The following is a 72,089-nucleotide window of genomic DNA, read 5'->3' as shown; positions in this document are numbered from 1 at the left end:
GATAGAATACCTCATGCTATTTTACCAAAAAATAAAACAATAAACCATTATCATCCTAACTTTTACATGTATTATTAATCAAAAGTTATTAATTTTTTTGAATTATAAATATTTATAAATTAAATATTAAACATATTTAATTTTACAAGTATTTATTTTTATTATAAAATTTTATTTTATTATAAATTAATAAAATATTGTACATGAAAATTTGTTCTTACTTTATAATAATTTTAAAAAAAATTACATAAACTAACATATAGATTATTTCAAAAAATATTTTATGTGATTTATACAAATTAAGTAAATTTAAAATAATATTTAAATAATTTAAAATTAAAAATATATTTCTTTTTATAATTAAAATAAAAATTTGGATTATTTATATATAAAAATAAATTTACATAATTTTTATAAATTTAAATAAAATAATTTATATAAATAGTTTACATGTAATTTTCTTGATTTATATAATTGGTATTAAATAACTTATTTATTAAATAACTTTTTATAGTTAAAACAAAAATATTAACATGTAAGTTTCCTAAAAAAATTACATATTAAAATTTTATCAATTTATATAATTAAAATAAAAATAACTTACATATTAAAATAAATTTATGCAATTTGTATAATTTATATATTAATTGACGAGTTTATATTGATTTATATAATTAGAGTAAAAACAATTAGTATATTAAAATAAATTTATAAAATAATTTATGTGAATAATTTATATAATGATTTATGAAATTTAATTATAAATTGGTAAAATAAAAATATATAAAATAAAATTAAAAAACATTTATATATTAAATAGTTCTAAATTTATAAATTTTATAATTCATAAAAATTAATAATTTTTATTAATGATATATACAGACTAGTGTTTGTAAAATTAATTAAATAAAACAAGTGCTTAAGTAGTTTATTATTTTTTTTGAATAAAACATCATGAGTTGAATTCCTATTAAATATTTTTTTATTTTTCACTTTATTTAACATTTTTCGACTAAATACTATATAACTACACAAATTCATTAATCATGTGTAATGATAATGACAAAAGGATAAAATAAAGACAAAGATATGACAAAGGAAATGCAGCAATTGAATTTAAAAGATTTTTTTTAATTATATATTTTACTATTGATCTATTGTGAAGGTTTTATTATCATGGTAAACGTTTATTATAGTTTTTTTAACATAACGTATCATTTAATAATTATAATGGACTTTACATTTAGAAAAGCATCTGCCATTTTTATGTAAAAGAAACATCACACTTAATTCATAAGAACTGACAAAAAAAATCCTTTACTTCATAAGAAGTTTTAATTTAATGGTTAGCTTAATAAATTTTAGTATATATATAAAAATTTCTTAAAGAAGTAACCACCAATAATTACTTCTAAAATAACTTAATAGTACCCCATATATTTCTAGAGAATATTAAGTTTACAATATATAAATTTGTATATTATTAAAAATATAAGTTTAAATAATTATTTAAAGAAATAATTTTATCATTTGTAATAATCTTATTCGTAAAAGAATTACATTTAGTGAAAAAATATGTATCATCTAAAAAAAGCAATTGAATATCAAATCTGTACCAATCTCAATCACCTAACGTTTTAGAAGATAAGGACGGAGCATTGGTAAAAAAAAATGGCCAAGATTCACCACCAGCTGCAGGCTGGTTCAACATTTCAATGACATAGGTTATTTAGTGTGTTTAAATAAAGAGAAAAATTATATGCATTGGTAACTTTTTTTGTGCTTAATATGCATTGATAATTTGATATTATAAAATAATTTTATGTTATTAGTTAATTATAAGTTATTATGTATGATTTACAAAATATTGTGTATGAAATTTATTTATTTTTATAATAATTATATTAAAAATTATACTAATGATTAATTATAATTGCATCACCATTAAACTTTTTTTTCATTAAAAATAAAATCAACAAAAGGAAAGGGGATATGATACTACTGAAGACAAGAATGAGATGGGGCTACCCTAAAGCTATGAGCAACACTATCTTTATCTTGTGACAAAACCTTGATGAAAGGTTTGATTATTAAGTAGCAACTTCCTACACTAGGAAATGAGGACACCCGCTTTTGATACATCTTTACCTTTGCCATTGATTTTATCCACAAAGATCTTGCAATCTGATTCAAAGTAGATGTTGCTGAGGTACAAGTCATTCACAAGAGTGAGAGCTGACCACAAAGCCCAAGATTCTCCCTCAAGCACTTTAAGACACGAATTCTTCCATTCTGATTTGGCTACCAAAAATGTACCAGTGTTGTCTCTTATACAAGCGCTAATAGCAGTACATTGATTCTGCTCAAAGAACGAGGCACCCATGATCTCCATGATGAATAACCATGAAATCTGGAAGCAGTTTATCATCCCACACCTTTTCATTCCTTCTCCTCCACAAGCTCCAAAACAACATCGACACACGAGCTCGAGTTCTCGAATCTATGTTCTTCAAAAGTTAGAAAAGCTCAGCAAATGATTCTACCTGATGACCAAGCTGGAGAATTTTTTGACCCAGTTCAATGTTGTTCCAGCTTGAAATACCGAAAGGGCACGTAGACAGACTATGCATGTTGTCTCCACATCTGTCTCACAGTAAAGACATGTTATGGGGCATTCAACACCACGAGTTCTCAGGTTTGCTCTTGTAGCTAGGGAGACAATTCTAGCAGGCCCTCCATAGCGTCATTTTCACTCTTGGAGGAATTTTCAGGTTCCATAGCAACTGCCACTCATCATTCATTGCCAAGTGATCCAGGTTCAAGATTTTCTGCATAATTAAATGGCATGCACTCTTTAATAAACATGATCCATCCATAGTGTGTGCCCAGATCAGTTTATCTTCGAGAATTTGAGGAATAAGAGGAGTATTCATTACTGATTCTGCACCCTCCAGGTTGAATAATTAATTCACAAGGTCCATGTTCCAGCTTTAATTTTCGTGTCATGTTGAATAATGTCCACTGCCTTCAGATTTTCAAAACCCACACTAATAGGTGATGTAGGATAGTAACTGCTCTCTTTCCTCAACCAAGGACCGTGCCAAATGTTGATATTTGAACCATCACCAATTCGCCACCTACTGCCTTCTTTCAAGACCATTTTAGAGGAAAATACGCTCCGCCATGTGTATGGGTTATACCCTAACGAGAAACCCATGAAGTCATCCAATGGATATTAAAAATGTCAATCTACAAAGTTTTAACAAATTTTAAAAATATGCATTACCTTTTTTTTTCAATCAACTCCTATTTATCATTAGCAAAATATTTTCTCTATTTGTAAAATTTTTGCCTCACCTATCATCTACAAAATAAAATACATAAATTATCATAAAGAGTGGTTTCTTCAAGCATTTCAAGTAGCAAAATTCTTAATGACAAATATAACATCAATATTTTTTAACATATCATTCCCAATAGATAAAATTGTTAAACCACTCAATCTTTCTTGTGATATTGTTGACCACAAGTAAGTTTCTATTAGTTTTAATTTTGAAAAATTTCTTTCAGCTGATACTATAGTTACAGAAACAGTTAATAAAATTTTATAAGCAATTTAAAATTTTGGATAACAATATGCAACTTTGACAAACTCAAGAATTTCAATGGCTAAGATTAACTCATATTTTTAATACTTTCAATTTAGAGAGAAAAAAAATCATCTAAATCAACATATGATAAATCACCATGAGAAAAGGTAGAGTGAACATTAGCACAATATTTTTGCAATTCATTATCATTTAATGACTTTAACTTCTTTGAATCAAACAAAAATCCAAAAAGCACTTTCAAATATTTTTAATTTCTCATTGTCATATCCACAACAACTAAAAAATAATTAATTCTAAATGATTCATCAATCGACTAGAAGTATAAGCGGAAAAAATATATGTGTACTAATTATTCTCGTCAAATTATTTTTTCTAATAACACAACATTTTGTTAGAAGTATAGGCTTAACATCCATACTAGATGTGAAGCTTTTCTCTATATTTTTCAGAATGCAACAATACATTTTCTAATTGTTTAATGGCAGTGTCAATACACATAGACTTAGATTGCAGTCTCTTGCTCACCATATTAATCGAAAATAAGATGTCATACCAAATAACCATACCAAGTAAAAACTCAAAACTCTCAAGTGAATGAACCAAACTATGTGCTTCACTCTTTGACTTGGCATCATCACAAGATTTTTGTAATTCCAACAAATCCAATCCTATCTGGGGACTTGGAAATCTAATAGCTTTAACACTTTTAATTCGACCCTCCCAACAAGTATTAATTGCACAAAGATTTTACTCTTAATCCAAGAACATTATCAAGCAAAATTTTCTATCTTTTTGTAGAACTCAAAAATAATAAATATATGCGTTGAACAACTCCAAAAAAAGAAATAGCTTTAACACACGAATGTGTCATATCAATAAGAGTTATATTAAAACTATGACAAGCACATGGAATATATAATGCTCTCGAGTTTATCTCAAGAAACCGTTTTTGAACTCCTGGAGACTTTCCTTTCATATTAGAACCATTATCACAACAATGACCCTTCACATCATCAACATTAAGATCAAGAGACTTCAACATAATTTGTAACTCATTAAAAAAATCTAAATCCAGATGTGTCATCTACTTTTAAAAACTCTAAAAAGTATTCCTCAATTTTTATTTTATTATTTGACATATTTACGCATCGCACTATTAGCAGAGTCATTTGTTCTTTATGACTCATATCAGGGGTGTAATTAAAAATTATAAAAAAGTATTTTGCCACTTTTATGACCATTATAATGGAACTTATAACACTCTAGGCCAAAAGAGTGATCATCTCATTTTGAATTTTATGCCCAAGATAATGATAATGAATTTCACGATTTTGAATGCGTCTAACATTGTCTTGCATTATCAAATCAAATTTTGCAATCATTTCAATCAATCCTAAAAAATTACCACTATTATTTTGATATAATTTTTCATTTGATCCTCGAAAAGCCAAATTATGTTTAGTAAGACATTTCACAGTTGAAAATATTCTAACTAAAACTTGTCTCCAACGTTTTTTCTCTTTCATAACCTCTTGTTGCAAGTTTTTTTTATCAATTGTTTGATTTTTATTCAATCTTACTCTCAATTCATTCTAAGTATTCATGTTATTCATATGTTCAAAATTATTCTCATGATTTTTAAGTCTCTTTCTAATATGTTGCCAATCTCTTAAGCCCTCATTTGCTAACAAACTTTTCTTCTTATTAGATTTGAATAACTTACAACAAAAATAATATACTTTATCAACATGTTTAGAATAAACCAACAATTTCCTATCACTAGCATCACCATTTTTAGCTTTCTAGACTAACAAGCATATGAAAAATGCCTAAAAGTGTTATCTAAAGGAAAACCAAGATTAATTTCTCTAATAGGTCCCTTTTCAACTAAAATGTCTCTTGTTTGGTTATCAAGATTATCCCAATTTCTAGGATCATAAATATTTAAAGGAGGAATTGATTGTTCCTCATCAATATTACCAAGATTTTCAATATTAGATTCATTTGACACGTCATTAGGCTCACTTGAATCATTAAATTCACCATTCTCACCTACATGATTTTCATTATGCAGGATTTCATTTGATTAATTTAAGTTTTCTTGAGAACATACCCCTTTAAAAATGAATTTATCAATAGCTCTTTGTTGTGATTTTATTAACTATTCTGCTGGTTTTCTTTATTTTTTTTCTTTTTTCACTTACAGATAAATTCTTTTTAGGTAGCATCTTATAAAAGATAAATGAAATAGTCAATTAATGCAAAAAAAAAACAATTGCACCTGAGAGAAATTAAAAAAAGAACCCTATAATTTTTATAATACTTACGTTTTTGAATTAGTGGTAGTGGTTGTCTTATATAATTAGCTAATACTAATAATATTTTGTGTGTCAATTCCCATTACATCACACAAAGGTTCATTCACTCTTAAACACCAAATTATCAACACTTGGGCAAGTCAGCATCCATTTTTTTGTGGTTGTTTTCTTTCCACCATTGCTAGCCACATTTTCTACTTTTCTTAATCTTTATTTGAAACTAATATTATACTCTAAACAATTAAATTTCAACATGAACAATTATCCTATAAATAACTTATAAACATTATTTTTAAAAATAAAATAAATAGCAAAGTAACAAAAGATAATAGAAAAATTTGATGCACATACCAATATAAAAGCAAAGTGCTAAAGTGTCTCGTGGTCTTGCACTTGAAATTGCTGAAGGAAATTTAGAAAGTTCAATTTTGGATCAAGAGTCAGCCAATCACACTAGCAATGAGCACAGAGTGAGTAGAGAGTGGTGAGGCAGACATCCAATGAGTATATGAATTATGAATATATGATTTGTGTTCGTAAATTGTAAATTGCAATCCAATTTCATGTCTTTAAATATAAAATACTATTTTCGTTACCATAAACTTAGAAAAAAGTGAAGGATTCTTCATGGTTTAGGTGAAAATTGATTGCACAAACATGTTGTAAAGTTAGAAAGATGGAATTTGTAATTAGTCAATTGGATATTAAATTGTAGAAGCTAAAAAGCCAGGTCCTACTATGTTAATTCTCATGCGTTAATATCCTATCCTAATCATATGGGTTCGTTTGATCCTAGTCTTATTACTCTCAACAATGGTTGACAAAGTGGTAGTGACTTGTATTTCCTAACCATGTGGTCCAAGGTTTGAATCCTAGTTAGCCCTTGGTTATGAAATTAATCGTGTTGGAAGGAAAATACTCACCTTATGTGTACTCACGGACACCAATACCACAGGCAAGCAAAAAAGTAGTTTTGCCTTTTGACTCTCTATATTAGTTTTGACTCTCATATGGATATGGTAAAATTGTCATTCCTGTCTCATTTTTTTCAACTATTTTTTGTATTAGTGAAAAATTATGAATAGAGAGTTCATATAATTTTTTTTTGAAATAATGGTACTTCATTGTGTAATCTATATCTATATATCTATTTATAGATATATAAATATATAAGATCTATATGTATAGATATCATAACCTACGTGTTTTTTCTATTTTTTCATATCTTTTTTAATGTCATATATTTAATTAGACAATTCGGTCTTTTAATTTTATTCTTGAACATAATATGTCTTCTCCACACATATTGAGTATTTAGTTATATTTTATTTTTATTTCAGTCAAATATATTTTAATTTTAATTTTAAATTCAAAAACTCAAAAAATTATTGTTTTGAAGCACCAAAAAATTATTTATAAACAATCTTAAACTTTTATCTATATATTTGATTTTTTAAATACTTATTTTTTCAATTTATCCTTTTTCATTAATTTATCTATATATTTGATTTTTTAACCACTTGTGTTTTTCGATTTATCTTTTATTTCCTAAATTGAATTTTAACATTAAGGGTATATCGATTTATAGATAAAAATAACTTTGTATTACAACATAAATTGTTTACCATAAATCTAAAGTATAATGTACATGTTTAAAAATATTTTTTGTTAAATTTTACTTGTACATTAAAAATACTAATTTATTATAAATTTAGTTATATAAAATAAACATTTATGTTCGTATTGTACAAGTTAAAATGCTAATTTAAAATAACTTATATCATAATATATATTGTTTGTTATAAATCTAAAATATAATTTCAATGTTAAAAAATGTTTGCATATTATATTATAATTTATAAATTCAAAAATATTTATTTATTATAAATTTTAGTTATAGAAAATAAGCATTTATAGTATACAATACATAAAGCCAAAATACTAGCACTTTATTAAGTTGTATAATTTGTTTTTCTTGACTGATTTTCTGTTTTATAAATTAAAAAATTCAATTTTTTTAATTAAACAATTTAAATTGTTACAAAACACTGGCATAAAAGTAAAAATATACAAATAGAGGTAATGTCTGTCTGCCTTAGATATTTTGTTTAAAATTGAAGGGAAAAAAAGGGTGGTGTCGTACCAAATAAAAAAAAGAGTGGTGCGAGAGTGAATAACTATGGTGGTGTGAATAATATAAATGGGAGGGCAAAAGTTTGGGTAATGAGTTGTAGGCCCAATTTGAGAAATGGGTTTAATGGGCCGAACAGTTCAAGGATTCAAATGTGACGATCGACGAAGCCTTTTGAGTTGTGACAGTTTCATTATTATGATTTTAATTTAATTTGATTTTATAGCGACGAGACCAGCGAGCACCACCACCGCGACCGGCGAGCCCAGCCACCGTGTTCGACTTCGAATTGAGTCCGAGAAGGCTGTTAGATAGGTGAAAGAGAAGTTTAATTCAGAATTTTAACGCAAACAACAGATCCAACTTGAAAACGCAGATCGAATATGCGATGCTATATGTGTGTCTTTTGCTTTTTAATTTAGATCCGTAATTGGAGCCACACTATTCAGGCGTTTCAGAAAACCCTCGTTTTTTTTTCTTTTTCTTTGGTTGTTTTCCGTCGGTTCGCGACGGATCTAGTTCGGATTTGCGCGGGCCAATTGGTGAAAAATAAAAGACTCGATTTATCATTATTATTTTTCTCCAATTTTTTGTTCTCTTTTTTGGGTCTCCTTAAAAAATATGGTACTTTGAGTTATATTCTGAATGAAGAATTTTATTTTATTTTATTTTAAAAATTTCTCTCAAATTGTGTTCAAATGTTTGCTCACTATGCTATATTGCTATCTTGATGATAAGTAGATGCAAACTTACTTACTTGAGTTGATAAAAAAATGTTAAATAGTTGAGAGTTTTTTTACTGAGCCGAAAAGGGGGTAACACGATTTGATTTTTTTGCTAGTTAATGAAGTAGGGTTAGTTATTTATTGTTTTATGTTTGATTTTTGGTAGGTTGATTATGTTGACTACTGAGATTTAGAAGATTGTCAACTTTGGTCCATTGCTTGTTTTCTTTTTTCGCTTTATGATGCCGATTTTATTCGTGCTATGTTGTTATTCTGAACTTGTGTGACATTTCTTACTTTCTGATGAATTGAGGAGTATGCATTCTTAAATAGTGAAAACTGAGATTTCAATAATCACTGTAGTTATGTGTTAGTTTGTTCTGCAAGACTGCTAATTTCTTTATATGTTCAAGAATGAATTTACTATTGAAACTCTAAAGTTCAACGACTTTTTTCCGTTGAAATTGAGGGAATGGATTCTGGGAATCTGGTTACTTGGAGTATCTTGTGATCTGTTTTGTTTTAGATTATATAATGTTTGTTGCTTCTATGTGATGTGACTTTACATCATTTTCGTATTTTCTGAATTTTCAGGCTTTTATATTGAAAACTGAGACTTGAAGGGAAGCGGTTATAATTGGTCTGGTAAAACAATCCTGTTATTTTGTTGTAGAACACTTAAGTTTGTTCTTGATTAATGATTAGGGAATTGAATGAATTTGATCGATTTGTATCTTAGAAAACTCAAATTCTTGACTTGAACATTTAATATTTAACTGCAAAATAGTAATGACAAGTCCCAATTCACTATTGGTTCTTTTTGCACAAGACACATCCTCTTGCTGTCCGTTTTGTTAAACAGTAGCATGAAGATTTGATAAAATTAGCTACATATGGATACATTCTTTGGCTCTTATTTTCAAAGAAAATTGTTCTGTTTTAGCTTTTTGTTTCTGCACTTAGTCTTTATAAGTTCTATAATAAGCACATTGATTGACTGCAAGAAGCCTGAGCTTGTTAGCCTAGCTCTTTGATGATTGCTTATTGGTCTCAGAAGTTTTTCTGAGCTAATTAAGTTTACATCCCACTATTTTTAAAATTATCTCTACCAAATTTCTTCTACCTAAAACTATCAAATTGTCATTCTTTTATGCAAAATCCTTACGAAATTTAATCCATTAAATTGTTTTAAACCTTGTGCTCAAAATTCACCAACCAAAAAACATCACATTTCACCCAAAATAAAAAAACTCAAATTTTCTCCTCTTCACATTCTACTAAATCCTTCAAATTTTGTCATTTTTTTCACTAAATTTCTTGCTTCTAAACTTCTTAAATTATTTCATATCCCGAATCCATCATAAACCCCTAAATATATAGTTAGAAAATGATAATTTGAAGGTTTTTGATGAAAGAAGACTAACAGAAAGACCAAATTTAGTTAATTATAAAAAATTGAGGGACATAAATGGCTTGTAAAAAACTTGGGGGGACCAAAATTGCTCCATTTAAAGCAACTAAAAGTGCAATTAAGCCTTGTTCAAACATAAAGAGATATTGAAATGAATTAGATTCAGGTTAATCTGTGATAAATTGTTCAGTAATTTGGAGATAGTTGGTATTTCCATAATTTTATTTTTATTTTTTCAAGCTTATGTTATACTACATGCTAAGTTGCTGCTGCTTTTTATTTTTATTTTTTTAATTTTTTTTAATTGTCAAAGGCTTTTATCGTTATGGTTTGTGGTGTTGATGGACAATAGTTGTTCAAATTTCTAACCAATATGGAAATTAGGTTCATGCTAATCTGTGATACATTAGTTATGTTAGTTGGAGATAATTGATGTTTCTTTAATTGACGTTTCAAGCTTATGTTAAACTACATGGTATGGACTAATAGTATGCTACATACAATGCTGCTATTTTTCTTTACTTTTTTTTGGCTTAAATGGTTGAAGGTTATTATTCATTGGGTAAATAACATTGCCTTTCCGCAAGAGATGCTTAAATTACGTTGTCCTTTCTATAATTTAAAAAAATTACAATCCCCATCCCTAAAAGATGGAATGTGCTACACTTTAGTCCATTTTAATGTAAACAAACCTCTTGTGGTTAGTAGAGTGAGCCACAGGAACATTTTTCCTGTGTAACTTTTGGTACCACCTCTAGCTAATTTTGAACATCCTATTATCAAATTTTAAAACTTTAGAAACTCCTACTGCTATCTTCCGGATTTTACTTAAAAAAATCTTCATTCCAACTTCTGAAGTCTCAAAGTTGATAATAAGTATTTAAAACTAGCTGCTACTGATGCTTTGAGTTACCGAGATAGAGAAAATATGCTTAAGAGGCTTGTTCACACTAAAACAAACTAAAGCATAACATATGAAGTAGAGGGAAGTGCTATTTTCAAAAGAGGAGGGAGGTCAGTGTAAATTAAGCATTTTTTTGGAGAAGGTGAATGTAATTTGCCCTATTTATTGTTCTGTTCTTTTAATGAGGAGTTATATAATGTGTGATTAAATGTTTTCTTATTTATACAGGCTTTGGACGTTTAAACAATTCCGATCAAGATCCAATTTTGCCTTCCCATTTTCTCGTCGTTTTTTTGTAACGGTCTTTCCATGGCATATCCCTTCTCTGATTTCAAGTACTCAGATGGCCTCAGTGTAGTGGGTATCTCCTTCTGCACAGCTATTGTCTGTGAGGCTATCTCATGGGTTCTTATCTATCGGACCAATTCTTACAAAAACCTTAGGTCCTCCATTGACAAAGCCTCCAAGAAACTTGAGACCATGAAGACTGACAGCAATAAAATCAACATCAAGAAGTCCAAGACCAAAAAAATTGACCGTGTTGAGACAAGCCTCAAAGAATCTAGCCGTGACCTGTCTCTCTTCAAGTTCAAGTCTGGGGGTGTGGTGGCTCTGGTTCTCTTTGTGGTCTTTGGGTTGCTGAATTCACTCTTCGAAGGCAAGGTTGTTGCCAAATTGCCCTTCAAACCTTTTGGGCTTATTATGAAGATGAGCCATCGAGGGTTGCAGGGTAATGACCCCACTGATTGTTCCATGGCATTTCTGTACTTCTTGTGTTCCATTAGCATCAGAACAAATTTGCAGAAGTTCTTGGGTTTTGCACCACCAAGAGGTGCAAGTGCTGGCCTCTTTCCAATGCCTGATCCAAAGACCAGTTGATTGGGTTTTTACAATATTTAAACTTTTTATCTCAGTTGTTTCTAGGTTGAAGATGATATGGAACTGCAAAACTTCAGTCATTTATATTTTTGATTTGGTTCTCTTAGGGAGTCCAGAATGATTTTAATTGGTACAACTGATACTGAAAACAGTCAACTCCAGTTTTACGATGGTGATTTTCTTGTTAAGTTTTGATTTAAGTGCAATAAAGACTCTTCGTCTATGGTACTAGGTTCCCCCCCCCCCCCCCCCCCCCACACGTTTCCCTAAGTCTAGAATTTTGTTGCTTTTACTATCTCTTACAAGAGGGGACACAATTATCATTATAAAGTAATCAATAATGTCATCTATATGTTATTCGGATATTTGGTTGAGATATATAATTTTAATTTATTTCACTAAAATAATTAATTTATTTTCCTCTTTTACTAATAGGTTGAGAAATGTTAGTGACAAATTCTCTAAACATTTTTTTATTATTGATTAAAATTTATTAAAAAATACAAGTGTTTAAAGAGTTTAATGTTTATGCATTGATGATATAAAATAATTTTATAATATCATTTAATTATAAATTATCGTTTAAATATTTTATATAATTAAAATTTATAGTAACAATTATTTTTGAATGTATAAATTATATTATAATTATAATTTATAATAAATAAATATTTGTGAACATATAAATAGATTATATTTTAAATTTATGACGTATAGTTTATATTGTGATATAAGATTATTTTAAATTGTTTGATAATTTCTTTTCTAAAAAATATTAAAATTTAATTTAAAATAAAATAAAGATGAAAGGAAAGGTTGAAAAAGATAAGCAATTAAGAAAATTAAATATATAGGTAAGGATAAATGAAAAATGATAACTCCTATAAACAATTCTATTTAATAAAAAGTTAAAAACACTTTCGTAGAAAAACAACTCTTAACAACTCTTTTGCTTAAGATGGTTATTTTAATTTAGGTTTAATTACTTAGTTGATCCTATAGTTTTAGGATTCATATTTTTTAGTTCTTATAGTTTGAAAGTGATTTTTTTAGTCTTATAGTATACATTTTAATTCTTTTTTAATCCCTATAGTTTACATTTTAATTCTCTTTTCTTGTAGTGGTTTTTTTAGTCCTTATAATTTCCATTTTAATTTTCTTTTAGTTCCTATAGTTTAAAAGTATTCTTTTTAGTTCCTATACTTTATATTTTAATTCTATTTTAGTCTTTACCATCAAAATATCAATAATATTATCAATTACAATTAAATACAAAAATATTAGTAAATAATTCGTAACTAATTTATCGTAAGATAATTTGTAATAAAAAAATAGTTGATAATTTATAACTAATTTGTAACTAATTATTTTTATATTTTTTAGTAAAGACTAAAAGGTAATTAAAATACAAATGATAAGGACTAAAAAGATCACTTTCAAACTAAAGGAACTAAAAGAGAATTAAAATACAAAAGATTAAAAACACCACTTTTAAACTATAAGTATTAAAAGAGAATTAAAATGTAAACTATAGGAACTAAAAAAATCAAAAAGATATGAATGGTGAAACTATAGGGACCAAATGAGTAATTTAACCTGTAATTTATGTAAAAAAGATCAGGTAACCATGGTACTTAGTTATGGATGAGTTGACTACGTTAGGATCTAACTTCTTTAAAAAGGAATTTAATTAATTAAATTTGTATACATTTTAATTCATTAAAATTTTGAAAATCTTTATTTGAAGCTACCCCAAGTCCGAAATTGAAATGGTGTGTACATCTGTGCAATGACGGGTCATAGCACCCGTCTTAGGTTTGGCGAAGCATTGCTTCTCAGGTTTTGCTTAGAGGTGGGTAAACGAGCCTAAGTCCATGGATTGGCCCGCGGTCCGCGTGGGTAACAAACCAATTTTTTTAAACAGTCCATGGTTATGTCATGTTTTTTGGCCCGCCCCGCTTAACCCGTGGACTACGTGGGTTTGGCCCGCGGGTTGCCCGCATTAGGTTTGATTTGTGTGATCCAGTTATATTAGGTTTGATTTTGTCTCTTTCACTTTAAACTTTTCTTTCTTCTTCTCTTCACAGACTTGTGGTTGCAGTAGGCTAAGAACACTTTTTCTCCTCACGATTCTTCTCCACCACGCATTCATGCACGCGTGCCGTCACACGACTCTTTTCCTTTCAAGGAAAACAGAACGCGACTCATCGCAGCAGCACTGCCTCAACCCACCACCACGCCACCACGCAAAGTATATCTCTTTTCTCTCTAGAATTTGTTTTTATCCTATTTTTGTTGGGGCTGAATGGTTGATTTTTGTCGGGGCTGAATGCTTGATTCAATTTTTCCATAGCGCTTAAGAAACAAAAGCCAATTTTTTTGTATTTTTCACACGTTTTTGTTTTGGTATTTGACATTTTTGTCGCATTAATTAATTATATTATATCAACATACAATTAGAGCATGAGAGATGGAATCTATTAATAATTTCAAAATTTTAGTTTGAGCATGACAACACCAAAAGGATAGAAATTGCAAAATGAAAATAATGCTAATATTGAACTAGGCTTCTTGTTGACAACGTGCAAGCCTTGATATGTACTAAAAATTGGTTACTAGGATTTGATATGTAAGGTAAATAATATGTAATAATTGTTGTCTTTTAATCACTTAACTTGAGTTTATTCTAATATTTATTATTATTTTGAGTTTTAGGAAAAGAAGATGAAGATGTGGAGATGGAGAAGACTCAAACTACTTCAAATATGAAATCATTTGTTGTTGGAGATGTTTAAGTTTCATATTTTAGATTTGTTGGTTGGATTTTTTTTTTGTTAAGACATTGTTTATTTTATTGATGTTATTAATTGATTGTTGAGATTTTATTTACATTTGTATTGAATTTAATTTGATTGTGTTACATTTTTATTGAAATTGAAATTTCTTTAAAACTAGGCCCGCGGACCGGTCCGTTTGAACCGCGGGTCCGCGGGACAGGGACGAACCAATTTATTTGGTCCGTGTAAAAATGCGGAACAGGCTGACCCGGTCCACTGTCAATACAAGCTTATGCGGGTGAGTCTTACGCAGGACAAACTGACCGGCTTACTCACCCCTAGTTTTGCTAAAGAAGGGCATAGGTGGTGTATTGGGTCAGGTTCGAACATTAATGTATGGGATGAACCGTGGTTAAGAAATAATTGCATCCTAGTGATTTGCTCTTTAGGATCAAAAAGCTTGGGATACTCATCTTGTCTCTGAACTTTTTGGTGTTGATGTCCCTGACCTTATTTTAGAGGATTAGGTTTCAAAACAAAGGGATTGAATGTCCATCTACTCATTGATGGAACTTTGAGCAAAAATATTGAGGGAGCCAAAATAAGAACTAAACAAAAAATATTTATAAATTACTAGCTATTCGATAGTTTCATCTAAATTCATAGATTTTTTCTTCAAATAAGGTGAAAATAATTTTAAAAATATTATGACTCATTGTATTGTATTATTTCTCACCTATTTATACTAATCTCTCTATTCTATTTTTCTTAAAATAACTAAATATTTTTAATTTTCATTTTATTTCTCATCTTTTTTATTTCATCTATCTTATTTTTCTCCTGTATACCAAACACATTCTAAATATCCACAAACATATAGATAATTTTTAAAAAAATGGGGGGGGACAGTGGAATCTCTTAATGACCAGTGTGGGAGCTTTTCTAAAATTATGCTTCATGTTACTTCAGAAATTGCAGGGGATGGCTCAGGCAAAAGCGTCAGAGGACGAATTCTGCTGTTCCTCAATCTCAAGAGCATCGCTGGACTGCTCCATGTGAAGGATTTATGAAATTCAACGTGAATGTCTATTTTAGAAACTCTCTGATGCAACTTACTAGTGTAGTTGGTGTATGTGTATCAGAAATTTGTATATATGATCAGTTTGTGTGAACCAAGACATCAAACATTCACAAGGTATGCTACGATGTCCTCAAAGGGGAAGCTTTGGAGTGGGCTATTTCTTTCATCCTATGATCTTTGAGATGGCTTGAAAAATAGTGGTTGACGGCCTTCACAGAAGAGTCCCCCACTATGGTGGCCAAAACCGCCGGAGTGAGAGGAAGAGGAAGAGGAAGAGGCAAAATATGAGAAAAAATATTTGTAAGTGAATATTATCAACAGTGTTAACTTTAAATTGATGGAAAAATTATTTTAAATATTTAATTTAAAAAGATAAAAAATTAAAATAAATTTTTTAAAAGAAGAAGGAATCAAAGTAAACAAAAAAAATTAAGATAAGAAACCATAATGGTCAATTAGCAATTGTTATTTTTCCAGTGAGGAGGTTCCTCCAATTACGTCTTTATTTTTATTTATTATTTTTTTTTTATCAATGTGGAGGTTTCATCCTATACATTTTTATTCTTAAACTTAATTCTCAAAAAAAAAAAATTCTATTAATATCTTATTAAAATTTTACAAGATGTTTGTTTTAAGGTATCATGTTATATTTTTAAGAATATTATAATTAAAAATGTTATTTTTGGATATATTTAAAAATGTGTTTAATTGCATTTAATATTTTTGGAAACATCTTTTAAAATTTAAAATAATTTAAATAAAAAAGAAGTTAATGTTATTTTAGGAAATAACTCTCCCTATTCCCACAAAAATACTAATATTGTTTAGAATCAATAATATCCAAGAATAATTTTTCAAAGCTTATAACAAACATGAGAATATATCATTCCGGTATTTACATTTTAAGGAATCAACTTTTAATATGTAAAACAAGCACATTCTAAATATTTTCTAAAAAAAGGTTAATAGTAATAACCATTTCGACTTTACTTTTTATGTAATTATTCACATAAGCTTGTGTTTTACAAAATGTTCAAGTTATCATGACTTAATAATGTGAGTTATACGATTGACTTAATAATTGAGAAGAAAGACATTTAAGGCCGTGTTTAGTTAAGGGGAGAAAAGAGAAATAGAAAATAAATTTCGTGAGTTCGACACCTCCTACATGTCACTTTAATTAAAAAAAACTTCTATTTTCATCTTTTCCATTTACATCCTCTAAATCGAACATATCCTAAGAGTTGAAGGGAGAAGAGAGAGATAGAGATTGTGAGTTTGAATCATCCTACTACCATTCTAACAAAAACTAATAACATATATTGAGCAATAAAAAAAAGATGATGTAATAATTCTTAACTTTTCCAAATTATAAAAAATAAGTTGTTAGGGATAATTATGTGTTTTTTTTTTTGTATCGCTATAATATTGATGCAGAGTATGTATTAGTTTTATTAATGACTAATATTTATTGGAGAACTTTGACAGGTTTAATGGAGTCTCTCCTCACAAAGGTATTTTTCGCATCCACAAAACTCGAATATGAGACCTTAAGATCAAATTCAGTATCATTCGGACTAATGACTTGTTGATACCATTTTTGATTTATTTAGTATTTAGTATTTACTATTTGGGTATTATAAGAACCTTATATTTTAAAGAACACTTGAGTTATGATCACATAATTATATCTACTTTTTTCTTTAAAAGATAATGACTTTCTTTCATATTTTCTCATATTAATAATATTTTAATTAATATGAATCAATCCAATTTTTTTACCTATAAGACTACTTAACTTTGATTTTTCATTACTCTCAAGGATACATAAGATTAAGGAAAACGTGTATATATTAAAGTTATTTAACCCAAAGAATAATTTTAGAAAAAAATACGTATATCTATTTTAAAATGTTCTATTGAAACTAAGTACGGGAATTTGTTTATTTTCAAGAAACATGTTTAAATTTCAAAAAAATGTTTAGAGCTAACTAAATATATTTTAACCATTTCTTGCATTGATACACAAAATTCGTGGTTCTCAACTATATATATTTTCCCTCCTACCATATATCATTTTAAAGACACTTGCTTTAGTCGATTTATAAAAGTTCAATTGAGTTAAATTTCTTCATAAGCACATCGAAGTTAAGACATGTTTTAATGTTCAAAAATATTTTTTGAGAAATATTTATAGATTTTCACATATTTTTTGTGAGATTCAAACTTGTATTTTTATTATAAGATAAGATAACTTTTTAATCCTTACAAACAAATTGTACTTTCATTTACTTTTTAAGCACCATTGTTTCCATGGAAATTAAATCCATATGCACGTATATTGTGAAGTCGTGGACAGTAAAGCCACTTTTGTGGCATGCAAGTAAAAAAGAAATCGCTGAATATTTTACCTCTACATAGCTCCTAGGCTTGTAAAATTTGTTGGAAGGGTAGAAATTGTGTCAAGGCATTTAATGTACACGTTGCAATCTTTGCCTATAAATAACAACCCATTTTGCTCATTAGATTATCCCATTACAAGTAGAATCCATTCTTAGAGAGAGTTCTTTTAGTGGAGTTGTATTTTCTTATTACAAGAGAAAGTGTGTAATTGTTATATATATATATATATATATATATATATATATATATATATATATTTAGAGAGATTGTAATTTTCTTCCATTAAGTGAAAATATTTCTCTAGTTTTGTTCGTGCTTTGTCCCTTATCCATTGAGGGTTTTCTATGTTAAAATATTGTGCGTCCATTCCTATTTTTCTCATCTCTTATTTTAGCTACGAGATATTATTTTGTTACTTTGGTATTCAATAGTAGTATTAGAGCCAATAGGTTTTGATATTGTTCTACTGCAATAAACGTTGGCATGCTGATCTAGTGCCGGAGAAAATTTTTAATATGCTCAATGGTTGCAATTAGTTTGATCTTTCACATCAAAAAAGAATTATTCTTGTTCCTGGATATATAGTGAGGTAGTATGAAAGTGCATGTCTGGGAAAGTTCTGACTAAGGAAAAATTTGGTATTTAAGTGTGCTGCTGGTGACCCACCTCTCTTTCCTGGAAGCTTACTTGGTGTACTAGTTCACAGTCACCGTCTCTGTACAGTAGGTGGTACCATAAACGGTGGAAGTTATGTGAAATCATGGCAACAAAGTACAACATAGAGAAGTTTAATGGGAGTAAATATTGTGTGAAAATTGAAGATAAGAGAAGAGTAAGAATGGACCTAAAATATTTTAAAGTGGAAAACCCTCAACTGATAAAGAAAAAATCACATGCATGACTAGAGAAATATTTTCACTAAATAGAAGAAAATTGCAACCTCTCTCTAAATATAAGGAGAGAACAATTACACACTCTCTCTTATAATAGGAGAATACAACTCTCACTCAAAGAACTTTCTCTAAGAATGGATACCACAATTGATGAGCAAAACGACTAGCTATTTATAGGCAAAGATGGCAACGTATGCATTAAATGCCATGGCACAATTTCTACCCTTCCAATTAATTTCACAGTCCTAGCTATGTAGAGGCAAAATATTCAGCCGTTCCTTTTTTACTTAAAGTTGCTTTACTGTCCACAACTTCACAATCTCCCACTTGAAGCTACTTTTGTGAGCTTCCAAATTCCTCTCTACCTTGTCATTTCCTTGCTGCTTACGTTTTTGATAGGCCAAATGAGGATTGACTCCATTCAAACTTGTTTGCATTCATGGGATTCACCATAACATCTACTAGGTTATCTTTAGTGTGAATCTTCTGCATATCTACACTTTATTCTTGTACTGGTGGGAAGCCTTATGTACACCATGATTTGTACTAGACCAGGCATTGCACAAGCAGTGAGAGCGGTTAGTAGGTTCATGGCAGATCTTGGTAAAGAGATCTGGAATGTTGTTAAGAGGATCTTTAGATACATCAATGGAACCTCAGGTGTTGCATTATGTTTTGAAAGATCAGAATTTATTGTTAGGAGCTATGTTGATTCAGTATGCAGCTGATCTTGATAAGAGAAAATCTACTATTGACTATGTGTTTACACTTGGAAGGAGGGTCAGTGAGCAGGTTATCCAAATTACAGCTTGCTGTGTCTTTGTCTACTACAGCATAAGACTACTGTGTATTGTGACAGTCAAAGTGCCTTGTGTCGAATAAGAATTTGAGTAATTTGAACAATAGAATACGAATAATGGTTCAAGTATATCTAGTTGTTAGTAACAGTTTATACTATTCAAGTAGAACGTAATAAGGCTAGCAGAAGGCCAAAGCCATTAGATCACTCAAAATCTTGGATACTGATTGAAGACCATATAGAGTAGGATATATCCATTATAAGAAAGAATATGGTAGGACAAAGTTCAAGTACATAACATTTCACTATTCGTGGGTACTAAGAACATCAACTATACAAATTTGGGAGACATAAGTTTTTCAAAAAAAGAAGGGATGAGAATACCCACTATAACAAGTCACAAATATTTACAACAAGGGGATTAGGAAATAGGCCTAGGCCATTAGCTCCCACAAATACACTATACAAAACAAAACATAACACAAGCAAAACATATAATAGCACACAACCCTCGGTTGTTGTGTTTAATTAACAACCATCTGCCCTACCACTGTGGCCTTCCTATGATCCTTCTCACCTGTTCAATGCTTAAAACCAAGCAAAATCAAGAAAACACAAACAAGGAGGAATGAGACTTTGTAGTAAAATACGATAAAGGCGGGAGAATAAGCATACAGATAACACCTAAGTTCTTTAACACATATATACACCTATTGAGTTGCACATCATATTTTATGACTAACAAAATACATTTTATATATAACAAACAAGTATGCCAACAGTCAATATCAGATAGAAACATATATCTCAATCAAAGTATTTGTACTTACACTAGTCATCACACAATTTGAAATCATTACAATCCCCATATATCAAACAATCACCAACCCATAAAGTTAGTCATCCTATATGAGTGTGATGCATGTTCCTATGTTAGTCATTACTACTCTTCCATTTATAATGTCATACATGGGGTACCCCAATAGTATTTATATGACACCCTTGGCACTAAGCCATGGAATATCCCAGAAACTTGAAGTAGCACTTAGCTTGGGATATCACCAAGTCTGGGTGACACTAAGCCTGGAGTGTGCCAGTAAGTCCTGGGATGCTGTGATGCATGGTTTATTTCAATTTCTTTCTCTTCACATTAGAGATGAGGCATATGGAATAAATTTTCCAAGAAAACACTTGCCCCTCATTTGTAAATCTTTCCATTTTCATTTGACAAGTCTTTATCTCACCCATAAAGCAAAATCATAAGCCTTCAAAAAAAGAAGTGTTTAGGACTAGTTAAAACATCAAATACGAATTTTAAAAGTAAAGGATTTTGGATTTAAATTATACTAAGTAATATGATTATAAGTTCATATAAATTTAGATATAGATGTAGATAGGAAGTATTGAAGGAACTAAGTATAAAATTTTCTAAAACCAAAAGCTACAATTAAGAACCATACATTAGCTTGAAAACAATTTAGACCAATAAAAGGCAGTTGGGTGAGAAAAATCTCAAAAACCGAAAACTCATTAGGACTAAGAATTTACAGAGAACCTCTCAAAGTATCAAGAAAGCACTGGAATATTTTCTATAATTTTTCAACTACCACAACTTCCTCAAATCAAGTCTCATTTCATCTCCAAAGAAGAACAAACTACATAATTTTATTCCATCCCATACTCATCTTATAAAATTCATAATCAATTACCTTAAAATGAAAATCCACCGATTCCAAATCCTCAAGATCCTTATCAAGTCTATTTCTCACTAAAAATACATAGCAAGCATCAATACATGCCAAACAATGCAGTTTATTATTTTTTATCTCACAGCTTCGTAGAATCAAAATCAACAGGGCAGTCTGCAGTGTGAAAATCACTAAAAATCATACAAAATTTGAAATGACATGGGACCAAAAGCATTACGAAGAGGACAAACAAATCTGCAACACTACCAAAAGGGCATAAAAAACAAAGACCTGTGGAAAATACTGTTCAAACCATAACACAAGGGTGGTGCTGTCTCACAATTCTAGCATATAGCATTAAATGTAGTGTAGTTTACTTGTTTAAAACCAGAAACTCAGAATCTACAAGTCACCTAATAAACACACTAAAAGCATATGTCAATCTAGAACTCACACCAATTAATTGCACTTCCATACACATCCTGTTTTGCACCACAATTCAATTCACTTAGAGCAACCATATACATAATGTAAGCATCTCTCAAACACCATTCACAACTCACCAGTCACAATTTAACTATACAATTGCATTCTCTCACAATATAATCAGCACTTGATTGAGTATATTTCTCTTAATTGGAAACAATTACATCAATACAAATTGCGTAATTCAAAGCAATTACACACACAAAGTTTCAATGGCCACAATTTATGTAATTGAAGCATAATCATCAATAATACTTAGCATAAAGTTTATTTATAACTCATCCCTACATTCTCTACTTAGCAAATCACAACTCATTCCGTTAAGCATTTAAATCGATTAAGGCATTATGAATCAGATTTCAAAAGGCAGTGTAACCATCTACATCGATCACCATAATCATAAATTACATAATCATCACATGACATAATTCAAAAAGTGCTCTTTAAGCAATTCGATCAATTGCTTTGAGTTGGGGTTTGCCAGACAGCGAGAGAGCAACATCATTCTCTCAGTGTCATGATTAATTACTATATATAACCATGGCAGCGAGTATATGCGTCTTACAGCGAGTCGTAATTCGACTCTTCGACAATAAAACCCCAAAAGAGTTAAGAGCGGGGAACTCCTAACCCTCTTCGTACACCAAAACGTACATTAGCTCTCACTCCCTCCCTTACCTGAGATTTTCCAGGGACTTCCAAGAGTACGATAAGACGATGTCCTCTGCGTATAGAACTTTCTCTCTAACCCTTAATCGACATAAAACACTATATGGAAACATAAGGACAAAAATACTGTCAAATTAAAGAGCACTAAGAGAACTGAATTTCTGATTAGGAAATTTAAATTTAAAACTACCAAAATAAAATGGAATAAAGGATGTGCTTGGTAACCTAGAAAGAATTCGTACTTGAGATTCTAGAGGTGAGACCACAATTATTTTCTACATGCAAGAAGGAAAAATCAGATTTTGGTGGAGAAATTATGAAAGTGGTCTTACCTTGAGTAACGGGAAGAAAGATCAAGCTTTTGGTGTTAAAGGGTCCATGGCTAAGAGACAAGAACACAAGGTGATGATGATTTTTGTTGCTGTGGGTGTCGACAACATCCACTGCGACGAAAGAAATTAAGGAAAAGAGAGTGGTGCTAAGCCATCAAACTCGTGAGGGAAGCTTGGTGTTTAGGATCGTAAGTGATAAGTGTTGTGTGGGGTGTACTGGTTGCTGATTTACAAAAGGGGAATATCACGTGCTATAAGGAAATGGGTAATTGTTAATTGTGGGAGTATATAAGGCTTTAAGAAAGAAAAGTTTTATTAAAGAAACAGAGAGAGAATTAGGGGAAGGGTGTGGTACGTGGGATTAGGGCAGACCGCCTTACAAGACTGGTTTACGTAAAATTTGTGGTCTGAATTGGTTTATTTAATTAAAAAATTAGGTTTAGATTTTTTTAAAAATCTATTAAATTAAATAGATCAGTTATTAGAAAGTCTTATAAGTCTGATAAACTGGCCTATATATATATACTTATATTATTTTTTGGATAATTAATTTTTTTTAAAAAATATCAGACTTTGATTACACTGGCTCCATAACTTCTATTCCTATAATCAAGTAAGACTTTAATTATAGATGAGTCATGTGCCCCTTTATATTCCTCATCATTTTTATTGGTTTTCTCTTCCTTTAACTTTTTCTATTACGTTCCTAATCCATAGGAAATGAATATTATAGATTTAATATAAAGAAGGCTTTTAAAAAGGCTATCAGGCCAGATTAGACTTTTAAAAAGGTCAGGCCGAATAAAAATAAAATAAAAGTCTTTGATAGACTATAAACCAAGCTCAAGCCTCAAAAATTCATCGTAGACTAGGTTCAGACCTTTCAAAGTCTGGTCTGACCTATTCCCACCTTATGTGGGATTGAATTAGAAATTTAGGGTAATAAGAATGAAATTGGTATATATTTAATTGAATAAAAAAGAGTAAGATGTAATTTTTATGATCACAATTTAAATTTGGATACCAAGGTAGTAGTTTAAAAATATTAGGAATAGATATAGCAATCATTTTAGAGAATGAAATTAATAGAACAACAATAGGAATTGCTATAGCAATAATTGAGGGCTGGAAATTTAATTTGGATATACTAGGAAAATAAGAATAAAATTTAGATTTTATTGAGATTGCACAAAGATCTCAATATAATAATTTTAGAATTTGAATCATTTTAGGATATAGAAATTATGTTCTTTAATTGATTACTTTGACTCTAAACGAGTCCCAAAATATTTTAGTCTTCATTATAGATATTAGTGATTATAAAATCACTAATTGCGGGTACTTGACGTAAGATATTGTTCTTTATTCATAAGCCTTATTATACTATTTGCTGGCTAACAACATCAATAATAACTATACTATATAAAAAATTAAATACTTTCCATAAACACACCAAACCATCAACGAAGCACATATACGCAAACATGCTATAGCAAATTATAACCTAACACCTCAAAAGATGTTACACCTTGCACATTACAGAGAATCCAGCTTTTCAATCTAGGACAAAGCACATAGCTGTTCAATACCATTTTACTAGCACTACTAGAAAAAAGACCTTTTACATTTCGATAAAATCGATATTAACAAAAAGGTGGTGATATAATAGTAAATAAAATTATTTCATTAACATCATTAAAAAAATGACGTTAACATGCATCATTAACATCAATTTTTCAAAAACTAATGTTATTGTTTTGATGTTAACATTGATTTTCATAAAAATCAACATTGTTTTTCGCGTGCGCGCGCGTGTGTGTATATATATATAAAATTGAATTTGGTTATCTTCTCGCGTCCACTCTCAGTCTCCTTACTCTCACCCTGACCTTGTCACTTCTGTGGTGTGACATCCTTTATCCCGACATATGCATAAATAAGAAAAACATATAAAAAAATGAAATTTAATTAAACCAATTTTATTCAAATCTCGTAAACAAATTCACATGGGTAAAATGATCATATTTGCTTCATTATTACCAAATAAAACTTATTAAAAACATATCTGTCTCAAAACAAGGTCGTCCAAGTTTACAAAAGAACTCAAGTTAAGTAGTGAAATAAAATAAAGTAAAAAAAAAAAAACATGTTCAGAACATCATGCAATTGAAATAAAAACTCATGCCCCAAATGTCACATCTTATCAGAGCATTGTGTCCCAACATCCTCTAACACGAGGTTCTTCAAAGTCATCCACCTAACCATCTGTTCCCATGAACATAAGGTTTGAGATCATCACAGGATCCAAATACAAGCAGCACACATGGAGTGAGTTATCACATTCCTAAACAGATAGAGATAAACAAAATCAAATATATTTAATATAAGTATAACAAACTCAACTTAGCACAATTTGTTTCATCTTACCACTCATTGTGTAACATCACTTGTCCCAAGGATTTAATCACACAATCACACCTTCACATTAATCACGTGTTCAGAACAACACATCTCAAGTACAACACAATGTCTCACACTCACATAATTCATTACCCACTATCACGTAACGAGTCACAATAGTCATTACATAGGCATTATGCAACAAATACACTAAGACTCAATCCTATATATAATGTGGTACCATGTCAGTGAAAAATCTCGTCGGGCGCTTAGAAGTACATGACAAGATAGACCACACACTGGTAAGTTAGGTCACTCTCACTAGGTAAAATCATAGGAAGACCAGTCAGGGTCACGCTGTTTTGCGAGAATGCTCCAACCATGTGAGATCGACACATGCTCAGAGGAGTACTCAAACCAGGTGTATTTACCCCCAAGGCCTAGACTTTGAAGAGTTCGTCAGGGCCTCTCCCTCTTGATTCAGGTCCAACCCAAAAAATATTTTAGCATGCAGACTCTATCTATGAACTGTACAAAACACATAACTCCTCAATTATTCTCAAAATAATTTAATCTTGTCGTGTCTTAAAGTGATTAAACTTGTCGGGTTCCCACAATGGTTTCCATCACAATACTTATCGCGCATAAACTCGTCGCCCTTAAAGGGACTTACAATTGTGTGATTGCACAGTTCATAGCTCACAACTCAATACATATAATATCTCAATACACATGTATCTCAAAATTCATCACATATTTAATTTATCACTTAAACACAATTTCAAGCACAATTTCATGATCCCAATATAACAATTTATCATGCTAATCTAGTAAATCTTGTCCAACACAAACAAATTATACAAATATGTTTCTCACAACATGGTGAGTAAAACCCCTCAAACAATTTCACATAATCATGTCAAAATCAAAGGAATTAAAATCATAGGTCAAAAACACGTAAACACCAAGAGCACTCAATTTTATCAACCAATTCGCATCAAAACATCAATTGGTCCTTCAAGCACAACAATATTGTAATTAAAATCGTAAAAGAAGAATTATAATTCAATAAACATCCAAAAATAAATCCCAATTTAATCCTCTAAGGATCCTACACATGTTCATTCTAACCTCAAGTGTGATAAAATCATCCCTTACCTCTAAGCGGTCTCACATGTGTAGTCTGACAGTGATAGCAACATCTCTAGTGGTTCCCTAAGATTTCTTAAGCTTTTTCTCTAGTTGCTCTGCTAGGGTTTCCAACCGTTAGAGAGAAGGAGAATGGATTGAAGCTTCCATTTCATTGTCTCTATGTGAGGGATATTTATCTAATCACACACACTATTTCACAAATCTCAACGGTAGGGGTGTGCAAAAATGAGTTTCGAACCTAGTGTTCAAATTTCACTACGATCCAACGGTTAATGAATCCAAGATTGTAATTTTACTAGGACAAATTTAGGTGTGTGCAAAAAAAAAGAAAGCTCTGTGCGAGGAATATTTCTCTCACCATAGATATTATTTCAAAATTACAATGGTGAGGATGTGCAAAGGTAGGTTCCAAACCTGGTGTTCAAATTTCACGATGATCCAACGATAAACGAGTCCAAGATCAAGTTTTACTGGAACTAGTTTGAGTATATGCAAGAAAAAGAGAGGGTTTTGGTAGAGGGAGAAGGAGAAAATGAATTTGAGAGGAAGAGAGTGGAGAGAGTGGAGAGACATGTTGTAAATGTAAAAAATGACTTAATATGTCTCTATTTATAGTTAGGGTATTCTTAGCTTATTATTTACTCTATTTTTCTTTATTTTATTAAAATGAACTCTATTTTACTCTTTATCAAATGAATAAATAAAACATCTTTTTTTTTCATTTCCTAAAAAAACACATATTTATTTTATTTACCTTAAAAACATTATTTTAATTAATAAAACTATTTCTTCTTATTTATTTAATTACAAAAACTTCATTATTTTTCTAAAACTATTTATTTTTAAATAAAACCCTTTTTAATTTATTTTACAAAAAAGGGTGTTTCACGTGGTGCTGCAACTCGTACTCGTACTCTCAGTCTCCTCTGTCGCACTCGTACTCGTACTCTCAATCTCCTTCGTCTCAACGCTCGTACTTTCTCTTGGTTTGAAGCTCGCGACAACTCTCACTCCCACTCGCAGCCACTCTTGGTCTTAGTCATGCTTTAGCTCTCAGTGATCACTCTTCGCGGCGACGACAAGTGTACGAAAGGAGAATGATCAATCTCGGTGTCGGCCTCGGTGACGAGGTATGTCTTTCTCTTACCTTTGGTAACTTCGATTTCAATGCTATGTTAGGGTTCCCCTTCTTCCATGTTTAGTAACTTGTAATTAAGTTTTATTTATTGGATTTTGGTTAACTACATTGGATTTTGGCAACACTATCTTTCTCTTACCATTTTTTTCTTTCTGAGTTTTGGTGCTTCTATTGAAAGCTTTGTGCTATAACTCTATGGTATTTAGTGAGAATTAATAGTAATCTTTTCCTTCCTTTTTCCATTGAAAACTCTATGTTATAACTATTCCACATTGTAGTAGTTAGCTATGAAAAAATACAAGATTGTATTTGATCCTTCACATTGAATAAAAAAAAGGTTGTGGTTGAAACATATGAACAAATAAAAACAGTGTTGGTTTAAATAATGATATAAAAACAATGTTGGTTGAAACATATGATTTGATAATAGAGATATGGACTTCAATAGTGATATATTCAGTTGTTTTAGTTTGTGTTTGTGGGACATAACTCATAACTATGAATTTCCTCCTTACCACCTACTACATTGGTAACATAAATACCTAATATGATCCGTTTAGGAAAGGTGTGGAGAGTCCAATGTCGCAAATGAAATAAATATCAATGATTTTTGAATTTTGCTATTTTTTTTCGTTTTCTTATATTTTTACAATAATTTTTTTCTTTATAATTCTTTAACCAATTGCACTGATTGTCCTGGGAAGAATTTATGAGGGATCAACAACCATCCATAACATCCCTTTGGGCAATGATCAAGTGAAAGTCGGTGTTGAGTAGTTCGAGATGTTGATGTTTGCATCCCTGTACCCATTCAAGAGGTTTAGCTAGTGGGGCAAACCATTAACACCTTCCTTGCTTGGCTGACACATCTTGTACAACCTTTTTCAAAACAAGTATTTCATTTTGTTGAATTTGTGATTATTAAAAAAAGATTTGTTACAAATAAAGTGTTGACTGTCATTGACTTATGTTTATTAATTGTGTAGGATAAACAGGTAACTAGGAGACCGGCGAAATCTGTAGATAGGCCGAAACCTGATGACGACCCCCTATACCAGATGACATTAAAGATCTTGCAGCTTTTCCTTAAGCCTATGCAAGTGTCATGAGATTTAACTGTGTTTGGGGTGTATAATGATGACATCCCCTTGTACATAAAGCATGACGATTGTTAACTCGTTGGCAAGTGTACCAAATTGTCACAAGTAGTAAAGTACTCGAAAGTTCGAGTGTCGAATCCATAGGAACTTTGTTTTTACTTAGATTAATGCAAATCCAATTTAAAAGCAATAGATAAATAATTTAAAATAAAGATAAGAGAATATAAGAGATAAGATAAATATTTAAAGATCAAAATAAAAGAAAAAAAATAAAAGATTTAGATTAAAAGATTATAAAGATAGAGATAAAGATAAAGATAGAAAATAAGAAAATAAAAGTAAAAGATAAAAAATAAAAGATTAAGATAAAAATAAGAAAAGATAAGATAAGATAAGAAAAATAAAAGATAAAAATAGAAGATAAAAGAAATAAAATCAGAACGTGATAATGTTGGGACCTGACTTGCCTTGTTTGCCTAGGATGTATGAGTTTATGATTTTTCTTTATCAATCTAGGTGATTCTATTCTACCCACATCTGTTCAATTACTTACCCCTGATTCCTCACGATAACAAGCCTATTTTATTTATCTATCTTCGAAATTCCTTTGCAAAGACTCAACAAATAAAATGCATGAAGTATGAATTATAGATGTTTGCAAGAATGCATGGGCATAAAATAATCATTCTATGTCTAGCAATGATTTTCCTATGAAGTTCTTTCTTTTTGTTCTATTAGAAGTTACACTCTTTCGAGTGTCTAACCCCTAAAACCAATGCATGCATACCTTCTTTAAATCTTATTTAGAAGTTACCCTCTCCCGAGTGTCTAACCCCTGACAGAATATAAAGATGAATAATGTAAGATAAAAGCAGAAACGATAATAGAATAGAAAACACCTTTGCATTGATAAATAGTGAGTACATCATACATTGCTTGACTTTTAGGCCTGCCAGACCCTAACTAGGGGTTTAACCACTCATTGTCATGAGAGACTTTTATAGGGGTTGAGGTGGATGGAAGAAGATGATGGATGAATGGAAGAAGATGATGGATGAATAAAGAGAGAGGGTTTTCCGTAAGGGATAGACCCAGAGTGTGGGTTGTCTGTTGTGTGTCTCCTTTTGGCTTGACTCTCCTTTTATAGTTGTTGGAGTGGACTTGGGCCTAATGCTAAAAATCTTCCTAATTGATATTTTTTTGATATTTTCTCGATCTTTTTCTCTTTTAATCCCTCATTTTCATATCTGCAAGCCATAAATAAGAAGAATATCAAATCTTAATATTTAAGCCAAAGATAATTGCTAAATCAATATTTTTAAAGATATTTTTAATATATTTTTATCATCAAAATAACTCATATTTAGAAGTTATAAACGATCTTTTTGAAATAGCGCGGTGGTCAATGTCTCAACATATTTGTTATACAAATGTAGATTCTATAAGTCACTTTATATTACAATCAATTACATAACTAATTATTTTAAATTGATGCATAATTTACTTTATTTTAACAATAATAGGCATACGAATGAGTTAAGTCTGCGATCAATGAATGCCTCTGTGTATGGATTCCTTGAGCTACAATTCACACATAAATTTGGGCAATCATAATTTGAATATGAGGATTATATTAAGAAATGAATGCATAATTCACAGAGAGATGTCTACCTAAGAGCCTACTTGAATGTGTAAGTAAAACTAAACAAATTAATTTAAATAATTTATGTACTATAACAACTTAATATTCTCCAATGCAGTGTACATTGGCAACTAGTCGTTATATGTCCTAAGGACAATGTTGTTGTTTGATTTTGTTCCTTGCACAAGAAACCCGACAACTACTTGAAAGGAATTATTAACAGGTCAGTTATAATTTGTAAGACATTTACTTTATCTTTTGTAAGATTAATATTTTAATTGTACAATATGCATGAATGCTTCTCTTAACCAGTGCTTTGAAGTGATTTAATGATATTCAAGGAAGTAAATCCAAGGGTACTGTTAAATGGATTCCAGTTAAAGTAAGTCATTTAAACAATGGTTGATGTCTTAAAAATTATATTTTATTACTGCGTTAATGGATTTTCGATTAACTTTCAATATCTTATTGAATTTAGTGTAATAAGCAAAGAGAAAGCACTGAGTGCGGCTATTAAGTGATGCATTGTCCTAGGAGGTTTCAAGGATAATTGAGAAATGACAATTGTTTACTTCAAAACTAATTTCATTTGTTATACTTGTTATTATTTATACTGATTAAGTTATGTTTTATTATATCATGTAGTATTTTACTGATCTAAGACCATTGGAACCATAGAGATTACAGACAATTCACATTTAGTGGGCAAGATTTCATCTCAAAGTTAAAAATGAAACACTAAGTGTTTAAGGAATTTTACAATTGTATACATAGTTTAATTAGATTTGGTTTCAATAAATGATTTTATGTATTGACATCATTGTTTTCTTTAAATATTTCTTATAATTGATAGTAATTATTCATTAATAATATAAAAATTTGTACTGTGAAACTACCTGGATTAGTCTATTTTTTAATTTGCAGGTTTGAGTAATATTAAAAAAATAAACAGGATATTAAAAAAAATTACAAAATACAACATCGATTTTCTGAAAAACCGATGTTGTTTTATGCCTGACAACATCAATTTTCCTATGCTTAACAACATCTGTTTTTCAGGAAAACCGATGTTGTGGTCCACTCACAACATTGATTTATGGAAAAACCGATATTCTGGTTACACGACAACACTGATTTTCAAGAATACTGATGTTGTCAGGTGTACGACAACATCAATTTTTCTAAAAATCGATGTTGATTTATGTATCACAACATCGATTTTTTAAAAAAGCGATATCATTTTTTTTTTCATATTTTACATTTTTTTGTTTATTGCTTATTATATTACATCGATTTTTCTAAAAATCGATGTTATGTACTGTATGTTAACATCGGTTTTGTGAAAATCGATGTTAACATTGAGTTTGTTAACGCCAGTGATTTCAACATCAGTTAAAAATCAATGTTGAAAGTTGAAAAAAATCAATATTAAAAACCTATTTTCTAGTAGTATAGAGAAGTAATAGAGGAAAGAAGTGTAAATATGCAGATAATCTAGTAGATGTTATGACAAAACCAATCAATGCAAACAAGTGTGCATGGTGTCGATCCTCGTTTGACCTATAAAAAACATAAGCAATGACAAGGTAAAGAGAAATTTGAAAGCTCACAAAAATAACTTTAAGTGGGAGATTATGAAGTCGTAGACAAGCTACTTTTGTGGCATGCAAGTGAAAAAGGACTGAATATTTTACCTCTACATAACTAGGCCTGTAAAATTAGTTGGAAGGGTAGAAATTATTCCATGACATTTAATGCACTTGTTGCTATCTTTGCCTATAAATAACAAGCCATTTTGCTAATCAGATTATCATACTACAATTGTATATCCATTCTTAGAGAGTCCTTGAATGAGATATTATAAGAGAGTTGTTCTCTGCTTATAATTAAAAAGACAATGTAATTTTCTTCCACTTAATTAAAAGATTTCTCTAGTCTTATCCATAATTTTTCCCTTATGAGTTGAAAATTTTTTAAGTTAAAATATTGTGTGTTCATTTTTATTTTTCTCATCTCTTGTTTTAGTTGCGAGGTATTATTCTATTATTACTGTTATTACTCTAGTAGCCAACATATATTTGATTTAAAGAGAAATAGTATTAATTTTTTAAATAAATTTTACATTTAATATTAAAAAAATTAAATTATTTATTTGCAGAGAATTTACCTGATAACTACTCCTAACTCAGTTGCGTAAACAATTGTTAAAATAAAAATTATTTTAAAATACAAACAATAGCAAAGCAAATATCTAAACGTGAAGATAGTTGTAAGAAACACCTTTTCATTGATTCACCTGAAAACTGTATGTATTTCATAACAAAATAAAGCGAAATGTTTTATTTTTTATTTATAAAACACGTTAAAGTTTATGCATATAAAACAAGGATAGCTAGAAAAGAAAAAGACATCATAAAGTTGAAAGGGTCAAGTGTTATTAATAATATTCTATGTAATTTATATATATATATATATATATATATATATATATATATATATATATATATATATATATATATATATATATATATATATACTGATCTAAACATACAAATCAATTAAATAGCATATTCAGATCAAACAGCGGAAATTAAATATTACGAGCGTACCTCCAGTCATTGCAAATTGAACGGGAAGCGGCGCACACACGAACCTGAAAGACAGTTTTGTTCTTCCAGACCCTTACTGACTCTGAATAGATGGTGTATTTTTTTCTGAATAGAGAAGTGAGTTTGGTGATACAAAACTGAGAGCACCCCATCCTATTTATAGAGTCTGTCCATCACAGAGCTCTCAACTTGTTATCAGAACGTGAGATAGGAAGTTATCAGCACGTGAGATAAGAAGTTATCAGTACGTGAGATAAATGATGGGTATTTGTTACTGAAGGTGGTTGAAAATATATTTGCAAAGATATGGGTTGAATGTGGATGGAAAATGGACCAGATTCAAAATAACTAAATGTTCCAAAATAATAAAATAAAATATAACAAAAGATTTGGAACGTGAACGTGGGCGCTTCCAACATTCTCCCGCTTGGTCCATTTAACCCAACATCAACCGTAACAAGAAACATAATATATGAGTCATGGCGATAGGTCCTCTGATGATGAGTAGTATCTTCCATGTACCACAATATATCAAGTCTCTCAACACTAGCTCTCAACTTAATGAATAAACCATATGTTTATTCTATATCTAAACCGAATGATTTTTCTTGAAATAAATAAATATGTGCTCAAAACCATATGAGAAAATATCTAACTGAATAAGAGTTTCATTGAAAATAACAAATGTACGTACAATGAAATTACATCATGGAACCAAGTCCCATTCGTACTACATGATCCTTAAAATTCTTTGGTGGCATGCCTTTAGTTAAAGGATCAGTAATCATTAACTCAGTGTTGACGTGTTCAATGACCACTTTCTTTTCTTTAACACGTTCTCTTATGGCTAAGTACTTAATGTCGACGTGCTTACTTCGACTTCCACTTTTGTTATTTTTAGCCATAAACACCGCAGCAAAGTTGTCACAATACAACTTTAATGGCCTAGAAATAGAGTCCACAACTCTAAGGCCAGATATGAAACTCTTCAACCATACACCATGCGAGGTAGCCTCAAAACAAGAAACGAACTCAGCCTCTATAGTGGAAGTAGCAGTCAAGGTTTGTTTGGCACTTCTCCAAGATACAGCTCCACTGGCTAACATAAAAATATAACCAGATGTTGATCTTCGTGAATCAACGCAACCAGCAAATTCTGAGTCGGAGTAGCCAATCACTTCCAGACAATCAGTTTGTATGTACATGAGCATGTAATCCTTTGTTCCTTGAAGATATCTCATCACTTTCTTTGCAGCTTTCCAGTGGTCAATACCTGGATTACTTTGATATCTTCCCAAAACTCCAACAGCGAATGCAATATCAGGTATAGTGCAAACCTGAGCATACATAAGGCTTCCAACTGCTGAAGCATATGGAATATTTTTCATGTGTTCCCGCTCAAAATCATTTTTGGGGCATTGACTCAAAGCAAGTTTGTCACCCTTCACAATGGGAGCTACACTTGGTGAACAATCTTTCATATTAAATCTCTCTAAAACTTTGTTGATATAGGTTTCTTGAGACAAGCCTAAAATGCCTCGAGATCTTTCTCTATGGATCTTTATGCCTATGACATAAGATGCGTCTCCCATATCCTTCATATCAAAGTTCTTTGAGAGAAATTGTTTCACCTCATATAGCATACCCTTATCATTAGTCGCAAGCAGAATATCATCTACGTATAATACAAGGAAACAAATCTTACTCCTACTGACCTTCTGGTATATACAGTGATCCATGACATTCTCTTCAAAGCTGAATGAAGAAATGACCTCATGAAATTTTAAATACCACTGGCGGGAGGCTTGTTTCAATCCATAGATGGACTTATTAAGCTTGCAGACTAAGTGCTCACCAACACTAGATAAGAATCCCTCAAGTTGTTTCATGTAAACCTCTTCTTCTAGATCACCATTCAGGAACGCCGTTTTCACATCCATTTAATGCAGCTCAAGATCAAAATGAGCTACTAATGCCAAAATTACTTGAATCTTTCTTAGATACAGGGGAAAATGTCTCTCTGTAATCGATTCCTTCTCTTTGAGTGAATCCTTTAGCAACAAGTCTTGCCTTATGTCTCTCAATGTTGCCTTCTGAGTCTTTCTTTGTTTTGAAGACCCATCTACATCCGATGGCTTTTACATCAACAGGCAACTCAACGAGATCCCAAACTTGGTTAGATGCCATAGAATCCATCTCATCCCTCATAGCATTATACCACAAATTTGATTCCTTAGAACTCATGGCTTGTGAAAACGTCTCAGGATCATTTTCGGCTCCAATGTTGTAGTCAGATTCTTGTAGGTACACTACATAATCACTAGGAATTGCTGTCTTTTTTATTCTAGTAGATCTTCTTAATGTTGTTTGGTCATCTTGCTGAGGAACTTGTTCAAATGGTTCTTCACCAGTTTGTTTAGTATCATCATGTTGTTCCTCACAAACAACTTGATCTACATGATCACTTTCAACAGCTTGTGGAACTTCAATCACTGGTTGTCTAACACCCATTTTAACTTGAGGGGTGAGAATGACTACCAACCTATTACTTGTCCCAGAAGGTTCAGCTTCATAGTGATCCCTTTCAGAAGAAATGTTCTGAAATTGATCACTCCCACTAATCAAGTCATTTTCAAGAAACTTTGTATTCCTTGATTCCATAATCCTAGTGTTGTGGGATGGACAATAGAACCTATACCCTTTAGACCTTTCAGCATATCCAATGAAATACCCAGTAATAGTCTTAGGGTCTAGTTTCTTCTCTTGTGGATTATAAATTCTTACTTCAGACGGGCATCCCCAAACGCGTATATGTCACAAACTTGGTTTCCAACCCTTGAATAACTCAAAAGGTGTCCTTGAGACAGCCTTGGTTGGAACTCGATTTAATATATACGCAGCCGTCTTAAGAGCATCAATCCACAAGAATTGAGGAAGCTTTACATTACTCCTCATGCTTCTCACCATGTCTAATAAGGTTCGATTTCTTTGTTCTGTCACACCATTCTGATCCGGAGAACCAGACATAGTGTATTGGGCAACAATCCCATGTTCTTGAAGAAATTTTGCAAATGAACCTGGTGCTTGTCCATCCTCTGTGTATCTACCATAGTACTCCCCACCTCTATCTGATCTCATGATCTTAATTTGTTTTCCACATTGTTTCTCAACTTCAGCCTTAAAAACTTTAAAGGCATCTAAAGCTTCATTCTTAGAATGAAGTAAGTAGAGATACATATATCGTGAATAATCATCTATAAAGGTTATGAAGTATTTCGGACTATTTGCATCCATGTCTGGACAACATATGTCTGTATGTATGATTTCCAATAAATTAGAACTCCTCTTTGCACCCTTTTTAGACTTGTTAGTTTTCTTACCCTTAATGCAATCTACACAAGTCTCAAAATCATCGAAATCCAAAGTACTAAGTACTCCTTCATTTACTAATTGCTTGATTCTCTCAATAGAGATATGTCCTAATCTCTGGTGCCACAACATAGAGGATTCTTCATTCACATTACATCGTTTTAACCCAATAGAAACATGCATAGAAGTAGCATCGTTTTTCAATTCAATCGAATAAAGACCATCAACCAATTGACCACAACCAATAATTTCAGATTTATTTGGTAAATTAAAACCAAAGTCTGTAAAATTAAAATAAAATCCCAAAGGTGCAAGTTTAGAAACAGAAATTAAGTTTTTACAGAAACTAGGAACATAAAAAACTTTCTCCAAATGTAATTTAAAGTCACTACTTAAAACTAAGATGCACGTTCCAATGGCCTCTACATGTGAGCTCATCCCACTCCTTGAGTAGATGCACTGCTCACTTCCCACTGGCTTCCTTAGGCTTTCCATACCCTGCAAGGTATTAGAAACATGGATTGTAGAACCAGAGTCAATCCACCATGTATTATGATTCACATTAATCATATTAGATTCATAACAAACAAAGGCAAATGGTGTACCTTTCTTCTCAAACCAACTTTTAAATTTGGGGCAGTCCTTCTTCATGTGTCCTTTCTTTTTACAGAAGAAACACTTTGACTCCTTTTTAATTGTTGGTTGAGTCAGAATCTTTCCTTTATTGGTGCCTACAGACTTCTTCCTATCCTTTCCAGAAGTAGAAGTAGTCAAATTTACCTTCTCACCCTCTTCCATTATCAATCTCTCCTCTTCTTGAACACACATGGTCATCAATTCATTAATAGACCATTTATCCTTATGTGTGTTGTAGGAAATTTTGAAGGGTGTATACTGTTGAGGTAGGGTGCACAAAATGAAATGTACCAGGAAGGATTCAGACATGGTAACTTCCAGGGTTTTCAACTGAGCCACTATGTCCCTTAAGCGCATGATATCTTCACGCACACCCCTCGTTCCAGTAAGCTTAATGGAAGAGAATTGCATAATGAGTGTGCTAGCAAGCGACTTCTCAGAGGTCGTAAACTGTTCATCAATGGCTTTCAATAGATCTCTGACCTTATCATGCTGGTCAACTGAACCCTGGATACTAGCGGATATGTTGGTTTTTATGAACATAACGGAGAGACGATTAGATCTCTCCCACTTTTCATAAAGATCAACAGCATTAGGTTCGCTAGTTTCAGTAATAGCCAGTGGCTCATCCTTCCTTATAGCATAGTCAATATCCATCCAGCCCAAATGAAGGAGAACTCTTTCCTTCCAAACCTTATAATTATCACCTTTCAAAATGGGAAGGTCACAAGAAATATTCATAGATTGTGAAACTGCAAACAAACACACATGCTCATTAAGAAAATTTGAGACTAAACAAATGCCATGTTTTGCCAATGCAAATCATGTCTCAATATATGAATCTAGTGACACAAAACTTGCCTGTGGGCTAAAAAGTCCTACTCAATTAGATTCATCATGCAACTTTATGATAAAACTATTAAATCATGTTCTTTTTCTTAATTCCTGTGGGTAAATTAAGAAATATAATTTAATATTTTATCCTAATTAATCATACAAATATAACAAAATTCCTGTGGGTAGATTTCATCACATTACATATGATTAATCACAATTAATATTTCTAATGTGATTATAAATTTAGCATATAATTTTACTCAATTAAAGATGCTGTGGCTATTCTCTAATTTAATAAAATTATATTAATCACTTAACATTCAAAAATAATCATTGCATAAACATACTTAATAATGCAAATGTGCTCAATATTGAATCATAAAAATTACATGTATACCAATTCAAAATAACATTGCACGTATATTCATTCAACATGTAATAAACTTTAAAGGATTAAATCCAATGCATATCAGTATTTAACATAATATTGCATGTTCAGCATAACTTAGAGACACACAATTTTAAACCGTTTGTGCATAAATGATTTATCCTTTAGAAGTTATAAATACACCTGAACTGCAATTAATAAACAATTAAATTGTAGTAGCTTAGCGGCAAAGGGAGTCCTTTCATGTTGCAGGGCAAGGGTTCAAGTCCAGCCCAAGGTGTTTTCATTTCATTTATACATTCCTTTTAATTAATTAAAAGGAAAACAAGCAACAAAAGGTAGCAATGAGATTCGAACCCAACAACAGAAAGGTAATACTAACCACATCAACCACCAGATCAAGTCATGCTTTGTTTAGAATTTTCAGAAAACAATATATATTAACAATTTCACATCAGTAAACATGCGCATGTAGATCTTCATCCTCTCAGCGTATCAGATTATTTAATATGTAAAAGTTAGCTTCGCTTCCCTTTTACGCTTTCTCAAAGAGGTTCAAACTTTTAATATTTAAATATTAAATTCAGCCACAAAATTTTAATATTTAAAAAAAAAAAATTTTGCTTAACGCTGAATGTTCATGTTTCTTCTTTAATTGAACAAAACATAATAAAGGCAAGGCAGAGGTATTATGTGGCTCTGATACCAAATGTATATATATATATATATATATATATATATATATATATATATATATATATATACTGATCTAAACATGCAAATCAATTAAATAGCATATTGAGATCAAACAGTGGAAATTAAATATTACGAGCGTATCTTCAGCCATTGCAAATTGAACGGGAAGCGACGCACACACGAACCTGAAAGATAGTTTTGAGTTTTGTTCTTCCAGACCCTTACTCACTCTGAGTGCATTTTTTTTCTGAATAGAGAAGTGGGTTTGGTGATACAACTGAGAGCACCCGATCCTATTTATAGAGTCTGTCAATCACAGAGCTCTCAACTTGTTATCAGAACGTGAGATGAGATAAATGATGGGTATGTGATTTGTTACTAAAGGTGGTTGCAAAGATATGGGTTGAATGTGGACGAAAAATGGACCAGATTCAAAATAACTAAATGTTCCAAAATAATAAAAGATTTGGAACGTGAACGTGGACGCTTCCAACAATTTATTGAAGCAAGCGTTATTTCAAATAATCTGTTGAAGAAGTTTCTGAATGCTCTAGCCTTGAAAGATGACACCCTTCTCTCTAAATTATTATTAAAAAAAATGAGAGATTTTATTTACTTCTAATACTAATTTCTTCTTTTTCTCCGTAACTCTTCTAACTTATTTGATAGTGGTGTGATACTATTTTATTACTAAGAAAAAGAATTATACCATCACTCAATTACAACATCACTCAATTACAACCTATCATATATGATAAATTTATTAACTTTTAAATAATTATCTTAAAATAATTTAAATAATAATTTGTGATTAGATAATGATTATTTTATATCATCAGATCAAAGGGCATAGACATTAAATTCTATTTTCTCTCACTTTTCTCTTTATTTCTCTAAGTATAAGCTAGAGTAGAGGCATCCAAAAAAATCTTCATTGAACTTGTTAATATCTCCTTCCACCGCAACCACGCTCTCTTTGGCAGTTGGCATAAGCTGCTGCAACAGGTGCAAGGTTATTAATTTCAGCAAAGTTTCTGGAATTGAAATTATGGCGCCATTCTGGGGTGATGACAGTGTCTCTGCCCAGTTGCTGGAATAATATGAACACAAGTCGATGAATCCCTGCTGAAGGGTTCGGGCTCTCATAAAACACAACCTCTCTCCCTGCATAAATATGTCCAATGTTTATGTCACCGTATAGATAAACATTAAAATGCAATCTGTGCTACAAAGTGAATAAGCAGCATAATTAGAAATGGAAGATATATGTTTGCAAGAAATTATATATAGAAAATAATGATTGGTTAAACTGGCGTATAAAATGTTATAAGTAATTATTATGTCCATCTTGTGTGAAAATAGAATATTTTAAATAAGTATAAATTTATGAAATAGTTGAGTTGCTATATATATATTCTAGATTCTGTAAAAAAAATGATTATTGTACATAAGAAAATAATAAGTTAATGCAAAATCTTATATATATACACACAACCTACAAAGTCCAATATATAGTTGTTCAGATAACTAGCGAGTCTCCTAGACATATTGAATTAGATTTTAATTTTCAACAGTGTATGAAATTTTCTTATTGTTAGAAGAGACAAAATTCCTTTTGATAATTTCTAATTTTGCAAGGATATAATAATTTGTTCCTTTTGGTTGAAGATCAATACCGTTAATTAGTTCAATGATGAAAAAAAAATAAAAACCTACCCACACACAAAGCACAATGGGATTATTGTTCTTGTGTTCACTTACACATTCTAAATTATATAAGAGACTATAATTAACAAAAAAAGTAATTGCTATATGTGTGATTTATAAAAAAAATAAAAATGTTATTTTCCTAACCTGCCATATTCATAGATTTGAAATTTAGCCGAAATGCTTATTAAAAGTGTGAAAATGGATAAACTCATGGTCATGTGCAATTGTGCATACTGTTTGACAAACTATATATTTAAAACGTATCAGTTTGTTTAATCTTTATACATTTCGTCTCATTACGAGGGGTCGAGCTTAACATACATGCATCACGCAGACTTTTTCTTTTCTTTTTTTGACAATTACATTTCTGAACCGATATGCACAATGGTTTAACTGCACATGATACCGGGGTTTTGCCAAAAAATAAAAATAAAAAGGCACATAGTTGCAGAGTAATTATAGAAATAATAGTTTTGTTGACAGAAAAAGATATATTTAAGTCCTTCACTGTATGTTTATCCTTACTCTGATTTACTTTCCAATAAAATAATTTTTTTATAATATATCATTCATTCATCCAATTTACTTCCGTTAATCAGTTAGCTCTTTAATAGTTATAATTTGCCTCAGCTCAAATTCTTCTCACGATCGAGGGTTAAAGATATATTTGAATAAACAACTTAATTAATTAAGTGTTTATATAACATAAGTTTAATCATCATTAGAATAGTTGCAAAAATTGTAGTCTACTTTTTTTAACCTTGAATGAATTTCTTATTAGTTGTTCCAATGAATGTCTTCTAAATTGACACCTTAATCTCTAAGCTTTGATCAACGGGAATTAAATTAATATAAAGTCGTGAATGGGACTGAATTTAAAATGAATAACTTAACGATCGAGGGATTAATAATAATACTAACCCTTCCTCATCAATTGATATGCATGCAGCAGGTGAAGTTCAAATTGATAGAAACATCAATACCCATTTTAACACTTGCTTGAAGAACAACTCACATACAAGCTTATGAACAGCACATAGAATATTTGTACTTACCAAAGCTTGCATTTGTGGTAGCTGGAATATCTGTCACCATCCTGCCAATGTTAAAGAGAGAAGATTGATAACAAACGAATATATATTAGTAAGCAAGTCACAAAAAATTTATAAAATTTGAGCAGCATTTATATACTTATTTAGGTTTAGGCTCTACAGCTATATATAGACTTTAAATACAAATTAACATCAATATTTTTTGCTAATTTTAGAATTTCACCCGTGCTTCTACCAAAAACAGATAGAAATTCAGAGAAAGAAACAAATTAAGAGAGATTATATGGTTAACTTGATGATGAAAGGAAAGAAAGGGGGAGAAGGTAATGGATTTGAATACTTTCACGAACAAAAACTAACAACTAACATTGAATGATAAACAAAAATACCAAAAAAAGAAGCATATCAAGATAACTCACCAGTGAAGGTATTCCCTCAAGACAGGGTTGCTAGGGCTAGGTGCATCTGCATCCACCATAACCTGATATTCAACCATAAATTTTTATGTAAATAGCATGCAACTAGCTGTTAATTTCACTAGTTAATTTCCACTACTGCTTATTTGTTAATTAAGACTTCAAGTATCCACTATATATAGCTAGTTAATTTCCACTACTACTTACCAGTGTGTAGAAGGTCCTTAGGTCTTCACCACCAACAGTGACTCTAGGGCGATTAACAACTTGAGAGGGCCTCAGTTCCAAGCCATTGCTAATCGCCCTATTATTGATTGAAATAGTAAAAGAAACGGAGATTGTAAAAGGATTGAGAACATCCCCAATCACACCCCCAATAACAAGAGGGTTCTCCCGTGCCATGCTTTATGTTAGATACTATATTGTTTGTGTTTGGTGTTCTGCAATTAATTATGTATACTATACATCGTATCATCATATCCCTATATATATATATTTTCCTCCTTAGCATCTTCTTTTGCTTCTATCGCATCAATAGATTCGATCTTCATTTTTTTACCCTGATCAGTTGTCCTCGATTGGTCGATTCTTTATATCGTACAATGAATTGTTTTCTTTTTTCCGATAAACTAAATGTGTGGTCTACTAGTACCACTTTTCTTTCCCTTGGTGCATGGTCAATTAAGCTATAGACATAAATAAAAATAGAGAAAAATGATTATATACTAAAAATTTATACACCTAATCTAATCACAATCCATCATATATTAAATTTATTGACTTTTTAAAGTAATTATTTTAAAATAATTTAAATAATAAATTATGATTAGATAACAATACATAAAATTATTTTATACTGTTAATGTATAAATATTAAACTCATAAAAAACATATTTTTATTAGATTTTAATGATTATATACTAATAATTTAACACTTTTACATTATTGTCCAATTATAATTCGTTGTTAATATGATTTTTAAAATAATTATTATAAAAGTCAATAAACTTATCTTACATAGTGAGTTATGATTAGATAATGGTATAAAACTTTTAACATTATTAGTAATAATCATTTTTTATTTTTATTATTAGTTGAAATTTATCATTAATTATGAATTAATATGGACCACTCTCTATTTAATAAATTTTATTTGATTATTTTAAAACTTTTAACTAATAAAAGAGAGTATTAAAAAAACATATTAGAGAGTTTTCCCCCAATGATATTTTAATTTAAATTTGTATAAAAAAGATAATTTTGGACTTAGCTCTTATATATTAAGGTATACTTAATTCTAGTCATAAATTTTATTTTCCAAAAAGTGCTACTATTCTTTCTTTTTTATTTTTCAAAAATGTGCAGCTATTAACAATTTTTTGTGGTCATTTTACATCGAACAGTCAAATATTGATATTTCCAATATATATATATATATATATATATATATATATATATATATATATATATATATATATATATATATATATATATCTAGTCACCTTTATGCTAATTAGAAAAGGTCTTTTTCTGCTCTTTCTTATTTACATGTCAGGGGACATTTTACAACACGGTTGCGAAGTATTAAGAAAAGATAAAAAAAAAAGGAAGAAAGAAAGAGTAGCTAGAGGAGAAGAAAGATGTAGCTACTAATTCTCTGTGGTAGCGACTAAGTGCATTTACAAAACGGTGTTGGTACTAATTCCCTTTAAAATTTCAGTTTAAAAATTTCATTCATTACATTTAGAAATTACAATAGTTAATGGTTTCTTTCAAAACTCATTTTTTTTCTTCATTTTCAAAACTCATTACAATACCGTATTCTTTTCCTAATTAAAACCAAATCACAGCAAAAATATTCCCCTTAAATGTAAGTCCGGAAAGCGACTTAATCTCTGTGTCCATATTCGGAAGGAAAGACAGAATTTAAATGAGAATTTATGAACTTTTGCACGTCTCTTTCATTCTTTAGAATACCTTGTCTTCCTAGTTTTTGTGAACTACAAATCTCCATTTCATAGAATCTTATTCTCCTCCCTATCCTTAAGCAAACCTTTTTAAAATCCTTATGTAAGTTCTATTTCGTGGTATATACATTAATCTCCTTCAAAATGTGATATATATATATATATATATATATATATATATATATATATATATATATATATATGATCTTGAGTAATATTTTTTTTTAACAGTTAGTAAAAATGTTACTAAAAATTCTTTGTAATATTTTATTATGTAACTCATGTTACTAAAACAGTCTCCAAAAAATATATGTTGAGGTTAGTTCTGCACAAGATTTTGAATTTATATGTTTTTTAAGTATCTTTGGAGTTTTCAAAATGATGATTTTTAGTGATAGTGAATTTGGGTCTATGGAATTTTTATATTGGATTATATGTGATGGGAAGTGTTACCGTTAATTATGATAAATTTATGAGTTGAAATGCTATTTTTAGTATTTTATGAGCTAAAATGTTGATATATTAATAAATGTTATTAATGAAATTGTGATAAATGCTCTTTAATGTGATTTTGCTATAAATGTTTCTAGAAAATGAGTCATACCTCTAAAGGAGAGAACTTGTCCATCTATGTGTGATTATGTTCATTGTCATTTACTGTCATGTGTAGTAATTACATGTGAACTAAGACCTAGCCTTGAGTTTTGCGCGTATGCTATTAGTTGGTCCTTGGATGATGATTGTTGGAGACGGGGAACCGAGATCCGTGGGTGCAAATGGATTTCGAGAAAGAGGACATTTGTATAATTTAATAATTACCAATCAAGAAATTCGTTATGAAAAGTAGTGAATCAAGTATTCAAAGAGCATGAATACTTAATTATGAACTTGGCTTTAATAATTGACCTTTGTCGTTACATGTTTATTGTACTAATACAATCCATAAATCTATTATAGTCATTTAAAAATACCTAAGATTTTCGCATGTAATATACAACATCATAACCATCATCGCATGTAATAGTTGGAATTAGTTTGAAAACCACTTAAAATAGCATTTTGAAGAGTATCATCGCTTAAGCCGCATCCATTATCGCTTAAGCCACTTTGCTCCTAGTGATTATCCTGACGTCAACTCTACCCTCGCTTAAGACATAACATTTCTCGTTGAAGCTATCGGTCATCGCTTAAGCTATACATTCTATTGCTTAAGCATTAATGCAGACAAAGGCAATTTCAAATTTTGTCACCTACATCGCTTAAGTCATAACCATCATCGCTCAAGCTGCGAGTCATCGCTTAGGCCACACATATCCTCACTTAAGCTCCAGTGTTGACAAAAACCATTTTGCCTTTTGTCAACTACTTGAAAAAGAGGATGGTACTCACAAACCAAGAGAGGGGGGGAAGGGAGTGAATTAGTTTTTAAAACAAAACGAAGTTTTAAAACCAGAGTTACAAAAACTTTCATAACCCGAACTCAATAAATACTGAATCAATCCACCCTTTACACAAGATCCTTGTTAAAGTTCTTTCTTTCAAAAAGATGTTTTCTTGAACCTTTTGTAAATTGATTAAGACCAGAATGAGAAAGAAATATAAGATCAAGAGAAGAAGTACACAACCTTTTTATACCGGTTCATTCTCTATCACTAGAAAAACTAATCCAGTTATCTAATCCAAAACTCAAATTATATTTTCATTATGCATATAGAATCCTTACAAGCAATCTATAGTTCTCACCTTGAAAAAAGAGACTTAGGCACCCAACACTAGGATCCTCTGTGAATAAGAGCCTAGGAGAAACCTATCCTTAGCCTAAACTAGAAACACTTGTGTAAGACCATACACAAAAAACCAAGAGTAAAGATAGATACAACCTGATCAATCCTTTCCGCAAAACCTTGCATGACTAAGTAAGGTGACTTCTTGTACTCAAGAAAGTAACACAACTCACTTATCACTAAAGATCTTCACATTCATTGAAGTTGTGGGTTACTGTTTCTAAGCACTTTTCTTTTCTTCTTTCTTTAACTAATAACAACACATGATCTTGGTTCAATCAGAAGCTTATTTTGTTGTTTTTTTCTCGAAGAGAACACAAGTTGGTTATTTATAGAGAAAACAATTATAACCACCTGCAATCAATTAAATCTACAAGGTAATCGATTAATTCAATGAAGTAATTGATTAAATTATCTTTTTAATCGATTAAACTGTTCTTTCCTAAACTTGGAAATAGCTCAAGAATAATGTAATCGATTAGATACTCAAAGTAATTGATTAAAGTGTCCTTGTTCACTTCTGAAACACTTATAGAAAGAGAAGTAATCAATTATATCTCATGGTAATCGATAAAAGCAGAGACTCATGAATAAATTAGTCATTGTCTCAAAAACAATTGCATAATCGATTACGATAAGGCTATAATCGATTAAACCAATACGAGACATAACTCTACAAGCTTAAGACAACTTGTGTAATTGATTACGATAAGGTTATAATCGATTAAAACAGAAAGTTTTACCTTCTGAAGAACTTTTCTAACTTCAAAAACTTTCTTCTCACTCATTCATGATGATACATGATGCATAAAATATATGATATGGACTAAGATGAACATTCAATATAACAACCAAAACAAATGTCACTCAAAGGAGTTGGGCATATAAACGACAAAACATCTTCAAGCTTTTCTCCAAGCTTCAAGCTTTTCTCCAAGCTTCAAGCTTTAGTCTTCATGTTACTTCCCCTATCTCTAACACTACCATCGTTGAAGCTAGAATACCTATAGCTTAAGCCATGTGGGTTTTGTAGAATTTTTGAAAAATTTGCATAGTTTCCCTTATGGCTTCCAAACCAACTAAAATTCAAATTTCACATCTTACATAACAAATATAGGTTATTCCATGCCAAACAACATCATTCTAAGTATAAAACGCACAATCAAAACATCAAAACTAATTAAAGCTTCCCTTAATTACCCTAAAATTTTGCAACTTTCTTGAGAAAGAATTTTAAAGGAGGGATTTGGTGATCCAAGAGAGTTCTTTTCTAACTCTAGTTGTAGCTCCAACTAGAGGAGTATCTAATTAACACCAAAACAAGTCTAATCAAATTTTGATTCATTAATCAAAATTTTAGATGAAACCCATTCACTAGCTTCTTGGTGGGTAGAGAAAAATGAACAAAAAGGTAAAAAGAAGGGAGAAGAGAGGTCTACCAATACAATAAGCACCCAAAGAAGCTCAAGACAAGAAGAAAGACTTCTAATTGTGTAGAACTCTACTCTCTTAGTTCTATTGAGGGAGAGAAGCTTGGGTCAAAAAGAAGAAAATCAAAAAATGAGAAGGAGAAGAGAAGCTTCAACATATAAGAGATTTGGAAAAGGTTTTTGGATTGTGTTTAGGCTTTTACTACCCATCTAGGCCATTTTCCTATACACAATCCTTCCTACACGTGCCAACAAAATCAAGCCCAATAATCATAAAAGATCACCAAAATACACAAAACAATGAAAGTTCATTTAAATAACATAAATTTAAATTTTATTTCCTCTTGTATTTTAATTAAACACCTGGTCACACAAATAAGAAAAACTATAATGTTACAATTGTAACCACCATAATCACCATCATTATCATTGTCATCATTGTTACTATGATCATTGCATATTATTTATGTGGTGTGCACCAAACATTTGAAATGATCATTAAAACTTATATATATATATATATCATACTTTTTAATGTTCTTATCATATTCTTATACTCTCTCGTTTATCAAATAGGTTCTTAACATATGAAAAGTAAGTATAACACCTCAGAACTGCTGATCAAAATGAAAACCTAACTAGACTAAAGATTCGTCACAAGTATCACAAAATCCCTATTTGCACCACATGCAACATCTACTTCGGTACCCTTCTATGGATTATCATGCTTGCATTTTGTTTACGAAGGATAGAGAGAAGAACCATTTACATCACATTTCGAGTAGATCTTGAATATGGAAGCCAATTATTTGAGCAGGACTTTGATCAGAAAATAAAAAAGAGAAATAGTTTTCGTATCTTCTAGCAGAATCTTTCTTGACTTTCGTCACCTCTTCCTTTTAATCAAAGTTTTGAATCTCTTGCTTTTCCGATTGACTTTGGTTCACAAGTGAAATTTTAAGATGGGCTTCATTTTATTTAATTTTCTGATCTACTCGAAATGTGAAGACCACCACTAAGCGGAATACATTTTTGAATAAAATGCATTTCCTGGAAAGAATTGTGTTACATGGCCTTCTAAAATTCTCAAATAATGATGATGTAAAGTGACCTCAATTCCAATACCCAAGCATTGTCTTCATCAAATTACAAAGCCTAAACTTTCATATTTATCACTTTTGTACTCTAGAAATGAAAATCAAATTAATCCGAAATATTCACTAAAAAAATAGAGTTGTTTTAACACGGGATTTATATATATTATAATAGTGTCAGAAATTCAAACTTGATTAATTTTTATTCATGCATATATTCATTTATTTGTAGGTCCTATAACTATATATGTACTTATGCATGTACTTGCACAACAAAATAATTGGAGGTTGTTATGAGGTGCAAAAGATATTCCCTACTTGATGTAATTCTACCCCCCAAGGGTATTGGATAGAAGACTCCAAGAGAATTGAGCTAGAACTGTTAAAGAAGGCCTTAGGGTTCTCATGAACCTCAGGGTAAATTTCTGAGCCCATGGGCCAAGGTTGGGTCCACTCTTATTTGTAAATATTAGAATATGTTTTCCTTCTTTTGGGCCTTGTATTTTGGCCATTCTAGTAGTATAGGGTTTTAACCTTGTATTTTAAGGCATTTTGAGTAGTCTTTGTAGTAGGGACTTTTTTTTGTTATTTTGGCATGGGGGTGAGCTTAGCTATTGGAGGGGTATGTGTAGTTCCCCCCCTCCAGCTCCTCAAGGAATATGCTAAGATGCCTTTGACATATTCTTGAAATATTTCTTTGGCATATTTCAAGAATATGACAAAGGAATAAGCCATGGAAGGAGGAATATGCTAAGATGCCTCATCAAGCTTGATGAAAGCTTGTTTGAGAAGCTTCTATGGAAGCTGAATCTTTGAACTTCAATGAGGTCCTTCAATGGTGATTTTCAACCATGGAGTTGCTGCGAAAGATAAAGGAGAAGAGGTGAGCGGAGGTGCCATCCACTAGGGAATAAGCCATGGAAGAAGGAGCTTCACCACCAAGAGTGTCTTGGATAAGAAGCTTTGAGAGGAAGCTTCAATGGAGGAGGAGAATGAGAGAGAAAGAGGGGGGCACGAAATTGAAAGAGAAAAAAGGGAGAGAAGTTGAACTTTGAAGTGTGTCTCATAAGTTTCACATTCATCAAAGTTGTAACAAGTGTTACAAATATTTCTATTTATAGCCTAGGTCACTAACTAAATGAAATTCACTTTCATTTCATGTGAATCTAAGAGGAATATTCCAAGGATATGCCAAAGGCATATTAGCATATTCCAAAAATATGCCAAAGACATCTTAACATATTCCCTTTAGATGCCACAAGAATGAAAGGTGTGACTCTAGCACATGGAAAAGGAATATGCCACAAGAATATGCCAAAGAAATGTTCTAAGAATATGCCAAAGTCATCTTAGCATATTCCTTGAGAAGCTAGAGGGGGGAACTACACACACCCAATAGCTAAGCTCACTCCATGCCAAAATACATTAAAATACAAAAAAGTCCCTACTACAAATACTACTCAAAATGCAATCCTACCCCCAAGGATATTGGATAGAAGACTCCAAGAGGATTGGGCTAGAGCGGCTAAAGAAAGTCCTAGGGTTCTAATGAACCTCAGGATAGATTTCTAAGCCCATGAGCCAAGGTTGGATCCACTCTTATTTGTAAATATTAGAATAGGTTTTCCTTCTTTTGGGCCTTGTATTTTGACCATTCTAGTAGTTTAGGTTTTAACCTTGTATTTTAGGGCATTTTGAGGGACTTTTTTTTTTTGGTATTTTCATGTATTTTGGCATGGGGTGAACTTAGCTATTGGAAGGGTGTGTGTAGTCCCCCCTCTAGCTTATGAAAGAATACCAAAGACATCTTAGCATATTCTTTTAGAAGCCAGAGGGGGGACTACACACACCCCTCCAATAGCTAAGTTCACCCCATGCCAAAATACATGAAAATACAAAAAAAGTCCTTACTACAAAGTTTACTCAAAATGCTATGAAATACAAGGTTAAAACCTATACTACCAGAATGACCAAAATACAAGGCCCAAAAGAAGGAAAACCTATTCTAATATTTACAAATAAGAGTGGATTCAACCTTGGCCCATGAGCTCAGAAATCTACCCTGAGGTTCATGAGAACCCTAGGATTTTCTTTAGTAGCTCTAGCCCAATCCTCTTGAAGTCTTCTATCCAATACCCTTGGGGGGTAGGATTGCATCACTGCTGCAAAAGAAATAAAATATTATTTCTATATAAAAAAGTGATTTGGCAAACAATATGAATTATCAGTAAAATTAACAAAAATGCACTTTGGCACAATATTCAAAGCTTACTTAATGGACCTGATTTCACTTGATCAACCCACTTTCTTTTAGGGTGCTGCTATGTGCACCCATTTTTGTTTAGGGTGTTGCTACGTGCACATAATTGCTAGTGCACCCAGTACAACAACATGATTCCTATTTTGCTCTTCTGTAAAACTAATACGAATTGGGCAATCTGTAAGCCTCACACGGATTGGTCAATCTGTATGAGGCTTATGTATTAGCACGACGCTCTAAACAACTGAGCTAATAGATCAATTATGTTATAAAATAATTAACGTCGCTATATATAACACTAAAATTTCTAATGTATATTTAATGCTAATGTAAATTTAGATAATAAATTTTGTGACAATTAATTTTGATATAATAATTAATATGTTTATATATATGAATTTTTATGAAACCTATGATTTTTTTAAAATTTATATATGTAAAAGAAAATACATTATTAGATCAAAATTAATTGTAATAAGGTCAAAAAATAAATTAGTAGAATCGCATAATAAAAAGAATGTGCTCAAAATAGTATATTAGAGACCATTTCTAAATAAAAAAAAGATTAGAAAGGAAGCTAAGAAGAAAGAAAGGAAGCTCTTACTTTAAAGAAAATTTTGGTAGGAATACACTCTTTAAATTACACATTTTTTATTAAAATTTATTAAATTTTACAAAATTTCATGGGCTTGATATCATTTTTAATGTACTTATCTCTTAATTTTGTAGTTTCTAATATATTTTAATCAATACAAAAATGTGTGTTAGAAAAATGTGTTTAAGTAGGGTCCTAGCCCTTTTTTTCTTTTTCTTTTTTTAAGGTAGATTAATTGATTTCTACATACTACTACAAAAATAGGATTTAACATGACCAAGTTACAAAATGAGCAATGACATTTTTGTAAATAAAATATCATCATTAACATCAATTTTCAAAAAATCGATGTTGAAATGAGAATCTTAACATCGATTTTTTAAAAACCAATGTTACTAATACTCATTTAACATTGATTTTAAAAAAACCGATGTTAATATTCTATTTCAACATTAGTTTTAAAAAAAATAAATGTTGTGTGTGCTCCGTCAACATCGGTTTTTAAAAAACCGATGTTCAGGTTTCTTTGATAATAACCCTCTCTCTTTGTTACTCGAGCTCACTTGAATTTCTTAACCCTTTCTCTCTAAACCCCCTCTTGAACCTTTGTGCCTTTGTTCTACCCCCTCTCGAGCTCACTGTGTCGTTGCCCCTTCGCCTGCCCCTCGAGCCTGTTGTAACACCTCAAATTTTAAACTAAAAATATTACTTGAAAACACTTAAATTTAATTTAATTCAGAAATACACTCCACTTTTTTTAAAACAAAACGCGATAGTCTGAAAATGATAAATAGTTGCATCGAATTAAAATAAATGCAAATATAATGTAGAGTAATTCAGTTTCCATACATAAATAAAATAAAACTTGTAGTGTCACAAAGAAATGATACAACCCATAATAGTGTGATAACAAATAAAATACATTTTTCATTCCTATTATAACAAAATACATGTATGTGGAGAAAATATCTCTCAAAATACATCAAAACAATACAGAAACTAGGACCAAAGTATACCACTTATCACACTATAAGTACAGAACTAACTAAGAAGTGTCCTCAAAAGAATCGCCACTCTCTTCCTCAGTTGTCAGTTCCAACTGTCTCAGTAGTTCCCAGTACTCCTTCATATCCTCAGAAGACATGTCCGAATGGTCACCTCGGTCCTCTGTAACCTCCACTGGGTGTACTCGATGCACGTTGTATCCAGTCTATCAACTGGCACTACATGGACTCAAGTATGGCATGTGTAACATGTAGTCCATGTTACGGTGCAGGGCCATACTCGCTCTCTTTGCGAGCTACACTAAGCCCACAAATGCCTCGGCTAAAAGTTGTTGGTTCTAGGGGTGAGTCCTACACTCCTTGAATGCCACAAATAACAAATGATAGTAAAACAAAATTAAAACATGCAATCTACGTAACCACTACATGTGGTTATCTAAACAGACAATACTCTCGCATCCTAAGCGTGTAACTATTACAATTAATTCACAATAAGGCCCAATCAATGCCACTAATCCTCCCAGGTCTTGATGGGCTTATTAAAATCATGTGGATGACAGTCGGGAGCGATTGCTACATACGGATACATCGTACACCGATCCTCATCTCCCAACTCAAAAACATAATCTTAGAGCCTGTCAGGAGTAGCAAAGTGAGGTCTGCGAGTTACCCGTGCTAAATGAGTGCACCAGATGTCGAGTGATCACCACTCGCTAATTCTCCAAGGTTCTTCGAACCCCTCCGCCCACTACACCCCAGTGTATTTTTTTACATCATCCACTTCCTCAACGCAACCTCACCTTATCATAGAAGGAAATAGAACCACTGGTTCTTTTACTCTCTGCCAAGCCTCTTGAATCTTGTCACCATATCGCATGCATAGTCCTCATACCATGTTCATCGGCGAACGCGTACAAACAAGCAAACAAGAAAGAGAGATGAGACTCAAGCCTACGTACTACTCTCAGGGAACCAATCGTGATCCCTTAAGCGGTAGAAACCACTTGCCACAAAAAAAATTGGATAACATAACAGTTGTAATTATAATTATCTACTCAATCATAACAAACAATTTGTTGAGGGTCAAACACCCCTGAACCCAAACCACAACACTTATAGAATAAAATGATAATATGCATACATACATACATACATACATACATACATACATACATACATACATACATACATACATACATACACTAGAAATAAATTAGCATGCCATAAATATAATTGTTGGAGTTCACACTTTGCTGCTCTTATCATTAGATGATCACAATAAAATATAGACACACATTTCAGTAATTTTATCAGCAGAGAATTATCACAATTTTAGAACATGCATCAACCATCTCATCTTACATTTACCTCAACAATATGATAGTAAATACATCATCATGCATAAATAATTCTAAGGTAATTTATATGGAGGCACGAATTCCAAAGTTAAGTTATTTACTGTCTAAAATCGCTTTGTTGCTCAATTTTTCAGAGTTTTGCTCCTAACTTACTTTTAGCGCTCATTGTTTCGGAAGTCAGATTTTCAAAAATTTTATATGTTACCCTATATTTTCAAACCTAACAAACTCATTTTTTAGGTCAAAACTTCAATAAAAAAGAGTCCATACTTCTGTAATTCTCATTCCAAATTCGTGACGAATTTTTCATTTTACTAAAGGTCCTTAAACTTGTTTTAGTTGCGATTTGAAAATTCCGATTTAAGTGAAATTTAAGGTTGACTCTATGTTTTAACATGCAAAGAACTCATTTTTGGCATAAAAAATTCAAGGAAAATAGCTCAGCACAAAGATTCAGGACATGAAAGCAAGCTCAAAATTTTTTTTAAAGCAACATCATGTTCAAGGAAGTTCAACAACAAGTATATGGTTCAAGAGTTGGAGAGACCCCCCTTATCTCTTGTAGGTTCCACAAAATTTAGAAGAAAGAATTAGGGAGTTTAGATTCAAGTTTCCAGCCTTCAAGAGTACAAAATAAGGTTTTGAAACTACAAGTGAGAATAGAGCAAGAAAATGAAGTGAAAATCAAGCTTAGAGTTGAAAATGGAGGTCACTTACCTAAGCTTGATGGAAGAAGGACTTAAGAACACTTGGTAAAACTTGAAAGAAGAAGAAAAATATGGTCTCCTTTTTCTCCAAAAAGCTTCAGCAAAATGGGAGAACTGACCTAGGTTTTGGCTTTTAAAAAACAACACTTATTGTAGGTGAAATGCTTGGACAAATGGAATTGCAAGGCCTAATCCTTATCTTTTTATTATAAGCACTTTGAATGACCATTAATATGACAAATTGGTAGCTTGGACATCCCTTGAGGTGCTCTCCACGAGCTTAGCCTTGCCTTATATGGCTTCTTGCACTTTTAAAAAACTAACTATAAAAGGATAAAGTAGAGTTTTGCCAAAATGGTAAAATTGCTTTTGCTAAAAACTAGCAAATCTTATCCTAATCTTCTAGATTAGTGTGCTAACTTCCTAGATTAGTGTTCTAACCTTTTTTGGGATATGTGTACTTAGAGTAAACCTTACACTGAGTCCACTCAGACAGAGACAAATTACACTGCGACTCAATACATAATGCAATTCTTACACACACACACACACATATACATAACACAAAATTCTATGATTAAAAACATATAACTATTGAAATTAAATTCATACATACACAAATGAAACAACACAGAGTTTCCTCTGTCAATCTGAGTTGTAATTTTTTAGGGTGTTACAACTCTAACTTATTTTAATTATTCTACATCATATAATTAGACACTTTAATTAGTCACCAACTAGTTAAACTAAAATTCTGTTTTTAAACTAGTTATATAGTCATTAATAAAAATACCCTCCACTTTAAACTCTTATGACTTAATTACCCTTTTTATAATTCTATGGAATCTAGATCACCATTAATCAACCTTAATTATCCCCACTTAATATCTAACTTTACTTACATTAATTACTAATTTTCTTTCAAGCTTCTAATTTCTATTTCTAGACCAAAATTCGATTATTAACATCTAGGTCATTAATAAGTTGACCATTATTTGACCAGAGAATTTTCTCTGAATTATCCTTATTCTTTCTAGACTTTAGCTTAAAAACTTTAGAGTTTAACCATACCTAGGTATCCTATGGTAACATCTCATTTTTTTTACCATTTCAATAGTCTAAAAGCATTACCCAATCGCATAACAAAGCAATAAAACTGTCTACCCAATCGCATAACAAAGCAATTACACCTATTGTCTGCCACCGTGCCGCCCACTGTTTGCCCTTTTCTCACAACCATCGTGTGGCCCTTCTTTCGCGACCGTGATTACATCACGTAGCCCTTCTGGTAAGGTAAGGCTTTTGCATAATACCATTTTTGAGGAATATTTTTTGTGAGTTTTTGTGTCATTTACATGCATTTTCTTGGTAGAACTCACATTTGGGCACTAGTTTTGTATTGCAGTAGTATAACTGCTCAATTGAGTGATAGAGTTGAAAATTGCATGATTTTATGAAAATCTGAAGACTCTGCACTTGATAACGGTCGTGATAAGCAACACAACCATGGCAAAAAGATAACTTCCCCCAGAGCACCGCCAACCATTTAACAACGACTGTGGTAAATTAGAAGGTTGTTTATGTACATAAACAACCTTCTAATTGTGTTATTAATAGAATTTAATTTAAATGTATAGAGGGTGCACATATTTGTTATACTACTATTTAATCATAAATAAATATATATAATAAGATTATTAATTTGTATTCACCCATAGGATCGATCTATGACCCGGGACAGTTAAACACCCTTTTAGCCAGAATCAAGCACTCCCTCAAGGCAACTAACCACCCCAAGCAAGGGTGAGATCTCCAAGCCAAGTAAGCTACCCTTCGGACATTGTCAGATATCTCTCCGACCATACTTAAGCATCCTAGCCTATAACAAGATACTTGTCGGCTTTGGTCGAACACCTCATCAGCCAAGGACCAAGCACCCTCGGTTATGATAATACAAGAAGGCTCATTAAGGATTAAGGAAATAGATTACTTAAAGATAATATAACCTTGAAGGTAAGGCCCATGGATCCAAGATCCATTAATATGTGTATATAAAGGGTGAGGTTCTCAAGATAACACAGACTATTCATTCTACTCATTTATTACTCACTTTTATTATATTTAAGGAGAACTTTGACTTGAGTTTCAGAGTGTCTTTGCAGGTACCTGCCTCGCTGCATAGAAGAAGGAGCTCACGGAGTAGAAGGAGGAAGCAACATCTCATCGGAGTGAAGGAAATTACCCCAATACCTCTAAGCAAGTACATTCATAATAATTGCTTTAAAATTCATTAAAGATATTAAGAGTGTAAAAATATTTAAACTAATAATTTATCAAAATTAAAGTCTTTAATTTTTCTGTTAGTCATTGGTGATTGAAGTCATAAAGCATTATGGTATTCTTTTCCAATATCAAAGAAATTACCCACAAGTGTGACTTTTTCTTGTATTTTTTTTTTACCATATTACTGATACAAAGTATTCACACACACACACACACACACACACACACACACACACACACGCACGCACGCACGCACGCACGCACGCACGCACGCACGCACGCCCGCACGCACGCACCACACACACACACACACACACGAAATTACCCACAAGTGTGACTTTTTCTTGTATTTTTTTTTACCATATTACTGATACAAAGTATTCACACACACACACACACACACACACACACACACACACACACACACGCACGCACGCGAGATTTGTTAACATACACACTTCTTTTTTTTAGTATGAGTGTGTTAGCAAGCTATAACTAGATATTATCTTAAAATAAACTAATGGTGTAGTTTGCTAATACACTCATACTAAAAAATAGGAATTTGTTCCATATATATATATATATATATATATATATATATATATATGAGGGATCCATTTACTCAAGAGTAGAGTTACTCCAAATCCTAATCCTTTATTTTTTTTTTTGTAAAAAAAAATCTAACGGTCAATATTGATTCACTAATTCCTAGTCACATGAGACACGAGGGTCCTTCCTTCTCGTAACGTGAATGACTCTTCCTTTTCCCATTCATTCTCAATATGCTTGTTCAGTTGTTCCTTTCTCTCTTTTGAAACGCAAATGGTGTTCCTTGGGTTGCATGGTTGCTCATGCTTGTTCCTTTCTCCCTTCCTCACTATTTCATGTTCCTTTTGACATTACCTTTAGTAGCAGAGAATTTCTGAGAATGGGAAGAAGAAGAGTCGTAGCCCAGAGGAATAAACATCTTAGAAGAAGCCGGAAGAAGCTCTCATGTGACAACTTAAAGTGAATTAATATGAACCATTGGATTTAAATAAAATGAAGGGCCAAGATTTGAAGTAACTCTCTTTGGAGTTACTTTTGGAGTAAGTAGATCCCTCCTTATATATATAAAAGTAAAAGATCAACCTTGTAAGAAGTAGTTAACTCCATATTAATTTATTGATACACTAAGAGTAGCACACCTCTCCATTGTCTAGCTCATTCTATAATTCCAATGTGATTAATTTTTTTGTATTTTATTTTAGGATTACATAAATTTATAAACATATATTATATAATTATAGTAATGAATGACTAACTAAAAATTGTAATCAGGTTCCTCCAAATCAAGACATGGAACTCACTCATGAAAGAGTTAAATGCTTCATAAGGTTTTTTATTGATTTAGATGTAAGGAGAAAGTGAATATAGAGTTTCTACTTCTTGGATGGAAGATAAGGTTTTGATGATCTTGATTCTTTAATTTATAGGACTAGTCCAAAATCTTGGTAGCTAGTTCATAGTGTTCATGCTCTAATACTTCAAAAGATTAACCTTAAATTACTAACACAACATTTGTTCATCTTCATGTTGTGAAAGGAATCAGAGTACTTATTCATTTATCAATTATCTTCAAATTATCAAGATGACACCACATAGAGCGGAAGATTTAGTATTTGTTCATAGCAATTTTTTACTTCTTCAAGCAATACTCCACAATATCATGAAGAGGAATCTAAAATATATGGGATGTAATTATAGATGATTTGGTTCACTTGATGATTTAGAGTTCTTGAAGTTACTAATTTATCTTTAAATATAACTGAATCATGAATGTCTTTTTCAATTATCACGATCAAGTAAGGGGTGTAATGCCTAAATGAATTAGATCCTTTTTAACTTTTTGAATATATATATATATATCCGTGTCACAATGTTTTTTAAATAAAAGACAAGTCATACTTCCAATCATTTGGTGACACTTGACAAACTCTCAGCATTGGTTTGATATGAAGGAGAGAAAGGAGAGGAGAAGGGAAGAGAGAGAAAATTCCAAAAGCTTGATGATTTGGTATGAGAGATTAGTGGGGAAATTTTCAAAAAAGTTGTGGACCTCATGCTCGGTAATATTAATTTATCTTCTTTCTCTTCTTTATTTGCCAATCAAATCACTTTAATTTAAATATTTTTCTTTTATTTTCTTCTATTTCAATCAAATCCTTATTATTTTTATTCTATTTCTCTTCTTTTCTCTTACGTATTCTTTCTCATTCGGTCATTTTCTCTCCTAACACAACTAAACTCACCCTCAAAGCTCCACTTGGAGGATCTGGGAATTGATCTAATAGTCAAATGTTTAATATTCTATATTTATATTGATATAAGTACACATATATAAAAACATAAAGCGGTACACATGAGTGCTTCGGTTACATATTCATATGTGACCCATGAGTGTTATTATATGTAGATTACCTTTCTTATTTGGGTGCTATATAGTAGTATTCATTAACTAAATATGCACTTTTGGTACATTAACAGAAGAGATAGCTTTCAAAATGTTCTACCACCAGAGCCACTTTCCCTCTGACAGTTGAAGAAGACAGCAGCAACCGGCAATCCAAGGTTGTAAAGTTCAGCAAATTCTCTGGTATTGAAATTTTGTCGCCATCCAGGAGCATACACCCTCTGTCTAAACTGTTGACGGAATAACACAAACACCAACCGATGAATCCCCATCGTGGGTCGTGGGCTTTCATAGCTTACAACCTCGTTACCTTCGTACGTGCAAATCATGCAAACTCGTAATTAGCATATATATATATATATATTTATAAACTACTGAGATACTACTAACGTGTATCAAAATTTAGCATATATTTTGGTGTTAGACATATTTTTTATTATTGGAATTAGATATTTATATATCTTTTGGGACATGTAGTCATTTGTCTCATCGCATGTAATTTAGAATTTGATGCCTCGTGGAATCATTTTTAATTTCCTGCATGAGATGTTATGTATCATCATATAAACCCTATTTGCATTTCAAGTATATATCAAGAAACGTTGGCCACATAAATGATTCCAATACTTTTATACTCCAATCCCTGCACGACAAGAGATTTTCTTGAAACTAGTGTTTCGCGCATGATGTGATAGGTTCCAAAATCGGATTGTGGTAACGCAAACTTGTCGACAAACTACCAATAGCAGATTCAAATTGAATATATAATTTGGGTGTTGTATATATTCATGTCACTTTTTATGATCTTGTGACGTGATATGCGAACAAAATATAAAAAGTGAAATAAATAAAAAATAATAATCAGTATTAATGTTAAAAAATGTTGTACAAATATAAAATCTCTATAATATTAATCTAATTTGTACATGATATATAGCAGTAGAGTTATGTAGCTTTTTTTTAAAGACATCACAAAAGTAACTAATTTGGTATAAGAAAACAAATATTTTTAATATTATAAAGTTCATTTACATTTTCACGCTTTAATTTGTAATATAGTTTATAAAATTAAGTATTTTGCCATTTGTTTTATATGATTTCTTGTAATATTTCCGCTATCTTCTAAACGAAAGTTTCAGTTATTATTTAGGAAAAAAATATAAAGGGACTTTAACACAATGAAAAAGCCTCAAAAGAAAAGTATAACGTGCAAGGGAATTTTTAACAAAAAGAAAAGGCTTAACAATGCTTGTATATCGTAGCTACGCTGACTTTTAGCATGATTAGACGTACTAATAATTATCCATTAAGTTATTTTTTAGCAAATATTTTTATACTATTTAATGTTTGTCCCGGTTTGGGTAATTTAAAACTAATTAAACATCTAGCAGATAAATAAATATATAGAACTTGTTTGAATTTACTATAAAAAGAAACGTTATTTTCTTATAGGATACGACATTGGATTAATCTATGTTAGTATATATAATCTTTGACTAACAAACAAATAAATCCTTAGTATTAATATTGGAAGTCTGTATTAAAAGTATGACAAATCATATTAATAGACAATTTTATTAGTATAGAAATTAATATATATTATCAATATATAAGTGTTAGTATAATGTATCACATTTTTATTATATATACACTCATAATAATATTTATACTAACAGTTTATTTTTTGATAGACACGAGTTAGACTAATAAAAAGATAATCCTAATTCTCAATATTCTTTTTACAATTAACTTATAATTCAAGGGAGTTATTTGTAATATTTTAAATGAATGGTAAAATTAACTATATATATACACACCGAAATTAGGCCCTGTAGTTTCTGGAATATCAGTCACCAACCTATAGAAAATCCATAGAGGGAAGGGTATTAGTTATAATGTAATATTAAAGTCTCTCTTATATGTAAATTTGGTTCATCTAACGGTATGCAAGGTATGTACTCACCAATGAAGGTACTCCCTGAAATTAGGGTTACTTGGGCTAGGAGCATCAGGATCCACCAGGACCTTTGATAGAAGAAACGAAATTAAACAGAATTTTGTTTAGCAAAGCACTATATATATGTAAATATAATATGATAACTAACTCATGTAACTAATTACCATAGTGTAGAAGTTCCTGAGGTCATCTCCACCAACACTCACTCTGGGTTGGTTGGCAACTTGGGAAGGTTTAAGCTCACAACCATTGCCCACTTCTCTATTACCATAGGTGACCCTGAAAGGAATAGAAATTTCAAAGGGATCTATTACTTCCCCTATAACACGCCCAACAACAAGAGGGTTCCTACTACCGCCAGGCATAACTAACTCACACACTTCACTGAGTCACACTGCTAAACACAAATATGCCTTTGTGTCACAAACAATTGTACTACAACACCCACCAGGCTAGCTATTTATACAGAGTGAAGGACGAGGGGAAGGGATATTCCCACCTGTGTTGTCTAGAAAATAATCTTTTTGGTTTTATGTATAGACTTGGAACTATTCCCGGGAAGAATAAAATAAAAATTTAAATAGTAAATTTTTTTAACAATTTAAAATTATTCATATTTATTCTGGATTTTTCCTTATATAAAATGTATGGTATATTTGTATAGTTAATTGTTTAGCTTCCGCATGATATTGATATTGTTTTGTATTTATGAAATTTTCACATTTCTATAAACCTAGCATAGTTACAGTAATATATATCGTCCTGTGTATTAAGTAAGACACCTTGCGAACCCATGTTTTGAGATTTATGTAAAAATCATTATGTTAATTCAAGCTTGAGGTAGACCAAAGAGTCACGATAGAAGAGGGATTAAATAGTAACTCTCGAAAAATATTGCTTTGTTATGCACAAAAACACACACAACCTTATGCTATTGTTTGCTCAAGCTTTTTCTTGGCTACTAGAATTATGTTAGAAGCAAGGCAATCCTTCTTTAAACTTGGAAGTAAAACAATAAATTACAAACTAAGTTTACTATGAGAAGCTATTTCTTCTCAAAGGGCATGTTCCGATAAGTTTCTTTAGAAACACTTCTAAAACAAGAAAATAAGAAGAAAAAAATTTAGTTTCTCCATAAGATAAAATTAGTTCTTCATTAGCTAATTTGTATATGTCCTAACTCTCATCTTTTAGAAAAACTATATGAGAGAGTTCATTAGCTTATAGAAAATCTCATTTTATTTATTTTTTCTCCTAGAAGTACTTCTAAGACGCTTACCCAAACATGTATTTAGTGGTCTTAATGGGCGGTCATGCATTGGAGGTGGTTATATTCTATTTATGACTTGTATGTTTGTAAAGAGGAGGTAACCACCTTGATCCCAAATGAAAGTGGAAAGCTTTGTGATGTCTTATTGTATCTGATTCTGGTAATTTTGGTACCGCCTTATTTTTTAATATATTATAGGCCAAATGACCTATTTGGTTCTTTATTTTATTTTATTTTTTGTTCAGTTAGATCATTTATCTTTTAAAAAGTTCAATTTAGTATTTTATCTTATTTTTTTATTTAATTCAGTCATTTATCTTTTAAAAAGTTTACTTTGATCATTTATCTTATTTTTTTTTGTTTAGTATAATCCTTTGATCTATTTAAGATTAAAATCATTAATCATTAAGAATAATTTTTTTGTTTAAATTAAGCAGAGGGGAAAGGGACAAAACTGAACAAAAAAAAATTATTTTTAAATGATTAATGACATCAATCATAAATAGACTGAAGGACAAAATTGAACAAAAAAAATAAGATAAAGGGTCAAATTGAACAAAAAATAAAATAAAAGACCAAATAAACTTTTTAAAAAGATAAATGAGTAACTTGAACCAAAAAATTAAGATGAAGGACCAAATTAAACTTTTTAAAAGATAAATGATCAAACTGAACCAAAAAATAAAAAAAAGAACCAAATAGTTGATTCTGCCTATATTATATTTGGTTTATAAAAAAAACTTCTCAAAACAGATTTGTTAATACTTGAGTTTTGATATACATCAATGTTGGAGTACAAATGTGAAGGTTACGTCCCACATTGAGTAAAATGAACAAATTAACTAACATATAAGTGGAAAGACCCACAAACCTAATGCATTAAGGTTTTGAGTTGAAGTGTAGTGTCAAATTCACTTATGTGGTTTGTTTGTGACCCATTGGTGAAGATCTTCCTAGTGTTTTCTCCCTTCAAATTCTCGATAATTGATATCAGAGTGATGATTTGACTAGGTGATCGACTTAGACGAGTATATTAACAAAATTGGCGGTGGATCCTAGCATTAGGATCAGTCCTTGTATCGAAAGTCTTCCTGATGATGGATCCACATATGGAGATCAAAAGTCTTCCTAGTAACATGGAGGTTAGGTGACATGTCCCATGGCCACAAAACGGTTGAATGACAGTGCAAGGTACTAGCTAGAGCATCTTGGTCTCAATGGCTAAAGCTCTAAAGGCCTAATGACGGACAATATGTTGGTGGAGCAACCACGATTAAGCTTTAAGGGGCACCACTGTATACACGTTGATGAAAAAGACTTCTGCTTGAGGGAGAGACTACCATATGAAAGAGACTGACACATGATAGGAAGATTGTCAGAGTATAAATGTGAAGGTAAAGTCCCACATTGGGTAGAATGGGCAAGTTAAGTAACATATACGAGAAGAAACCATAAATCTAATGCCTTAAGTTTTTTTAGTTGAAGTGTAACGTCAAGTTCACTTGTATGGTTTGCTCATGACCCATTAGTGAAGATCTCTCGAGTGTTTATCCCTTTCGAATTCTCAACAGTTTCCATTGTGCAACCTTAAATTCTGCTTCATGTAAATATGCTCCTCTAGGTCATCGTGAAGAAAAGTTGTATTCACATCCATCTGCTCCAAGTGCATGTCTTCATTGGCTACCAAGGCTAGCGTCGCCCTGATAGAAATGTGTCTCAACTAGGGAGAAAATCTCATCATATCAATCCCCATCTTCTATGAATACCCTTTTGCAAATAGGAAACTCTTGAAAAATTCTCCTTTTTTATTACCAGAGGTTTCCTCTTATACACCCATTTGCAACCTATGGTTCTCTTGCCTAAAGGTAGCTCAATTAACTCCCATGTATGATTCTTATGCAAAGACTCCACCTCTTTACCATGATACCCATCCATTTGTCCTTCTCCTGAAGGTTCATAGCGTCAATTAAAGTAGGCAGATTCCCATAACCGGTGAGAAATGCAAAAGTAACTAACACTTCAAACCCATATCACACAATAGGTTTGACAGTGTGACGTTCTCTATCTCAAACAAGAGTGTGCTCTTATGACCCCCTGAATCCATAGGTCCAAATTCAAATGTGGTCTTAGGAATAGGTCTCAAACTTCATGGTTATGCCCTCTCAGAAATCTTTGGCAACTTTTGTAAGTCCACCTGAACCTCCACAGAGCTAAGGAGCTCCACCTGTAACGGGCACTAGCTGATCTTTCTGATATAGCTTGGATTACTAATCAAACACTGCATCCTTGTTGATCACCATCTTCTTTGAGGTTGATCATCAATTTGATCTTAAGTTTTATCATATTGTCGTGATGCTTCTAAAGTGTAAAAACAACTTGAAAGCTGTTTTTAACTTAGTTTTAATTAGATTTAATATTCAAACTAAAGGTTTTTCAAAAACAAATCACACAAGCAACAAATAAGTACAAAAAGCAAAGGTAGGATGTAACACATAGAAAATTTATACTGGTTCACCCTCAAACTTGGGTTATATCCGGTCCTTACCACTTGTAGGATTTTCTACTAAGAATTACACCAACAACAAAAGCATATTTTGTCTCCTTAAGCATCCTTAGGCTTTTACAATGTTTTTCTCAAGCCTATCTAGGCTACTCAATATTATTCTCAAACCTTTACAAGTTGTTATAAGCCAGTATTGTCACCTTTTTAGGTCTTCACTAACTATTCTTTCCTCGAGTTTTCAATTGAGTATTATCACCTCTTCATGTTATTATTCTTACTTCTGCAGGTTTTGGAATCAGTATTATCATCTCTGCAAGTTTTTCAACCAATATTATCACCTTTGTAGGTCTTCTTAACCCAAATATTCTTGCCCAAGCCTCTTCAAGCTTCACCCATAGCACACTTGTTGTTGAGACATACAACTAACTTAGTTGTGCATACAAACACATTTTGGAAGCATGAGTCCCTTGACTACACTTTCACATGTTCTATTTTGGACATACTTTTTGCTCTCATTTTGGATGCTCACTTCGTTGAGGTTACACATAAATTAAAGGCTTATATACATTCTTTTAGAAGAACACAAGGTAGATAGAAAGACCTAAGTTTTTTTTTATCGCATCTAGGTAGGGGTAATCTATTTTGTAATAGAATCATGTTGTTTATAATTTTGAATAATAATTAAAAATAAATATTTAGTAATTTTGTGTAACAGGGTATAGGATTAATTAGTGAATTCTTTTTTCTTCTTGCCATATAATGGCCTTTCACTTTCTTGCAGACTTAGAATGGTTCCTTCTCAAGTTCATTATTTTAAAAGTTTTTTTGGGTCTATATAAGTGGTAGGTCTGAGTAAAATTGAGTTTAATTTCCTTAAATAAAGTTTTAGGTTTTAATCTTATAAATGAAAAAAAAAATATGATTGAGATTGTTAAAAAAATATTTTGTATTAATTGTACTTATTATCTAATATCTAATTGTACTTATTATCTAATATCTAATTCTTCATGTTTTTCTAGAAATAAAAATGAAAAAAATATTGTTTGGATTTTGGCTCCCTTACATTCTCTCTTTGTCGTTAACCCTTTACCTAACAAAAAAACTAAAATTAAAATATCAAAAGATATTATATATATTACTTGTTTGAAGTATATATTATTATAAATATTTCAAATTATTTAAATGAGTAAACATAAACACTGCTATATTAATTTGAATATTACACAATATTAAAATTATACCCGTAAAACTTAATTATATATAAGAATAAATATTTATAGTATAACTTTTTAATCAGTAAAAATTAATTAAAATTCAAATAAATTTTACTGATAAATAAAATATTACACAATATAATTAAAATTTATAATAATAAATATTATTGAATATATAAATTATATTATTGAATAAATAAATGAAAAATTCATTTCTCAAATTCACGAAGGATTTTGCATACGAAAAATCCAATTTTCAAATTTTCATAAGGATTGGCAAAAGATTTGTGAGAGAAATTCTGTTACAAATGTGCAAGCTAGAGATTTACAAAGAAAGAAATTCCTCATTAAACAAAAAATCCACTTTTAAAAGTTCATCAAGAATTTACAAGCAAATTGTGAGGGAAAAAGTCTATCCAGAATTACACTAAATCTCATCCGTTGATATAATTAAATCCCATGGCTATAATGAATTAAATTAAAAAATCAAAACAAGTAAAGCAAGTAACTCACGCGACACTTTCTTCCTGTGCCTTGTACCCTAAAAAATGCCTTTGTAACTCTGCAACACAGCGTGTTGGTGTCACAAATTTGTTTTATGATGCAACCAATATTGATGGGCATAAATTCTTATAAAATCATGAACCTCATAGAGAAAATACTATTCAAAATAGTAATCAAAACTACAAAATCAATTTTACAATTGTAATTCTCCATACGCCATTGAAGTTGACAAGTTCTGAAATTAGTTATCAAAATCTTGATTTTTAATTGTTCCTAAAGCTGTATTTCTAATACAATCTTGATTTCCAATTCTCCTTGACACTATAATTCTCATCGATGCTTTGATTGGGGAGATGCTAACACTCCAACGCCGTTGTCATCGATAAAGGTTTCGACAATCACGAGAGAAGGGTGATCCTGAGACGATGAAAGATAGTGTCAAAATGACTGGTGAAAGGTTCGTGGTGGTGTGGATAGCACGACATCGTGGCAGCCATGAAAGACCTTGGTGGCGTGATGATTGTTGGGTCTGACGAAGGGGTAGGCACTGATGGGATGAAGTGCGATGGCACTCCATGAGTTGTCTGAGAGAGGGAGGGAGCACCATGTGGTTTCCATGGTGGTACAGAATCTGGATTGGTCACAATCGTGGAAGACATAGAAGAGCTTGGTGCTTCAATGATTTGGGTATGGTGATTTGATGGCTTTGGAGTGGTGGTTGGTTGGTGGCGGCACTCGGTGAGATTGTTGTGGCTAGGATGAGAGAAAGAGTAACGAGAAGAGAGATTAGGAAATTTTATCACGTGACCACTTTTTTAATATTTTTTATTTTAAATTAAAATATTATAAATCATTAGATTTAGTTATATCAACGGATGAGATTTGGTGTAAGTCGGATCTCATCTCTTCATTCATTAAATGTGATAGAATACTAATAATTATTATTATTGTTAAAGGAGAGAGGGAAACTAATTAACGAGGATTTGAATTATACCCACATATCATTAGTTTAAAACCACCGGAAAGAATGTTTTCAACATCATTATTTTAACATTAATTTTTTATTATAAAAACAGATGTTATCAAAAGGATAGTGATATTTTCGTAAATAAATTGATTTGTTAATATCATTTTTTAAAAAAAAAATCAATGTTAACGTGACGATGTTAATCAATTTTTGTTAACATTGATTTTTTCAAAAACTAATGTTGGGTTTTAATGTTTAGTATGAGAAGCCGCCAACGTTATATATATTGATGCATTGTGTTTCTTTCTCTTAGTTCAAATTTCAAAATTTAGAACCCAAACCAAGATGCTCCTTCGAAGTCATTGTTGCTACTACCTTAGCATCATCAACGTGCTAGCAATGTTCCTTGCAACGATGTCATTCGCCAATGCCCAATTTTGCAACGGCATCCTTGTCTCCTATGCCTACACCGTCGATGTGCGACTGCCGTCGAATGTCTTCGATCCAGCAAAGGAACCTTACCAATTTGAGTCAACGGTGACGGTGCTCAACAACGACCTCGACAAGCTCAAGTCGTGGGAGGTCTTTGGTGGGTACGACCAAGACGAGTTATTGGTCTCCGCCTCCAATGTTTTGCTCGCCGACGACACCACCCTCCCTGTCGCCGTCGAAAAAGACCGCCGTCGAAACCACCGACAACTTGACCCAGATGTAGATCAAACTTGTCGGCACCATGTTCGAGGTGGCATCAACCAATGTTTCAATGCCGAAATCCATCAACCTCGCCAATGATGGATTCCTCTATCATAGATCCACTGCTCAAGGTAACATTATTCTCCCTAATCTATAATTGTAGCTCGGGTGTTTGTGAAAATTATTGTTTGAAAAAGGTTTAGTTTTTAAGTTAGATAATTGGGTTTGTTTTGTTTGATTTGTGAATTCATTGATTGTATTTAGTGAAATACCTTGACTAATTGGGATCTTAATTATTGTGAGGTTTATAAGACATGTTTTGTGTGTTTTATGACTACAATAGCTAGCTCTTGTGTACGGTTCTCCCAGGTGAGTTTGTCAAACTCAACTCAAACTCATAAGATAAGAGTTTATCTATTATAATTATAAAATATATTAATAAAAAAACTATTAATGACATATATGTATAAAGATAGTACTCATGGTTATCAAACTCTCAAGTTAACTCGTTAACTCTTACGAGTTTACAAGTCCACTTGTCTTCTGCGAGTTGACTATTGAGTAAACTCTTTTTTAGTAGACTCTAGACAAACTCTATAAACTCTAAGTAGACTCTCGAGTTTACCATCGAGTCAACGAGTTAGCAAGTTAAAAAAATTAGACCAAAATGTAAGTCATTTTGGATTGTTTTCTATCTGTCTAGCATTCAACATACCTTCATTTAGTGTGTTATTCTCAAATACAAAATCTTCACCTTTAATAATATCAAACCCTTGTTCTCCAATAATATCAAACCCTCGATGAGAATGATCTACCACTATTATAACATCTGCTAGTAGTGATGTATTATTACTAAACTTTGTTATTTAAATATGTTGAACCTTATGATTTACTGTTTTGCTTTATTATATTGTTGAAATGTTTAATTAGTATGTTATTTATAGATACTTTATTATTATTTTTATATGAAGTAGACTCTTACGAGTCCACGAATTGAGTCCACGAGTCGAGTATATGAAACTTTCACGATTCTACGTAAACTCTCGAGTTTGATAACCTTACTCTTAAGTCTTAACAATAGTTTAACATTTCAACTCTATAAAGGACATAACACAATAGTAAGTAGGATCAGAAGTTGTGTAATAAAATTTGTGTACTTGAGCAAGGATGGAGCTTTGACATATATTGACTTGGTGACTTTAAAATTACTTATTAGCTCCTCAATGAAGTGGATGTATTGGGTGCTATTAGGACTTTGTTAAACAAATTAAAAAAAAGTATGCAAGTCCCCTTACTTGGTCCTTTGAATTTCAGTTTTGGGCTTTTGTATTACTCTGTCCTTTTTCTTTGTTTCTGAAGGGAGTTGTTGAGTAGGTTGGATGGTTATCTACAAGGAATCTCATAGAGATATATAAACTTTTTTTGAATTTATTTGAGTACGTTAGTTATAAGATATTCCAATTCTTGTAAGTATCTTCTTATGACAGATTCACTTAATTGGTTTGGAAAAATATTTTATATTATTATTTTTAATTACAAAAATACTAAAAGTTTGTACATGAAATAGTAAAATAAATTTATTATTTTTCTTATTTTCTATTCAAACTTTGGAAATTAAAACAGAAAATAAAGTAAAAGAAAATTATATTTTTGTAATTAAAAGAGGAAATAAAAATAAAAACACAACATTTTGTCAAATTAAATTGTTTCTTAACCTTTTAGTATCAAGACTTGAGCAACAAGGGCTTAACATCACTGATCTAGTTGCTCTATCTCGTATACTCCTTAAACTTTGCCTCTGTTTAGAATTGGGGCCCCTAAATGTACAGGTAGTGTAACAATTTATGGTGTTTGTTTCGCCACCTGAAGGAGATTTCTCAGATCCTGTGACATTTGCAACCCTGAGCATAGTTTAGGTAAAGCTATACTTTAAAATATGGTTAAAATGGGAAACTGCCTACAAAGTAAGTTGGCCTTAGGTTGTCATGACCAATGGCCATAAATTGTTAAAACCCTGTTTAGATTATCATTATGAAATACTCCTCTGGTTATTTACAAAACCTGTACCAGATGCCACTTATGATCAGCGTGCGAAATTCATCCGGTTAGATATGTTTTCATCTAACTTTACACTATACATCTACCATTCTTAGCATCATTTGGCTTGTTTTAGAAATCTATTATATATTATATTTACGGTCACCACAAAATGGTTAAAAGCGGTAGTCAACTTTAGATGATATAGATAAGAACTTTTGTGCCCTCATTGCGTCTTGACTTGAGAAGTTCTAATGATTGAAAGAAGTACTAATCACTAGTTTGTTATGTTATACTCTTGTCAAATTATATATTCGTTTAGTTATTAGAACTTTTTGAGTACTTCTGTGATGATATAAGATAAAAGATGTCACTGTTAAATATGAGTTATTTTTTATACTAAAAATATAATGGAAATATCCTTAAAAATGTTTATTTAGCAGTTATTTATGTTTATTTGTTAAGAATTAATGTTCTTCCTATTCATGGCTTGCAGATATGAAAATGAGGGATTAAAAGTAAAAAAGATGCAGAAAATAGCAAATATTTGAAAGGCCCAGCTCATGATGCGCTCAGCGTGCAGCACGCGCCCAGCACGAAAGCAGGCGTACTTGTTAAGCGAGAAGAAGCGTGCTTAGCGCGAAAACACACACTAGCACTAAGCAAGAGGATGCGCGCTAAGCGCGAATACAGGTACCCACACCAAGCGAGTAGTGCAGACTTAGTGTGAGTACGCAGGCCCAAGTCCACTCTAGCAATTATAAAAAAAGAGTCAAGCCAAGGAGAAAACGCATCGAGTCTCAGAGCACTCTAATATACACGTCAATCCTGAGAACTCTTCCTTAGGGAATTCTTTCTTCTCTCCATCATTTTTTATTCCCTTTTTCCATCCCTTCTCCTACATCAGTTCTAAACCCTTTTCAAGTGTAAGGCCACTTATGGCTATGAGAGGTTAAACCCTTAGTTAGGGCTTGACAGGTCTAAAAAGCCAAAAAATGTATTGTATGTTTCATATCTATCAATACAAATAGGTGTTTTCTTTCCTATTATCCTTTCTTATTTTAATTTAATGTATTATTTATCCTTGCATCATCTTCGGGGGTTAGGTGCTTGATAGAGGGTAATCCTTAATAGAAGTACAATGAAGGTTTTACATGTATTAGTTTTAGGGATTAGTCGCTCAAAAGAGGGTAATTTCTAATAGAAATAAAAGGAAGGGGTATCTTAATAAACTCATTACTAGACATAAGTGATTGCATTATGCCCATGCATCAAAGCAAACATCTAGAATTAAAATTTCATGCATTTTATCTATTGAATCTTTGCAAAGACATTTGGGATATAGATAGGTAAGATAGGTTTTTCATCGTGAGACATCAGGGGCAAGTATTCTAATAGATGTGGAAGGAAAAATTCACCTAATTGATAGAGAAAAAAAATCTAAAATAATACATCTTAGGCAAATAAGGCATGCTAGGTCCTTACATTCTCATCCCATTGAATTCCCTATTATATCTTTTTTCTCTTGTTAATATCTATTATTGCAGTTATTGTTTCTTTTAGCTTATCTCATATTTTCCTCTTATAAATTGAAAATTAGCCAACACAAGTACAAATCAAAGTCCATGTGGAAATCGACACTCGGACTTCTGAGTCTTTACTACTTGGACATTTTGATATACTTGCCAAACGGTTAACAAGTTTTTAGCGTCGTTGTCGGGGACTTTGTTCTTCATACTTGGTTGCCATACATTTTCA

General features: G+C 31.4%; 3 protein-coding genes and 1 long non-coding RNA gene across 7 annotated transcripts; 1 reads left to right on the top strand and 3 right to left on the bottom strand.

Moving 5' to 3' along the window:
• Positions 1 to 8,221: 8,221 nt before the first annotated feature.
• On the top strand, positions 8,222 to 12,202 carry LOC100782593 (transmembrane and coiled-coil domain-containing protein 1-like). Of its 4 annotated transcripts, none has more exons than XM_006603640.4 (3): positions 8,222 to 8,375; positions 9,380 to 9,430; positions 11,329 to 12,202. In XM_006603640.4, exon 3 carries the CDS (start codon positions 11,410 to 11,412, stop codon positions 11,977 to 11,979), a length of 570 nt encoding a protein of 189 aa, XP_006603703.1. In that variant the 5' UTR covers positions 8,222 to 8,375; positions 9,380 to 9,430; positions 11,329 to 11,409; the 3' UTR covers positions 11,980 to 12,202.
• An 8,002-nt stretch (positions 12,203 to 20,204) lies between these two features.
• Positions 20,205 to 23,378, bottom strand: LOC100811088 (uncharacterized). Its single transcript, XR_419924.3, has 3 exons — positions 23,108 to 23,378; positions 22,785 to 22,874; positions 20,205 to 20,519 (listed from the first exon to the last, which is right to left on the bottom strand). It is a non-coding gene; the product is annotated as an uncharacterized lncRNA (long non-coding RNA).
• A 16,535-nt stretch (positions 23,379 to 39,913) lies between these two features.
• On the bottom strand, positions 39,914 to 42,694 carry FT5B (protein FLOWERING LOCUS T-like). The gene is made up of 4 exons (NM_001254595.2): positions 42,460 to 42,694; positions 42,256 to 42,317; positions 41,840 to 41,880; positions 39,914 to 40,238 (listed from the first exon to the last, which is right to left on the bottom strand). Exons 1-4 carry the CDS (start codon positions 42,652 to 42,654, stop codon positions 40,018 to 40,020), a joined length of 519 nt encoding a protein of 172 aa, NP_001241524.1. The 5' UTR covers positions 42,655 to 42,694; the 3' UTR covers positions 39,914 to 40,017.
• A 16,502-nt stretch (positions 42,695 to 59,196) lies between these two features.
• FT3B (protein FLOWERING LOCUS T-like) lies at positions 59,197 to 61,563 on the bottom strand. The gene is made up of 4 exons (NM_001255750.2): positions 61,308 to 61,563; positions 61,150 to 61,211; positions 61,004 to 61,044; positions 59,197 to 59,496 (listed from the first exon to the last, which is right to left on the bottom strand). Exons 1-4 carry the CDS (start codon positions 61,506 to 61,508, stop codon positions 59,273 to 59,275), a joined length of 528 nt encoding a protein of 175 aa, NP_001242679.2. The 5' UTR covers positions 61,509 to 61,563; the 3' UTR covers positions 59,197 to 59,272.
• Positions 61,564 to 72,089: the final 10,526 nt, after the last annotated feature.

The sequence above is a fragment of the Glycine max genome, chromosome 19 (assembly GCF_000004515.6).
Source record: "Glycine max cultivar Williams 82 chromosome 19, Glycine_max_v4.0, whole genome shotgun sequence".
Classification (NCBI taxonomy): Eukaryota; Viridiplantae; Streptophyta; class Magnoliopsida; order Fabales; family Fabaceae; genus Glycine; species Glycine max.
Note: the sequence above shows the minus strand (reverse complement) of the source record. Positions and strands in the feature narration are given on the sequence as shown.

Bases quoted from the DNA above. Each gene is read 5' to 3' on its own strand.
- LOC100782593 (XM_006603640.4), top strand. From the start codon at position 11,410: ATGGCATATCCCTTCTCTGATTTCAAGTACTCAGATGGCCTCAGTGTA.
- FT5B (NM_001254595.2), bottom strand. From the start codon at position 42,654: ATGGCACGGGAGAACCCTCTTGTTATTGGGGGTGTGATTGGGGATGTT. The intron at 41,881-42,255 runs GTGAGTTATCTT...TAACATTGGCAG, and splicing joins TTGAGGGAATACCTTCACTG to GATGGTGACAGATATTCCAG. The intron at 40,239-41,839 runs GTAAGTACAAAT...ATATTTATGCAG, and splicing joins TACCACAAATGCAAGCTTTG to GGAGAGAGGTTGTGTTTTAT.
- FT3B (NM_001255750.2), bottom strand. From the start codon at position 61,508: ATGCCTGGCGGTAGTAGGAACCCTCTTGTTGTTGGGCGTGTTATAGGG. The intron at 61,212-61,307 runs GTAATTAGTTAC...CTTCTATCAAAG, and splicing joins TCAGGAACTTCTACACTATG to GTCCTGGTGGATCCTGATGC. The intron at 59,497-61,003 runs GTGTGTATATAT...GCACGTACGAAG, and splicing joins AACTACAGGGCCTAATTTCG to GTAACGAGGTTGTAAGCTAT.